This window comes from Panthera tigris, chromosome D3, assembly GCF_018350195.1.
Source record: "Panthera tigris isolate Pti1 chromosome D3, P.tigris_Pti1_mat1.1, whole genome shotgun sequence".
NCBI lineage: Eukaryota > Metazoa > Chordata > Mammalia > Carnivora > Felidae > Panthera > Panthera tigris.
In genome coordinates, this window is record NC_056671.1 from 90,254,374 (window position 1) to 90,326,462 (window position 72,089).

The 72,089-nt window shown below is 46.2% G+C and overlaps 2 long non-coding RNA genes across 2 annotated transcripts; one reads left to right on the forward strand and one right to left on the reverse strand.

Moving 5' to 3' along the window:
* Nucleotides 1-1,624: 1,624 nt before the first annotated feature.
* LOC122232590 lies at nucleotides 1,625-20,564 on the reverse strand. Its single transcript, XR_006209936.1, has 8 exons — nucleotides 20,442-20,564; nucleotides 7,822-7,884; nucleotides 6,635-6,810; nucleotides 5,451-6,297; nucleotides 4,624-4,802; nucleotides 3,565-3,644; nucleotides 2,359-2,433; nucleotides 1,625-1,873 (listed from the first exon to the last, which is right to left on the reverse strand). It is a non-coding gene; the product is annotated as an uncharacterized LOC122232590 (long non-coding RNA).
* A 256-nt stretch (nucleotides 20,565-20,820) lies between these two features.
* LOC122232712 lies at nucleotides 20,821-47,106 on the forward strand. Its single transcript, XR_006210100.1, has 3 exons — nucleotides 20,821-21,093; nucleotides 21,574-21,732; nucleotides 46,994-47,106. It is a non-coding gene; the product is annotated as an uncharacterized LOC122232712 (long non-coding RNA).
* The last annotated feature ends 24,983 nt before the right edge of the window (nucleotides 47,107-72,089 follow it).

The window sequence follows — 72,089 nt, forward strand, 5'->3', positions numbered from 1 at the left end:
TTTCAAAAGTAAGTTCCGGTTAATTAATTTATTTTTCTTTATATTTTTTTGTATTTTCTTTGTTACTTTGTATTATATATTGTATTGTGATCATTTTCATATGAATATTTCTCGGTTGTGGAACAAATTATCTGAGTTTCCATTATTTCTTATGGGGAGATTTTCTTTGATCTACAAGTGCTTTGGATTATAAGCATGTTTCCAGAACGAATTATACTCACAAACCGAGGTTTTACTGCATACGGAAATGAACAATTTCTTTAGTATTTTGTGCCCCATAAACAGTAAAACAAGTGATGACTGTTAACTAATCATTTGACGTTCTATTGGTCTACTCAAATGAAAAGTTCACCTATGGCTACACACTGTGCTATTCAACTCTACAACAATCTGCAAAAGGCAATACTATGGAGGCAGTAAAAAGATCAGCGGTTTCCAGGAGTTGGGGGCAGGGGAGATGAACAGGCAGAGCACAGAGGATTTTTAGGGCAGTGAAATTACTCTGTATGACAGTATAATAGTGGATGCCTGCCAATATATATTTGTCCAAACTCATATCACATACAACACCAAGAGAGAGCCCTAAAGCAAACTATGGACTTTGGGAGATAATGTATCAGTAGGTTCATCAGCTGTGACAAATGAACCACTCTGGTGGGCACGTGGTAGTGGGGGAGGCTGTGAATGTGTGGAAGAGGGAGTATATGGAAAATCTCAGTTACTTCCTCTCAGTTTTGCTGTGAACTTAAAACTGCCTAAAAACACAAAATGCTTTAATAATAATAAAAAAAAATTCACCGTAGTAGTTTGTGTGGTTCCCATCCAGTGTGTGTGTGTATATGTGTGTGTTTGAAAATACCTCCCTGGGGCACCCGGGTGGCTCAGTCGGTTAAGTGTCCGACTCTTGGTTTTGGCTCAGATCATGATCTCACGGTTTGTGGGTTCGAGCCCCGCGTCTGGTTCTGCAACTGACAACGCAGAGCCTGCTTGGGATTCTCTCTCTCATCTCTCTGCACCACCCCACCCCCCGCCCCCGCTCACACTGTCTCTGTGTCTCTCACAATAAATAAATAAACGTAGAAAAAATTAAAACACTTAAAAAACTCCCTGTTTCAGAGGTCAATAATTCCTTGAGTGTTTGACCAAAGTCCTTTTTTATGGAATCTATTAGATATGAAAAGATAGAATCAGTAGGATTTTACCATCTGCTGTATTCTGAAAACTGTAATGAGTGTTTCTCGGGATATAGTAGGTATTCAATAAATTCCTACTGAAAGTATTTGCTTAACTAGGAGCTTTCGTATACAAGGACCTTGGCCCATGGAATCATGCACGAAAGACATCTCTCAGGGGCCTATAATCTGGTGCCTGGAACAGACCATGGGAGCCGACTGACCCGCCTAAGTGTTGTAACAGAAACACAAGCACTGAGCTGGGAGTGAAAAGAAGACAGTAATAGTGGCCGGCTGGGGAGGAAACACGAGACTGGAGAAGCTTCACGAAGGCACCAGGTAAGAGAAGTTTATATGAAGATCACATGGCTTGGTGGCCAGTGTGTGACTGGGTGGCTCCAGCAAGACTGTAACCTCTAACTGAAGGCCAGGAGTCATGTTACTGCCTCAGATTCTGGGTAGACAGGATGCACTTTATTCTGTAGGCAAATGGCAGCCATTGATGTTCGTTGAGAAGGAGAGTGCCTTCCTTCATGCCCAGTGGTGAACGAGAAAAGCAAAAATCATGTACTTATTGCTGAGATCAAGCTGTCGGTTACCTCAGCTCCCTTTTGTTAGTCAAAGGAAGAGCTTTCAGTCCAGAAGTCAGTTCACCGGCTCTGAGTACCCTCCATGGTATTGTATTTTTCAACAAAATATTTCTGTGGAATCAATACAGCAGGAACAAGCTTACCAGGAGTGGGAGCAAATAAAGGGAGAATTCTTACTATACTAGTCTCTTCATAGACTGGTCAGCCTGTGTTAGAGGAACTGATTATTTGTTGTAAATCCTTTCAGGCTTACCTAGAAGTGCCCAGAATGGTATAGAGAATGTCTGTATACACATTGCTTGGGGACACTTTCGAACTTCACCAGCTGCCCCAACAATGGCTTGCACCCAGTTGTCTTGTAGGGTCCTACAGTATGCGATGGTTTCCTTGGCTTCCACGGCCTTGAGCTCTTTGGAGATCACAGCCTAGTTATTTTTGTAGGCCACCCCTCACTTTGGATTTGTCTGACGTTTCCTCACGGATAGAACCAGGCCACACGCTCTTGGCTGGGATGTCACAGAAGTGATGTGCTGTGTCCTCACTGCATCTTACCTGGAAGCCCAGGGGGCAAGCTCGTCCCACTGCTGCTGACTTACCCGTGCCAAACTCCTCTGCCGAAAAGTCACTTGTGCCCTCCATTGTCACCAGCCAGCATTTTCTGGAGAGGTACCCTGAGGGTGTGGAAAGCCCTTCTTTACCCACGTTTCATGCTCTGGGTTTACACCCAATGATGGTTCTCACCTGAATTATTGCTGTGTTGGGTACCAAATGGTGATTTTCTAATTACACCATTTTTATGCCACATTCATGAGTTGGCTTTTTATTAGGAGGAAGAGATTTTTTCTTGTCCTCATTTATTCATGTATTTATCCACATGGCCACTTAGATCACTATTTTATACAACGGGATATAATCCATGTATTATTATTAATTTTAACTCCTTAACGATTCTAGTTTGGGTCAGCAGTAACTCTTTCAAGCTCACTCCCATGTCCCTTTGACATACCCTTGTCATTATTTGGGCATTTTCATTCCTTCTGGCACGATAATTGATTCCAAGTTCATCTTGTTCTTTCCTTACTCTGATGTCAGCCATCTCTCTAAGGAAACGTCTTCCTTCTAGGGAAGAATCTTATTTAAAAACCAGGAACCAAGGGGCACCTGGGTGGCTCAGTTGGTTAAGCGTCCGACTTCGGCTCAGGTCATGATCTCACAGTTTGTGAGTTCAAGCCCCGCACCAGGCTCTGCACTGACAGTACAGAGCGTGCTTGGGATTCTCTCTCTCTCCCTCTTTGTCTCCTCCTCCCTCCCTCTTTCTCTCTCTCTCTCAAAATCAAATAGATAAATTAAAACAAAACAAAACAGGGGCACCGGGGTGACTCATTTGGTTAAGTGTCTGACTTCGGCTCAGGTTATGATCTCATGGTTGGTGAATTCGAGCCCCGCATCGGGCTCTGTGCTGACAGCTCAGAGCCCAGAGCCTGCTTCGGATTCTGTGTGTCTCTCTCTCTCTGCCCCTCCCCCACTCGTGCTTACTCGCTCTCTCTCTCTCTCTCTCAAAAATAATAAATAAAAAAAATATTAAACAAAACAAAACCAAACACATACCAAGAACTAGCTGGTTAGCATAATCACTGCTGGGACACAATTGTTGCCCTAGGTCCTCAAAGCTAGAGAATATTTGCATATCTGCACCTCCTGGTCCAACAGTCCAAGCCCTGGCTCCTGTCATAGTGACATAAATGACATAAGTGACCCATATGGGTCCAGTCTCCCAACCCTGCCTGCTGCTTTCCACCCACCTGATATCCTCCCAGGTGGCAGCCGCTGCCGTCGGCTGGTGTCTTCATCTACCTCCTGAAACTGTGTGGCCGACTTTTATCTGAAAATGGAAGGAGGAAGGGAAGAAGGAAGGAAGGAGACGGAACAAGGTGGGTAGGTCGCGATCCCCAGAAATTCTCATCTCTCAATACCCCACTTTCCAAGCTAATAATCAAGGCAGGTGGAAATAGCCTCCTTTGATGCAATTGCTTCCTCCCTGGAAGAATCACCTGTCGTCCGCCTGACTTCAGTTCTGAACGGAAAGGTAGCCCGTGCTGAGCAGAGCTGGCTTATTTGTGTGTCTGTGCCTGGGAGTGCCCGCGTGTGTCTTGACAAATGGAAGCAGCAGGTGTTTGGACACCACAGCATAACTCTTCATAGAACACACTTCTTTAAATCCAGATTAAATATACAATTTGAAGCCTGACCTTTCCGAGTAATTAAAGATTTCTACTTTATGGTTTTTATAGACATGGAACGGTAGAGGCGAGAAGAGCCTCTTTAATGATTAAGGTGGATAGAGTGGGGAGTGTTTTTGCTGCATGGGATTTAAAGGGCCAAACGCTGGGCGGCAGGCGGGCTTGTGGCTGTGGTGGTTTTGGCGCCCCCGGTCACAGTGTAGACAGAGCTTCAGCTCACAGGAGGGCAGCCCTTGGGGGAGCCCCGGAGCAGTCGCCCAGTTACAGAGTAGGAGGTGAACCCAGGGCACTCACGGCTAATGTATCGGGCCAGAGCACAGCATGGCCCAAGCCTGTGACGTGCGGCAGCGTGCTGGGGGGCTGGGAGGTCTGGGCTGGCCCAAGAGAATGGCAGCCAGGAACCCCCTCCCCATGGGCACGTTGCAGCCTTGAGACCTTGCCAAAGTTCACCACCTCCTTTGTCTCTTCCCTTAACACCCTGGCTGAGCATCACAGCCGTATTCTTCCCGCTTTATGGATTTGGAAATGCTTTGTGAAGCAGCCAGCGGGGGCGAGGGGACAGATGCAGAAATGATGCCTCGAGGGCCACACGGGGGCAAGCGCAGTCAACATGCTGCCAACCTGGTAGCTTTCTCCCTCGGTGCCTCGGTTTCCACATCAGTAAAATCCAGTGGTTGGACAAGGCCATCCTGAGGCCCGTGCAACTCTAACGTCCTAGGTTTTTCTGTGCCGGTGTGGATTAGACTTCAGTGGATCCTGTCCAGGGGAGGCCTTCCATAAAGAGAAGAGATGCCACTTTGCTGCAGGGTGGGAAAAACGAAAGGTTGGAAAGTTGGGCCTTGGAGACGGCCTGTCCCGGGATTGCATGGGCACCAAAAGCCCAGCTGCTTTCAGCTCGGTCCTGTCACCCCTCTCCAGACCCAGGCCGCGCTCACTGTCCTAGGAACACAGAGCTGTATCTGTGCTTCCGCCTGGAAACCCAGAGTCCTGTGGCCACCGTGCCCCTCCTTCGGCAGGAATTTTCTGTGCAGAGCCGCTCTGGCACCTTCCACGCCCACAGCTGTCCCGACTGCCGTCACCCAGGAAGGCAACGCTGCATCCTGATGCAGAGGAACAGTGTTTGGGCAGGTCCATCACTCTTGCCCTATTGGGGTGATTCTCTCCCCCTTCCTTTTTAGTGCTCAAATGTTTCTCTACCTTCTCCACACCAGACAACTTTTTCTCAGGCCCAGAAATCAATGGGTGGCCCAGTTGTGCCATTTGGAGTCGATGTGTTACCTTTGCTGTGTCTTTTATATCTGCCTATTGAGTGCAAGGTGGATTTGTTATTGATGGAGCTAATCTCATTGCCTTGTAGATTTATAAGTCATCCTCACACCGCAGAAGTGGTACTTTAGGGACTAAGGCCCTCCTGGCCTCTGCAGGGGCACGGGGAGTTTGTGTCTCACCTCTGTGTGGAGTCCAAGGCCAGTGTAGGCTCGTAGGGGGCAAGATCCAGCATGATCTACCACAACGCCAAGGCCTCTGGAGCTGGAGCCACGTGTTTCTAGAGCTCTGCTGGGCTTTTCCTCTTCTTCCTGGGTGAAGGAAATTCCCTGAGAGGGAACGTCATGTCGGGCACCAGAGCTAGTGGGAGGAAGAGGGCATTTGAAAGCCCGTATCTGTGATGCCAAGCCCTGTGATGGCTGGCGTCAGTAACAACAAGGGTCACGTTGGAAAGGAAGCCCTGCAGGTTCTGGAAGCAGCAACCTCCACCTTCATTAGCACATCGCAAAAGTGCACGGAAGCCCAATAAAGTTGGGAGTTCAGGCGGTGATGGTCACTTTGCATCGCACGATGATCCTGGTCGAACACGCAGCTCATCAACTCACCCTTAACAAGCTACTGTTTTTAATAGGACCGTCGCTTCTTTGATCTGGAGATGAAGTGCATTTTACGTTGACATTCTCCTCAAATCCCTTTTCCAGAACAATCCTTTAGGAAAATCAGATTTACTCCCCAACAGAGAAACGCAGACTGCAAATAAGACAAATACGAGATAGATAATTGAGGACACAGTCCATCTGCATACACACCGGAAGAAAAACTACCGAATCGCATGCCGGATTGTCACGGTTTCCTTCTCACATTGAAATCAAGTCTTCTCAAGGCTCAGGCCCCAGCACAAACAGGCCTGTCGAGGGTCCACCGTGTCTTAAACTTCATTCAACCATCTTAGGAACTTTTCCCGGTGGAGAAGGACTGCCCCCGTGCCTCTCGCGCCTGAATACGTTGATCCCTTTGCTGTCAATGACCCTATTTGGTAGCACATTATTTTAAACATCCGTTACTATTAACATTAACTAATGGTTAATTACAACAGAATTCCTATCAAAGTGCATAAGAGAGTCATATGAATGCCAAATGAGTACATTAATGATTGGTGTTATCACAATGAATACGAAATGATTTCATAATGACTGGGGAGGTAATATATAATAAAAAAGGATTGCTCCCACTTTTATACACTTATCACAGATTTAAAACCCATTCTTGGCCTCCATTCAGAAACCGTGAGGTACCTGAGAGCTTTTCCCTGAAGATTTCTAGGAACCTGTACATCTTCAATCAAAATCTAAACACTGTTACTTACCCAGGTGTTAAACTTTGAGGCTAAATGTCATTGTGTTTCTCCTTACAAAGAGCTTCAGGGACGTTACTTCATGGTTGTAAGTAAATGCATTTCATTCATTCATGTATTCATCCAATTAGTCAGTAAACATTTCTCGAACACATATGATGCTCTTGGCACTGTGCTGGATACAAGGGCTGTAAGGAGAAGAAGGGAGAATTCTTATCATTGACAAACCCAGATGGGAGAAGATGTGCAAAAATACAATTACAATAATGTGTTTCCTGTGTAGTAATAGAGCGTGCAGAGTGCTGAGAAGGCAGAAGGAGCCACCACACACATTGCTGGGGCTTTGGCAGGAGAGTGTCACAGATAAGGAGACGTTTGAACTGGGCTTCCGACTGGGACATGAGCAAGTTGATAAAGGGTGGGTAGAAAGGTCATTTCTAGTGGAAATCAGAGCAGAAGCGGAGAGACACGAACTTGTGCATCATGCTTGGGGGACGGAAAGCAGACAACACGAGATAGGATGGTTGGAAGCAAAGCCACACGTACAGAGGGGAGACTAAAATATTTGTCACAGTCTTCTAACAAGTTCAGGAAACTTTGCATCTCAGATTTTGTGTCAGCACATCGGTTTACAAATCCAAGAAACTCAACAGACCTCAGGCAAGGTAATCAAAGAAAACTGCTCCTAGTCCTATCAAGTCATGTCCAGGAAGGAGCGCCTGGGTGGCTCAATCGGTTAAGCATCTGACTTCGGCTCAGGTCATGATCTCGAGGTCCCTGAGTTCGACCTCCGTGTTGGGCTCTGTGCTGACAGCTCAGAGCCTGGAGCCTGCTTCGGATTCTGTGTCTCCCTCTCTCTCTGACCCTCCCCTGTTCATGCTCTGTCTCTCTCTGTCTCAAAAATAATAAATAAACGTTAAAAAAAATTCAAGTCATGTCCAAACTTCTCAAACCAAAAGACAGAGGGGAAGAGTTGAAGCAGCTGGAGAAAACAGGGCATGACATACTGGAGAACAATGATCCAGAAGGCAGCTGATGCTGCAGAAAAGGCAACAAGGCCAGGAGGCGACAGGGTAACTTATTTAATGAGTCCTAGAAGGAAATACTGTTAGCCAGCATTCTATAGCGAGCTAAACTATCCCTCAAAGTGAAGAAGAGAAAAAGTCATTTCAGATAATGGAAAGTGGAGACTTCGTTACCTGCAGATCTGCTCGACAAAGAAAGTGGCTCCTTGGGCTGAAGGACACGACATCTGACAAAAACTGGATATTCAGGAAAGAAGGAAGAGTGCCAGACATAATGGTAAATGTGGGTAAAAACAGACATGCAGTATATATGTGTGTATACATACATGTATGTACACGGACAAACAGGTATGCATGCATACATGCTCTGTGTTATTTCTTTTCTTAATTCTTAATTTTCTTAATTAGCTTAGTGAATTTCTTAATCTATCTGAAGATAAATAATGTTTAAAGCAAGTTATCACATCATGTTGTGGGACTGAGAACACATATAGATGGATATTTGCAGCAAACAACAGCACAAGGGATGGGTAGAACGCTAAATGTAATCCTGTTGCTAGGAACATAGGATTTTTGTGCATTTCTGAGCAATATTCCCTCTGGTTAGACTGTGGCATGTTCAAGGTGCATGGCAATCCTTAGAACCCCTCCGAAAAATTCTGCAAGCAGTATGGCTGAAATGCCTATAGCAAAATTAAGACGCAATACTAAAAATATTGGATCCATGCAAACACAAGAAGGAAAAGAAGAACAGAGGGACCAAAAGAGACAGATGGTAGAAAATTAAAACAACAACAACAACAACAACAAAAAAACAGTGGACCTAAGCCCAGTCATATGAGTGGGGTGGTGGCAGCTTCCCGCCATTGCAACCTCTGAACCACTTTACCTCCCAGCTCTTAGCTCACCTTTGTAACCAATTCCCGGCCTTAAATATCCTGTGTTAAATATTTAGATCCTCGCTGATATTTAGATCCTGTTTTGATCCTCGCTGATAGATCTCCTCAGCAAAGGGTTTGCTTGACTGAATGATGTGCTGATTATAACATGGAATGTCGTGTAGCAAGTAAACCCCAATGTAGCGAAACATAAAATGAGCCGGGAAGCATCATGGCTGTACCTAACAAAACAGTAGGTGCTTGGACAGTAATTTCTACCGTCCATGCACATAGTAATGGTAGTTAATTCTGTATGTGAAGATTACAAGGGATATTTGTTCTTATCCTTGCATTTTCTTTGTGTTGAGCCTTTTTACATTTGTAGTTGCAAGAATGAAGAAAAGGGAAGAACCCGGTGAAGACTTTGCTCCAAGGCAGTGGTCGTGGGCACGAAGCAGGCTTCCGAGGCAGGGCTGAGGGGTCTTGTGAGCTTGTGGACATAAAGAAGGGACCGTGTGGTGTCAAGGGAGGTTTCTGCCTGGGAAACAGGATGATGGCTTCAGCAGAGGCGAGGGGCCAGGTGCCTGGAAAGCAGTAGGAAGGGTGGTTGGTTCATGCCAGCTCCACACTCAGTGTAGTTCTAGAAGGCAATGACACAAGGTTCTGGCATTTGGGAGTGAGGTCAGAACCAGAGATACAAAAGCTGAAGTTATTAGCATCCAGAAATAGTTAATTAAAGCCAAAGGAGTGGAAGTACTGTCTAGCAAAAGAATGTAGACCCATGGGGCTGCCTGGGTGGCTTAGTCGGTTAAGTGTCTGACTCTTGATTTTGGCTCAGGCCACGATCTCATGGTTTGTGGGTTCGAGCTCTGCATCTGGCTCTTTGATGACGTCATGGAGCCTGCTCGGGATTCTTTCTCTCCCTCCCCCACTCTCAGTCTCAAAATAAGTCAATACACTTAAAAAAAAAAAAAAAAGATTATAGACTCAGAACAAAAGACCAGAAAAGCACCCTTTTGTATCATGGTAAAATGCCAAGACTTGAGGAGCGGGTGAAGAAGGAGAATCCAGTGCAAGAGATGAAAACAGAAGATTCAGAATGACAGCAGGAAAGGTAGGATGTTCCAGACTATCCTCTAACGCTCATGGTCGACAACTTTCAAGAGCTCTCCTATCAGCTCTTAGGCTTTCTGTGCACTAGGATTTGGGAAGACTGGAACAGTGTGTCTGTGTTTATCTTTGAGTGTAGGATCACCAGAGAATTTTGGGCTCCTCGTGAGCTTGACTATTGTACAAATATTCCACCATTTACCTGTCTGCCTTGGCAAATAGTAAATGCGATTTTTGCAAGTGACCTTTGTTTGGGGGAAGAAGATACAGCTCGAAGAAGTGCTTCGCTCCCGGGAAGTGTCTGTAAGGTGGGTTCCTGGGAGCATAAAGCCATCAAAGCCAAGGACAACCCCCACGGAGGACGGCGAGAGAGACCTCCGTGAGGGTGGCAGGCCGGGTGGGCCCAGGGACCAAGTCTGGAGGGCGGTGGAAGGCTGAGGAGGACATATGTCAGGAGACCACAGGAGCCTGATAGGGCATCTGAGGGAGTACGTTCAGGAGTTGCTGGCCCACTGTTACTGAACCCTCTATGTGTGACGGGTGGTGGGGGGGCTTCTGAATCACGGTGTTGCGCTCCAGAAATGTGACACTTGCTCATGGCCACGGGGCAGGGTTGAGCTTGTCGGCGCAGGAACGGGGTATTGCGTCGGACTCTGAGGGACCGTGAGCGTTCCGAGATGGCTCCTGTGGCTTCCTTCCGAAGCTCCTTGTCTCCAAGCAATGGGTGGGCCAAACAAAGCATTCCAGAAGCCGGCCTGCTTCAAGGACAGTTAGGTTGAGGGACTGTCTGTTTCCCTGCCAAGATTTGCTATCCTGATTACGCTTAAAGGAACCGGAAGCTTTAAATACTCATCAGAATTTGGATGTGATCAGGAAGGAATTAACTATACAGACATATATAATGCTGCTCCAGATAATAATGGCTTACCCCAGAGCTCTCCTGGGGACCCAGAGACGGTGGAGACAACCCAGCGTGAGATGGAAAGAAGCTTCTCGTATGTCAAGGTGGAGGACGGCTTGGGCATTTTGGTGTTCCTTCTACCTGGGTCGATGAACCAGGACGGCGGCCATCGTGGAGTTGAACGTACTCCAAAGGAGGAAGAGGCTTGGAGGGATTGTAAGCGCCAGGAAAGGTCTGCAGGGGCTGTTCTGCAGCCACCAGAGGAGATGAAGGGAATGGGTCTTGGAGCGGCCCCTCCTATCCTGTAGACCGACCTCCGAGTGGAGGACACGAGAGCTGCCAAGGGGAGGTGAGTTCCGGGCCCCGGTGGGTGAGGGGAGGCCAGCGGGAGGCACCTTCCATTCTGGGCCCTTCACGTTGAGGACATCAGTCCTCATTCTTAAAGCCCCAGTAGAAGGGGGAGTAGAGGTAAGAGAACCTGAAACGTGGCCCTTACCACCGCGTGCCCTGTGACCACACAGCAACTGAACCTTTCAGCTGCCACTGCGGTAGTTAATAAAGAACCTCTTTTATAGGACGGAGCCAACAGACTGCTTTTAATGGCTGAGACTTTCTTTTTTTTTTTTTTTTTGAAAAACATTCCTGCAGCATTCCCTGGAGCAAAGCTCGGGACAATATTAAATCCAATGAATCACCCAGCCTTCAGGAGGGCAGGGCTGCAGCCTCGCGGCCGCCTCGAGTGATGGCTCAGCCGGGCGTCCCTGGTGGCCACGGCTACGCGGCCAGGCGCCTGGCTCCCGTTCCACGGAGATGCTGGTTAGCGGGGGTGGCCGCCTGTGCCAAACCGCCTTCCCTCTTTATCTCATTTTTTGGGGGTTGTGTAATTCTCCTTGGCAGTTCAGGACACCACCGTCAGTTTTGTACGCGGAAGCGTTTGGACGGGCCATTGCCAAGCTGTGGTCACAATCGACGCCTGATTTCTTGATCGGAAAATTACCCTCCAGGACCGTACTGTCCTTCTGCGTCAGGCTCGACCGACATGGAAGGGGTTGAACAGCCAGGGCAGGGTACGGGGGCCTGTGGGGGTCTGCCTCGGCCGTGCTGTGCCGGCCTGGACCCGGCCAGATCCCGCCCTTCATCTCCGGGGGAGATCTGCCCTGCTCCTCACCACCTGCTGGTCTGCCCAGAAGAGGGCCTTGAGCCTGGGGCCGGCCGAGGGGTCTGGCGCTCGGATGCTCTCTGGAGGACTTTGACCCCATTCACCTCTTCTGGGCTGGTGCTTTGCTCGTAGGACTTAACGTGATGGTCCTGCTAGGATTTAGGCAGTGCGTCCACTCTACTGAGAAGGACCCAGGTAGAAGGAACAGCAGATTTGAGGTGTTGCTGTTCCACGGGGGATCCACAGGCTGGCGGCCAGGAGCACAGACTCTGGCCCCACCCACACCCAAGAATCAGAACGTCCACTTATGTAGGTGATTCCTCTGCACGTTCAAGTTGGAGAAGCGCTGCCTTCGGTGACTTGTCCAGGGTCGGTGGGGCGCTGAGCATCCCTGTACCGGATTCATGGTGTGCACCTGCATTCGGGGGCTTTCTTGCTCGCCCAGATGCACGGACTTTCTACAGAGACCCCACAACCCACGCTTGTTGTCCATGCGCTTTTCCAGCTGTGACTCGTCTGTATGCAAGCCTTCTTCTGGTGATGAGTCATCATTTATAAACCCCTTCACGAAGAGTCATCGAAGTCTAATGGTGCCACATGTGGAGCCCAGGGGGCTGACTCACCGGTGATGCAGAGAGGTGAGTCCCAGTCGTTCCGATGTGAGAGCTCGTGAGCTGGCTTCACAGAGCTTTGTGTTGACACAGCTGAGTCCCTCCACGCCCAGCTCCTGTGGACCAATGCAGGTGACAAAGAGGTTCAGCCTCGCCACGTCCTCTGGGCGTGAGCAGAACGTGCATGGGAGGGGTGAGAACTTAGACCTGAAATTGCCCGCATTGTCCTCATCGCTACTTCTGGACGCCTTCCCGACGATGGGGGCCGGTGGCCGAGGATCTTATCTCCTACTCGCCAACAAAGGAGCCTGCCACGTTGTGGTTTGGTGTCCTTGTCACCTCTGTGTAAGGAGAAGGATGCTGCAGGGACAAACGAGCTGAAAGATGGCTCCGGAGAATTTAATTCAAAGCAACGGTGCCGCGTGCCTTCCCCTAAGCTGGTGGCCCACCTCGCGTTTGTCGGCAATGGTCTCCCGTTTGCATCGGAACGTGGTTCCAGGGAAGGAAAGAGAAAACAAATTTCTTCATCAGGCACAAGAACTCTGTGTGTGTGTGTATGTGTGTGTGTTCAATTAGCATTATCTTTATAATCTTTGTCTCTGAAACTCACACATGTGGGCGGTGGGATAGGCACCCTCCCGGTCCCTGTGCCTCGTCCCCGAGCCCTGCAGGCTGCTCACGTGGGCTCAGGTGCACCTGCTCTGGTGTCCTCAGCACCGCCACAGCCCAGCCGGACAAAGTGCCGTGGCGGCCGGAGGGCTGGCGGTGGACTCGGTGCCGAATGAACTTTGAGTGTCCTTGCCTCTGTCAGGAGGTGTCACAACCTTCGACGTAGCTCGCGTGGGTGTTAATTATTTCCTTTTCATTTCCAGCTGGCGCAGAGCGTTAGCACCTTAAGTGGCTTCATTTGATCCCTGCTCTCGGGAACAAGGTAATTAAGTCCGCTGCGACTTAAGGAAAGGCCCTGCCTCGACTTGTCGCCCGTCTTCAGACAGCGTTCCATCCTAAATCATTTGATAATGTAAGAGGCTCGGTGCAGTTCTCTACTTGACTGAGGCTGAGTTCATTAGGTCACAAATCAGTAATTGATTCTCCGTGTGTCTCTGCTGGTTTTATTACAGTAATGAGGACTACCTTTTTTTCTCATCTCCTCTAATATGTTTCCCAAACCATCAGCTTCTCAGTTTGGTGTCAGGATGACTTTGACAGGTTGTTAGCAACTATGTGAAGTACGGAACATCACAGAAATGTCTCAAACTGTGTTGCTGTGTACTCCACGGAGCCTTAGGTGGTCCCGAAATAAGGGAAAGCACTTGCGAGGAAAAAAGTTACAGCAGCGATTGAAAATATGACTACGGGCTTGACGTCCTAATGAAGTTCTTTGCACCGTTGGATCCGTTTCACTCACAGGGCAGGGCTGGGTGGCCTCTGCAGCTCTCCAGAACGTTCCCGAGCAGAAAAGCGGCAAAGCGAGGGTGAAGAGCAAAGCAGACACTCTTACTGCGGAAGTCGCAGACCCTCCTCTCTCTCCTCGGGGCTCTTTTTAAAAAGTGAGAGACGATTTGCGAATCTCTGTACAATCTGCTCTCCCCCTGCAGTGCTGTGTATCGTAGAAAACGAAAATCCGTCGTAGGATGCTCAATGGGAGAGAAACGTAGTGTTATTTATTGTAATTCTACTCCAGGCTGAGGAGACTTCAAACTTAGAGAGTTACACAGACAAAAGGGAGAAAAATGCATTCCCCCCCCCTTTTTTTTATGATTTAATCGAAACACTGGAAGAAAATTTATTTATTAATTTTTTTTTTTTAAATTGGGAGACACAGAGAGAGTGAGCAGGGGAGGGGCAGGGAGAGAGAATCCCAAGCAGGCTCCACACTCAGCCCAGAGTCCGACGCGGGGCTCAATCTCATGACCGATCATGACCTGAGCCGAAACCAACAACGGTCAGCTCATCAGACTGAGCCACCAAGGTGCCCCATGGTAGAAGAAAATTTAATGTTTATATTTATCCAATGAACATGTTCTTGAACTTTCTAGACTTTTCTGTCTGTTTGTTTATTCACGTATTTATTTAGAGGTTGAGGATTTGGCTTGTGAGAGTTAGCACTTTTGATGCTATCGGGAATTTCAAGTGCAGGGTACCGAGGAGTCTTGGTATCATTCTCTGGCGAGGCCAGACCCTAAAACCACAGGCCGCAAAAACAGTGATGCCAGATGGCCTGGTTTCTTGCAGCCCATACCTGTCCTGTACGGGGGACGCAGGTCAAAGTCGAGTGTATGTGAAATTAACGATGCTTCTGCTTCTGCTTCACAAAGATTCAGCAGCAAAACAATAGACCGTCCATGTTCCCCTTAAAGTCAGAACTCACACGACCGCTGGGTAAGGAACAAACAGCCTGGAGGTGTGGCTGTTCGGCCTCAAGACTGACTTTTGTTACACAGCTAAGTGTCTTGCTGACTGGGTCACGAGTGGTGACCCTGGGGAGCTGACCCTGTGAAATGGGTCCAAACTGCAGATTCAGGTGCACTAAAGACAAAGCACTTCTCCCGCTCCACGCTTGACATAGAGGGACTGAGGGCCTGGTGACCGGCTTAGTCTCTCCGACGTGGTGGGTGACATTGCGAGCTGGCTCCCGCGTGTTGGGGAGCCACATCCAGAGCTGTCCATTTCTCCCATGTTTGCAGCCTGAGATTATGAAAAGCTTTTATCAACACTAAAAATAATATTTAGCAAGCCTCATCGATCCTTCTTTAAATAAAGCACCTGTTTTAGGTGAGGTTAGCAATTTTATTCATAGGATTAATTTCATGCCACAAACTGCTGTGCAATGTCTGACAAAAGATCTTTTTATAAATTCAACATTGGAAAATAAGTCATAATCCCATCTGCCCCCTTCATTTCTCTCCACTCTGTAGAAGAAACCCAACGATACAAGGTCTCCTGCAGACCGAGACAGGTGGAACCAGTATTAATAAATCACCACAAATATATAGATGAAGGTGACGGTGGCTATAAGAAATCGAATCATTACACGCGTCCTGCTGCTCGGGGCCGACTGACTGGTTTTTGGCACAGAACTTGGACACCAGAGCATCCAAGCGAGTTTTCAAACAGCCCCGGTCCCAAGGCTTCCTGGGGTTCCAGGTTCAACACCCTTCCGTCTCTCTGGCCTCTAACAGATGAAGCCCCAATCTCCCAAGAGAGGGCAGGCGCATCTGAAAACAAACAGCGTTTAGAAGGATTCTCGGTGTCCTTATTCTGAGTCTCTGTAATAGTTGAGTGCAGGCAACTCTGCTATAAAAGGAAGGAAGGAAGGGAACACACTGGCAAATTAAAAGTAAGCCCTTAAGTAAAATAGCAAATTGCTATGTAAAACCTAAGTCGAGTAAGATCTCTATTTGCCAGCCTGTAACTGGGTTTTGAAGGAAAGGGAATCCCCACAGCACGTACTAAGAATATTTTGCTGCCTGCTGCTTTTTCTGGCAAGATCTTTCTGGTTTGTGCAAAGACTGCTGGACTCTGCTGGGAATTGGGCGGCAACTTTAGTGTGGTGGCCGTCGTCTGAGAAGGTAGCAGGGTTTGGAAGCATCAGTGGGCCCTCGGACACAGAGTTGCACGTGTTGCTCTAACATCAAACAGCAACAAATCGTCCCGGCCCCCCCCCCCGGGCCACAAAGCTGGTCCCCTAGCCACAGTGGCACATTGCTGCACACGGGGCCCAAGGGTCTCAGGAACACTAATCATAGACTTACGGGAGCCTCGACGTGGAAATGCTTCACCCAACCCACTTGGCAGATTCCTAGTGATATCTGTTTGCTGATCAGAAATCAGTTTTGATTTGTCCCTTTTTCCTCCAGGCTCTGGGCTGTTCTTTCTGTTAGAATGTCACCCGGCCCGTACTTTTATTCAAATCCCAGCTAGTTTTCAGATCCAGTATGGTCTAACTGTCTTAGCCGGCTGGGGCCTGCTCTAACAAAACAGCACGGACTGGGGTACTGACACAGCCGACAGTTATTTTTCACGGTTCTGGAGGCCGGAAGCTCAACATCGAAGTGTTGGCAGATTCGGCTCCTGGTGAGACCCGATTCTTGGTTCTTGGCTTGCAGACGGCCACCTTCTTGCCGTGTCCTCACATGCCACAGGGAGGGAGGGGGAGGGGGAGAGACAGAGGAGAGAGGAAGAGAGAGCTCTGCTCTTTACCCCTTATAAGAGGGGCACCGGCCCCCTCATAGGCCACCTTCAAGATTCCATCTAAAGCCGATCACCTCCCAAAGGCCCCGTCTTCAGATACCATCACACTGGGGGCTAGAGTTGCAACATATGAATTTGGGAGAACACGTATTCAGTCTATGTCACTCACCATGTCCATAAACCTTTGGGTTCAGATGCAGCCTGTCTGTTCTCCCCATCCTGGGCTTCCTCTTGTCCGGACTCTGGGACACACTAGGACTGGGAGCTCGTGACGTCTGGGTCCCAGACCTTCGCAGCTGGTGCTGCTTGGCCACTCTACCCAAGGAAGTGTCCCTTGGAGACCCTAGGTTCAGGAAGCATGAGATGGAATCCAATCACCTTCCCTCCAAAAGGCCCCCTCTATTCCCACCTTCACCTCTGAAACCCCAGCCAGTGCCAGGCACCTGTTTGTCCCCACTTCTGTCTCTGCACCAAGCCCGACCCACCCCCCCCCCAGGCCCTCACACGGCAAATTCTGAATAACATTCACTCTGCTTTTATCTATGCTTGTGGTCTGCCCTGAAACCACCCTACTTGCATCGATGGTGCCTGACCTGTGTGTTAGAGAAGACACTTGGCTATCAGCTTGCTTCTGACCCTGCCCTTCCAATGACCCTCCAAGCTGCTCCTGAAACGTCTTTCTAGAGCCAGAATCCAGAGCGGGGATCCATGATAACTCAGGTATTTAGCACCCTTCAATATCTCCCAGTGCTCTCAGGATGGGGCCAGACACACATGGCCACGTATGGTGAGGCGCGATGTGTTTACATTCATCTCTCAGCGTCTCTTGCCTCCTTCCCCTACCACCCCACCCCTGCTTTGCAATCGACATTCCAGACTGAACAGAGCACGTTCCACAGTTTCTGGGATATACCAGGCTCCCTCTGGCTTCAGGATCTTTAGATAAGGTCTTTTCTTGATTTTGGATTCCTCCTTTCCCTTCGTCCCATCCTCAAACACATCCTGCCTCCTGCAATACATTACCCTGCTTTCCTAGAACAAGGATGAGTGAACAGTAGACACTCCAAATACATTTAATGAATTAATGAAATAAACTCAACACCTAGACCTCCAAACAAGCGCTGTGTTCTTCATACTATTTCCTTTAGGAAACAAACACAAAATGTTAATTTTTCAAAGAGCCAAATTCCTGGCTTAAACCTGCTTAGGATGATAACTTTTAAGAAACTCTCTGTCTCTGTCTCTGTCTCTCTCCGTCTCACACACACACACTCAATGAGATTTTCTGGCATGACCATCTGCGTTCACTCCCTGATGGGTTCAATTATAGAAATAAAATTACAGCAATAAAATTTGTTACCAAAGAATGAAAATATTTGAGCACTAAGGAAAGATACACACGGTGCCTGGGTCTCAAAAAAGTCTTTTCTTTTATATTAAGAGTTATCTTTCTGTTTATTGAATAAAACTTCATTGACTGGGCTCTTGCCACGTGCAGAGTGCTGTGCGGGGGCCTGAGGCTACGAGAAAGAATGAAACAGAACACCTGCCCTGGGGGCCTTGGCTGACAACATGCTCTGATGTGCCTGCTTCTGCCCTGGTGCTACTTCTCCATCAGAAGAGGGAGGGAGAAGAAGGGGGGCTCTGGGGGTGCGGGTCAAGAGAAGAGAGCTCAGGTAGCCACTGAGGCCGGGGGGTGTTCTGGGGAATGGAAACAGGTGATGAGAACTTGTCGGGTCACCTTCCAGGAGGTGGGATGGAGACCCTCTCCCGCTCACCAGCCTCGTGGGCAAACCCCTCACTGCTGAGATGGGCAAGGGCTCCTTGCTGACATCTGGGTTCCGTTTTTGAAGGCGGCGAGAATAGGAAGATGAGGAGACCGTGGCGTGTGATGTATGCCAAGGTGGCGACCGGATATTTTAAAATCCGAACAGAACTTCCACACGTAATGGTCAATGGAATGGGGTCGCTACGTTTACTCTCCCATTCTCCTACCGACGGAAACGTGGTCGTATCCAGGTGGAATGGGAATACGGCATTCTGTTTAATGAATCTATCGTAATTTATCAAGCCATTCTCTTCCTGGTAGATATTTCGGCTGTGGGCAATGTTTCCTATTACAAACTATACTCAACCAGCGTCCCTGTGCATGTGTCTTTATGTTTTTATTTTTTGACAGAACTGTAAAAGTGAGCTTCTCTGGCCAAAGGGCATGCAAATGTCATATTTTATTGATAATGCCAAGTTGATCCCCCAAAGTTTGTACCAGTTGGCTGTTCCTGCCAGAAGTTACGATGATGCCTATTTGGTCGTATCCTCAGTAGTAATAAATAGGTAATTGCGAAATCTGATTTGGGAAAAGGGTGTCTAATTGGGATTTGCTTCCATATTCCTTAATCAGAAGTGTGGTGGGACACCGTTTCGTAGACATTTACCATTCGTAGCACTTCTTGCCGATGCGTATTCTTTGTCCCTTTGAGGGAACCGTTTGTCATTTTCTTTTGATCTGCTGAAGTTTATTTGAATATGAGATTTTAATACTTAGATGTAAATGTTTCCCCTCACAGTCTGTCACTTGTCTTTTAATTTTGTTTAGTCTGGATTTCACTGGGAAAAGTTTATAGTATTTTGTAGCCAAATAGGTCATTTTGGTCATTGTCTCAGTTTGTTCACTCTTATGGCAAGGTTGCGCAGATATTCTCCCGCATTTTCTTTCAATGCTCCTTTGGTTCCTATTTTTTATATTGGGTCTTTGATTTAACAAGAATATGTTTTTGTTTGTGGTAGAAAGTAGCAATTGTTCCCTGCTCCCTCCCCATGGGTAGTCAATCGTTCTCATTCTAAGTATTTTTTTTTACATTTTTTTCAATGTTTATTTCTGAAAGAGAGAGAGAGAGAGAGAGAGAGCATGAGCAGTGGAGGGGCAGAGAGAGAGGGAGACACAGAATCCGAAGCAGGCTCCAGGCTCAGAGCTGTCAGCACAGAGCCCGACGCGAGGCTCGAACTCACGAACCGCGGGATAACCATCTGAGCCAAAGTCAGATGCTCAACCAAGTGAGCCACCCAGGTGCCCCGCATTTTAAGTATTTTTTTCAAGAAATTCTTTCTGCACTAATTTGGAATGCCCCCTTTATCCTAGATTGCCGACGTAAATATACTTGAACTGGCTTCTGAGCTTTTTGTTCTACTCGCAGATTTGTCTGGTTCTGGACCTGTGTCTTTGTAGCATCCTTATTGGAGGTTGGGAGGCATGTCGGGCCTTCTCTTACCCAGAAGGGAGAGCTCACTGCAGTGCTTTTGTCAGGAGAGAATGCAGATTCCCACACGCTCTGGAGGAAATGATTGTACTAATTAAGTGAAACTCCAGGTTAGGAAATCACTTCTAATGGGACAGAAAGGTCTCCCAGAATTTAAGTTCTCCTGGGTGCTCCTCATTTGCATTTCCATACACAAAGCATCCTCTTCGGAGAGGGGGAAGAAGCCAGGCTTGGAATGGCTTCATTTACTCTTCTGGCTTCTGCTCCCAGAGAAGGGAGCCTGCTCCTGTTAAATCTTCAGATCTTGCAGGGCAGTGGGAAACTTCACATTCGCGCAGCGGGAGAGCAGAAACTGTGGAGTGTGGGTGTAAATCTCAGGCAGCTGATTGTTGGAACCCACAAGCTCTATCTTGTAAATAATTCACTCCGGTGCAGGAAATCTGCATATGTGGATGAAATGTCATTTATAACTCATAGGATATCGGCTTGGCTGGGAACGACTTTCCAATCCCTTCAACTCATTAAGCCCTGCTAAGGAAGAGGGAACACAGATGATATAGAATAAACTCCCCACAGTAAGCCTGTGACTGGTGCAGACGAGTTAGCAATGCCCAACCTGAAAATAAAACCCGAGGACATGCCTGCTACTCACTCAGCCCGCCGTAAACCCAGCGCCCCTGTTACCTTGGCTCTCCCCGCTTGCCCACGGAGAAGCCTTCTCTAAAATCTCCAGGCCCAGGCCTGGCCTTCTCTAAAATCTCTGCGAGGACCCGGAGAAGGTGTGGCTGAGGTGTGTTCTTGGGAAGGGGCGCGTGCTCACTGGCTGCAAAGAGAATATATAATGTTCCAATTAAGAACTCGGCTCCATGAAATTCTGGAACTCACATTGATGACTTATGGAGAAACAAGACGGTCTTGGTAATGAGATCCTTTTCTCTCTTTATTAAATATTGATTGAATATGGAAGAAATTCAATTTCCAATGGAGTTGAAATCTTATTTCTAGGGTGTTGGTAATAAGACTTTTATTTTTTCATTTGTTTGTTTGTTTCAGCTTTGACGCCCGGACTATGAACAGCTCTAGAGTGGAACTCTGGAAGGGCTTTGCTCTGTCCTTGCTGCTGGGAGCTGACACGTGGCTGCCCACGTGATTGAGGGTCGTTGCGGGTTTTTTTATGTTTATGTTTATTTTTTTTGAGCGAGGCTGGGTGCATTGCAAAAGACAACACGCCTGCAGTGGGAGGAGGGAAGAATTTTTATCTATGGAAGAAAAAATAAAATTCGTATCGCCCCTCCCTCCCCCAAGTTTGCCTCTAAGCCTCTGAGAACATTTCCAGGTAACTGTGAACCTATCTGATACACAGAGCCCTTAATTAAGCACGACAGTAATCACTCTAGAAATAAACTCAGAGAAGGGCTGAGGTTTCTTGGCCTTCTTCCCACGAGACTTATTTACTAAAGGACCAGGAGGGACTCATTATGAAATGGTTTACCTATTAGAAGGCCCCATGTCACTGGCTCTGAGAGGCAATTAGAGCTCTGTAGGCCCTTGTCGAGGCCACGCCGGCCGTCTCCCGGAGAACTCGGGTGGAAGGAAGCCACTCACTGCAGCCTCTGTGTCCACGCCACTTATCTGTGTGGCCCGACGCTCCGTCAGGGAAGGATCTTAACTTCTTCCGGCCCAATTTCCTTTGTACAAAGTAATTCGATAGCTCAGTATCCCTACTCTACTAGGCAGCTGCAAATTGATTGCTTGATGAATGTTCTAGAATCATTTTTTGAAATTGCTAAGATTATCCTCTACCCTCTTCTAAAAGGTGTACGCCTGCTACGTTTATCCTTTCCGGGTCTCCAAACACCCCTCGTGTCCTCCTGTGAGTCGCCAGCAGTAACAGTCTTGCAGAAAAGAACCAAGAAGGGAAAGACACACAAATATGGTGTTCGTTTTCAAACCTTGAAAAAGGAGATAATTACAGGTACTGTTTACAACGTCTGGCTTTAAAGCTTCATAGTACAAGCAACTCTTTGTTAAAATAAATAATGAGTTGATATATTTAAGGTCATGCTTCAGGAAGAAAAGTAAGAATAAGGTCCGTTTTTACTGAGTCATACAATTAGCTGAGGAAAAGGTAATGGATCTAAAATAACTCTGAGACCCTAACATGCAGGGTTTTGAGTATCAGTGTAAATGAAAGGCAGGTTCACAGAAAATTCTACGAAACAGAACTCCTTATTAAGTTGAGGGCGCTGTGTTGGATGGTTTCTCAGGCTCAGTCAAAGCCTAAGTGAGTTATCAAAGAGAACTGTGATCAGGCCGGCTTTACGGCTCCAACATGATTTTAGTATCTACATCATCGACTGAATTTTTTTAGTTTTCAAAACTATATTTGACACTGTGCCGAGGGAACTCTCCCAGATCATACCATATGGTCATTAGTTTAGCGGAAGTTACTACTCACTTATAAGAAGTCTTGTGCGGCTGATGCTGAATTTCACGGTCTCCTAAGAAAGCATATTGACTGATAACTGGCAAAAGACCGCAAGCAAAACATTCTGTCCATGGAAGTCAGTCTAGTCGGGGAGAGGGCCGTGGGAGTGATAGGAGTCCAGGAACGAGGTTTCATTTAGCAGAAGGAGAAACAAACAGCCAGTTAACTATGTGGCCTCCAAAGCAACTTTCCCCAACTCTTCTCCGGCTAAAGAATTTGAAATACATTTTCAAGACGTGGGGAAATGAAAGAAAATGATTTTCTTAAAAGGAACTGACGAATGAGAAAATAGTTCATATGGGGTTTTATTCTTCCTGTGGCTGATGGTTCTCTCTGGTAGCAGATTATGTGCACAGGGAGGGACATTACTTCTTTGATGTTATTAGGGGTACCGAGCTATGGAAAAGAGAACTCGCTATTACCTGCTATTAACTAGACAAAGCCAATGTATCAATCGTTTCAGAGAACCCCCACCCCTCCGTGTCCATCCGCATGGGAAACCAGGGCCAGGTACCGCTAAGTAATTCACGGTGCTGCTTCTCATAAGCAGAGGGCACCCGTTCTTAGGACCAAAGCTCGACTGATGATAGGGGCGGCTGCACAGTATGTATCTGCCATCCAGTTTCAAAGATGGACTTACCTGGGTTGACTTCCGTCTTTATTTTAATAATCCACCCGCGGCTAATAGGCCTCCAGCCTTGAGACAGTCGAGTACTGAGGCAAAAGGGGAAAAGATGGGATTTCTTAACACTGCTAACGTCTTCACTCTAGTTATAAGAAGATGGGATGGCAGGGGTGGGGGGCGCCTGGGTGGTTTAGTCGGGTAAGCGTCTGACTTTGGCTTAGGTCATGATCTCCAGGTTTGTGAGTTCAAGCCCCGCCTCGGGCTCTGTGCTGACAGCTTAGAGCCTGGAGCCTGCTTTGGATTCTGTGTCTCCCTCTCTCTCTGCTCCTTCCCCACTCTCACTCTGTCTCTCATTCTCTCTCTCTCTCTCTCTCACTCAAAAATAAATAAACATTACAAAATTTAAAAAAAAAATCTTTAAAGAAGATGGGATTGGTGATTTCATTATTGTTGAGACATATGTCACTGAGTCTTAACGAAGTGCTTTCAGAGATATTGGGACTCAGTGTGCCCCCAATTACTACCTGCAAACACAAGATACTAAACCTCCCAGACGCATAGTATTTCACAAGAGGTTAAGTGTGAAGTTCTGAGCAGAAACATGGTCCTTGAACCAGCGAGCATTGATCAAAAGGAAAAAAAGGTCCTGTTCTACTGCCTGGAATGTTATAGGAAAGTTGTTTTAGTTTCACACCCAGGACTGGCTTTGGAGGCACAGCAATTACCAATGTCTATGCTGTATGATCCATGAAATAATGGGGATTATACATACCCCAAACATCTTCCCACTGGCTGCTGAGCTCACCGTCGTGTGATTTATTATTAAGTGCTGTTTTACTTGCCAGCATTTTGTGGTTTAACAGCCCACCTGAGTGTGAATTAGTTTATCAACTGGCTTTCTTACGAAAAGACAGATGAGGCTACATGAAAATGCTTAGCACATGGGTAGGAAGCAGCTGATGAAAACAGAAGAATGGCCCAGAAGACGAACTCCCTTGCCTTTGAAACTTTGCCCGGGTCTGATCGTTCAGTTAACTCAATAGGTTCCTGATCTAGAAGAGTCTCTTCATTCCCAGGTTAACCTTGGACTTGAAAAACAATGGAAGAAATGAGGAGGATGGGAGGGAGGGGACTGAGTGAGAGGCGCTGCCTCCTTCAACTCAGGAGCGTCATGCCTCCTGTAGCACCTGGCAGAGAGGTGCGTCACCCAGAATGGGATGTGGGACAGCCGCTGGCACTTCCCCCGTCATGGGCCCTTCCCCGCTTTCGAGGGAGCCTGGACACTGACCCGGTTAACGTCGGACAAGGGGTATTCACATCCCGTCCGTTTACCTAGGCTTCCACTTACTTAGATGCTGGCTGATAAAATGTGTGGTCCCCTTTCAGTCCCCTTTCAACTATTACCTGTGAAACGCACAAACCTTCTAGACCTTGTATGAGGACCAGCTAGCTACACCTTATGGAGGACTGGAGCACTTCAGGGACCTTACCTTTACAATGTGAGAAGGAAAAGCAATGGAGAGCAAGACAGAGGAAGGGGATAAGGCTGCCTGCGGCCTTCAGGTCTTTCCCTGGTTGGAAACTCTGCACGGAGCCCTTGTGCTGCAGGAGCACCGTGCGGGAATGTGCTTATTTTGCGGTTGAAGGGATTGAGGGGGTGTGTTGCAGAAATTTTGTCTTAGGACTTCAAACTCATTCATTTAACACCGGTCGTAAGCTTCCCTGCCAGGAACTGTTGGTCACCCTCATCGTCTTTGCCAACAGAATGCCCATATGATGGAGTCCCTAGTGGGAATGGGCTGCCCATCGATGAATGTGGATCAATAACTATAGACATCAGTTGCGACTTTTACTCTTGCCTGTAGTGAAGAAGAAGGCACTCTCTTCCCTGAGTGCAGCTTGAGTTTCTCCCAGCAGGTTGAGCATGCGGACGGAAGAACCACCCCTGGATGGCATCTCCGCTGGGCTTCGCGGAGTCGGATGTGTGGGAGGGGCGCTCGGAGGCAGGGGCCAAGGAAGGGTCTGTAGGTTTAGGGCTAGACAGGCAGATATGTCTGTCGTGAGCCAGCACAAGGTCCATACACTAAATGTGGTGACCCGTTCACCCACAGGGGCGCTTCCTTTGTGTGTATGTCCTCTTGGAGTCATGTTCAAATGTCCCAGCCGCTCTCAGCTGCTCTGTTGGGGGTGGGGGTCTGCGTGCACATTCCAGTCTGCGTGGTGGCCGCAGCAGTGAGCAATGAGAATTCTCCCTGATCTCACTCTGAGGATACAAGAGTTGGGGTCTTGGCATCTGGCATCCTGTCCCTGTGAGGTTTTTCTCTTTGTTGCCAGCCTTGGAGGATCCGGGTATCACTTTATGAGGGCAGACGGAATCTTCCTGCCTTAGTCCATGTGGGTTGCAGTAACAAAACAGTCCAGCCTGTGTGGTTTATGAACAACACGAGTGTAATTTCTCACGGTCCAGGAGACTGTAAGTCTGACATCAGGATGCCAGCGTGGTCGGGTTCTGGTCACAGCCTTCTTCCAGAAGAGTGACTTTGACTTCTCATGACGTCCGCACAAAATAGAAAAGGTGAGGGATCTCTTGGAGCCTTCTTCTATAAGCCAGGAATCCCGTTCACGAGGGGATCCCTTGTGACCTACTGGTCTCCTAAAGGTCTCATCTCCTGATATCTTCGCATCTACCATTAAGAGTTAACATTGGAATTTTAGGGGAAGGCAAATGTTCAGACTATAGCACTTTCCAGACACATAGAGCTCTGAGGTTTATGGAGTTGTTCTCCGACCCAATGATGCCACATGAGAGTGTGTAACCTTGTCTCCATAACGCAAGCTTTGGGTCTGATGGCCAGATGCTTCTGTGAACTTCTTCGTGAATAAAAACAAATATGACCACATATACTTCAATGAAAGCAAATAGTCTGGAATTCTCCTTTGGTCCCAGGCAACGCATAAACCTCTTTCCCCGTCAGATTTTTTGAGTAAGTTCTCTTTAGCCTAATGAAACGCTCCACAGGAGTCCCACATTTTGTTCACTGAATTTCAAATCCGGGCTTCCTGGGTTATTCATAGAGTTCGTGAAGGTAAGAGAGGCTCTGCTGGAAGAAGAACACCATGGAGCTGTGAGACGCAAGGCTGAACGAGCGAGGTTGCTTGAGACCCATCTTAGGCGAAAGCCTACGGTTCAGGGAGGTAACAGTAGCCATTAGCCACACCGTGGCCTCTTGTAGTTCTTGTGAAACCCCATGTAAATTTTCACGTGAATTTCATGGAAAATGGCACTTAATGCATACACCAGATGCCGGCAACATCACCTCCATAGTAAATGTATATATTTAGATATTTCTTGAAGGTGCCTGCCAAAGATAGGTTTGTTCTCAGTCCTGACCTGTAGAAGCTTACGATGGACATAGAACAGTGTTGGGTGTTGAACAAAATTGCCCCAGAATAGTGCTTACTGTGCGAAACACACGGCAGGTGCCTAATAAAAGAATTGTTATCAAACAAACAGCGAACACATGTATTAAATACAAATCAATAGCTCAATAGCTCAGGCGTGTGCTAAGGCACAGAAGTGAGCAGTGTGGTCTTGCCCTCAGTGAGTTCCTTCATCGAACTGGAGGACAAGTCTCATTCCCCAGAGAGAAGAGTGAATCACAGTAGGCAGGGTCTCATCGATGCCACGGACACAGGGCAAGGGCTGGTGGCGGGTGGTGTCCTGAGAAAGAGAAAGGGTGCTGGTAGACCCTAAGTTCTGGCAGCTGATAGGAGCACACACGTGCAGGATAACATCTAGAATTCTCAACCGTGATTTAGAGTACAGGAAAAATGAGCTAAAAATTAACCCTAATTTCTGATAGGTCCTCAAACCTTCAGCTGCTCAAAAATGGTGGTGGTCATGTTGGTAGGAGGGACTAGATCCAATTCTGTGAAGCACGTGGTCCCCTCTGTGACCACTGGGGTCAGGGCTGAGACAGGACGAATTTGCTCTCTGTCAAGGAGGCTTAGGGGAAGAAAAGGCTACATCAAGATTTGCTGAAGATCATATGCAAATCAGCTCACTGATAGAAATACACGGTAATTCCTTGTGTGTGTGTGTGTGTGTGTGTGTGTGTGTGTGTATAAAGCAACAGGAAGTTAAAAGTCATGAACAAGAGCAAAAGAAAAAAAAAAGATACAATTTTCTGGTTTTCCAAAAAGCTTGGAGTTCATGCCAAGACACGTCTGAGTGCTGGTGTGGCTTTTCTACCTCCGTGTACCTTTGCCGTCCCAGGAAAGAATGTGTGATGATCCAAAGACAGAGTGAAGGTGGTGTTAATTAAGTCCTGGCTCCACCCACCACCAGTTGCCTCATGACCTTGGGCAGCTCACCTAACCTCTCCGGGCCCGAGTTTTCATCCCTACAAATTGGGCAAGATTGCCGGGGGGCCCAAGCGAGATGACCAGATGCGCACTTGCGTTCAGAGGAAGCACCGTTCATCGGGAAAAGCTGGGTGTCTCGTGACACATCCTCGAGCATGGTTCTCTGTGCGTCAACAGCGGAAAGCTGGGCCTCCATTCCAGGCAGGTTTGGGGATCGACTGGAGGGCCAGACCGAAGGAAAGGCGACACGGCTCAGCAGATCTTAGGTAGTTCATTTCAAACAACTAGAAATTGTACTGAAACATTTGCCTGACGGTGTCCCGCACATCTTCTGAAAATTCTTTTTCGGAAACTTAAACTTGTGGTGTGTTAAGCCAGGCCTGCCCTCCCTCCAGCCAGAAGAATGTGCTGATGTAATGTGGGCCGCCGAGGCAAGGCCACGTGAGATCCACTCCGAGAACGGTCTTCCGTGTTTTCCGGCTTCCGCACATCCGTTCCCCTCTCTCCTCCCTCCTGGAGTTGCACGTTTGGGTGTCTGTGGCCCTTGCGCTCCTAGAGTTCTGGGCTTTTCACTGAGGCGTCTGCAGCCAGACAGGGCTGGATGAGTTACACAGTGAAGCAAGCATTGGAACGATCACTCCCCCTGCATTGGTTGTGCTTAGGGTAGCACCATAACCATATGTAGGTGTTTAAAAATGCCACTTGGTGATTTTTATTATGTCGTGCTGCAGTCTTCCTATGTCAGTTGGGCTCCTCCCATGTCTATTATGAGGCACGAGAATGAAAGTTCCCACAATTTATGAGCCGAGTAGCAGCGGAGGATTAATAATCAGGGGCCTTTCATTAGAGCCTCCGTTAGGTTAACCCCTCTTTTCTCCCTGGGTTTTCTCTATGGAGAGGAATCGTTGTTCTGAACACAGTCCAGGTTTTTCTGTTAACCCGCTTGGTTGGAGACTCCTGTTGCCATATTTAGGGATTTGTGATACTGCAAAGGTTTTTGCTTTCGGCTTCCTCTTCTCATTTTTTACCCCTTAAAAATAAAGCAGACACGTGTGAAAGAAAAGTTTCTCTCTGATCTGTCGTAGCGAAGGGACTCTTCAGGCACAACCGGGTGATGCCAGCTTTGGCGTCGTGAGGGCGCGTGCTGGGGGGTGTGTCCTCCCAGCGATGGGCAGCCGTGTCGCAGGCACTGCAGAGAAGTGCGGACCACCGATTTGATGCTTCTGAAGGACGACGGCATGGTCCCCGGAGAGGTAGACCGTCGGTTGATGGAGATTCTTCCAAACTCTAAGGGGCTGAGTGTCAGAAGCCAGAGATGGCCATTTAAGGGTGGAGCTCAGGAAGGCAGGGGGAAGAGGGCACAGCGGAGCTGATCCCACTTTGCTGCCCAGAGCCTGCGGTGCGGACGTTCTCTCTGTGTCACTCGCTGGCTTTCAGACTCTTTTCAACTGGGTTTCCTCCTGACTCCCTGCTCCCGGTTTATCTTTCTACACTCTCACTCCACTTTGGTTATCTGGTTTTTCTCCGGACTTCCTGCCAGGCTCTGTTTTCTGAGTTTATGTGTCCCATTACAGCTGTAGGCCCCCAAGCTCCGGTGCAGGTCCTGCACACACACACACATGCACACACACACACACACACACACACACACACAGGTGTTGACTGCTGGGGAGGACTGGACCCCGGGCTCCTTTCAGCAGCCGTGTGGTGTTCCAGAGCTTCACCCACATCAGAGTCCCGCACTCCAAAATTCCTTTGCTTGGAGCCTCCTTCTAGACCATGACCGTGTTTATGGGGCCTCGCTTTGGTTATTTTGGCTTTGCATTTCCTTCTCTTATTCCTGGACACCCCAACCTAGATGGTTCCTGGAGCTGTCCGTCACTGCCTACTTCCTTCTGTATGTTCATTCATTCCCATCTGACCCACGCTCATTTCCCTGTAGACCACAGGCAAAGCTCCTGGTGAGCCACAGAGCCACTGGCCCCCCAAGCCCTGCTGCTCTAGACATGCCATTTGCGTGGCTTCCTTGTTTCTATTAATGGCACCTCCAGCCTTCTGGTCAGCCGGTCATTGCGCCCCTGCACTCCCCCTGTTCTAACTGCACAACACTCTCTACATCCTTTCTTACCCGCACCTCCAATCCCACTGCTCTGCCCCACCCGAGACCCTCAATACTGCCTGGGGGAATCCATGATTACAATGGTTACTCCACAGGCTCTCCATCAAACCAGCGATTTCTCCAGAATTACCTGCTAGCTCTTTCTAAATCATGTTGCGCTTATGCTCAGACAGCCCTCACACCTTCAGGGGCTGGCTGTTCATTGGTTACTAGGATAAGCCTAAATATTTTAAATTAAGGGCCATTCCTTATATATCTGGTCCAAATCTATTTTGCAGCCATATCAAACTTCACTCACCTTCATGTAACCTCCCTCTAGTCCTGCAGGGGTGGTGGGGGGCTGTCCTTTTGGTGTTTCTCCTATGGTACTCTTTGCTTATGAGTAATTCTGCCTGGAACAATCAACTCTTCTACCCGAATCCCAGCTCAAACACAACCTCCTCCGAGAGCCTTTCTTCATCTCCGTAGAGACTCTTCCTCTGGGCTTCCTGAACACGCCGCTGAGCTGCCTCCTGGAGACATTTGCCACGGTGTTTATGTGCCCTGAAGCTATTGGTGTTCTTAGATGCTTCATTTTCTTTTCAACTCCAATGCCATTGCATCAAGGACCTTTTCTTCATGATGTGTCTTTCGCTTACTGTAAGAACCTCCTTCACTATGGTGAGCCCTGGAAAATGGTTTGTTCATTTCTCTTGGGAGAAAGAACAGGAGTCTTTCTAGGGTCTCCTTGGCTCCCTAAAGGGACATTTTATGCATCCATTGTTCCATGAAAATCCTTGTAAGAGTTTTCGCCTCATTCAGGTGAGACTCCAGTGTATGGATTAGAAATAGGGGGTCACATGAAAGGCCTGCAAAATACCTTTCTCCTTTGGGTCTAACATTTTGAACCATGAAAAAAAATCCCATGTCCATTTCTTGTGGCATTTTCAAACTTGACCTGGGTAAAACTTCAGCACTTTCTTGAAGGAGAAAAGGGAAAGTCAGAAACTTGAGAATTTGTAGTGGCTTAAATGCTTCTAATATGTAAGCTAACAGAATTAGTTCAAGAGCAATTATAAAAACCTTAAGTATTCAATATTAAATACAATTTGTGTAATTTCAGAATGGAATATGTTTGAGCTTTCAGAAACAAAAACCTAAAAAGATCAGCATTTATTGTTTTACTTTTTGATTGCTTCTGAAAAATTGTATGGTATTGCTTTGTATGAATAGGTCTCCATGAGTAAATTATGATCAAAATTCAAAGCCATCATAAATTAAATGCGTTTTTTTCCTGCTTTGGTATACAAGACTTTCCATTAAGCTAGCCCCATATAATATACCTTGGATGTGTTCAAGAAAGCCCTGTAAATTATAGTAAGTATTTAAAATGGTAAGTAGACATTGGAAAAGGCCACATTAGGATTAATGAATGAAGGGGTTGATACTGAAAATGCACTTGTAAATAAATAACATGAAAAGTAAGGATGACACATTGTTAGGTTAGAGTTACAAGTAGGGATGACAATAAATTGTAGGGTGGCAACCGAGTGTTCATGGAACTTCAGTTTGCGGGGAGAAGCATGTCTAATTTCTTTCCAGCAATGACTTCCCAGTTCCTTCTGGTCTGTGCTCAACCCGGAGGTTTTCCTGTACCTTCTCTTCAGATTTGGGAAGTACTCGAGATTTCTCTGCTAACCAGTCTACTCCCTTCCCACCAGAACTCGGTGAATTACTCACGCGCTAGTTGAAGACGAGTAGGCGTGGAGCTGACTTTGGGTAGGAGACCGCGTTCTCTCCGCACCAGGAACTAAATGTGACAGGGAAGGAAACAGACCCAGGATGCAGGCCACTCCTGACAGAAACGGGAACACTGAGCACACACAGGCAGGGTGTGCTTTAAATACGCGTGCTTGTTTGTCTCAAGGAAGGTTTGAGGAAGTGAACGGCACTTTGAGGAGAGAGTTAAATAGGACAGTGTGTACTTGGACTGTTATTTATTTATTTTTTTAATTTGTGTGGCTTTGGCAGAATAGAGTGGAGACACTTGGAAAATTATCTTGGGTATATTTAAAGTTATGGCGCAGACTTTAAGTCTCCTTAGGCGTATGACAGTGCAGCTATCTGAACTCTGGTTTCCTAAATTATCCATACATATACATGAATATGCATGTGTTCTATGATGAAAGGAGAGAGATTTCCTTCTGAGATGTTCATTTTCTCCACTGCCCAAGTTCGCATAGCTCCAATTATGTGATTTGCATACCTGTTAGATTTCTCGTTCGCTAAAGAGGGTAACTTCAACCCGAACCAATAGAAATACTCTTCAAGAATTTATGCCCAGGTGCTTCACTCATGTAAGTTGTAAGAATAAGTAGAAGAGTAAAGCCCGGGTTCTATATCATAGAAAGAAAAATAAATGTAGATGGAAAGTGTACAGTGTCCTGAAAAGAACTGACAGGAAGCCTAAAGCTCTAAGAGACCATGAGAGTTTCTAGAATTTAAAATGATGAGGTGTGCCTGGATGGCTCTGTTGGTTAAGCACCTGACTCTTGATTTCTCACAGTTTGTGAGATTGAGCCCCACGCTGGGCTCTGTGCTGTCAGCATGGAGCCTGCTTGGGATTCTCTCTCTCCCTCTTTCTCTGCTCCTCCCTGGCTCATGCTTTGTCTCCCCACTCTCTCTCTCAAAAAAAAAATTAAACTTTTAAGGAAATAAACAAAATGATTATTAGATAAATTTGATTTCTTTATTTTTTTTTATTTTTTTAGAGAAAGAGGGAGCATGAGCAAGGGAGAGGGGCAGAATCTTGAGCAGGCTCCACGCTCAGTGTGGAGCCTCACATGGGACTTGATCTCATGACCCCGGGATCATGACCTGAGCAGAAATCAAGAGTGGGACACTCAACTGACTGAACTACTCAGGTGCCTCGCGAAATTCTATTTCTGACTGTGAAGGTATAGTTTACCCTGGAATATCTCTTCCACAGGTAACAAAATATAAAAACTCTTTCAAGACACTAAAAAAAACCCATAAAAAGCAGGCAGAAACTGGAGGAGATACTGAGTGAGGGTAGTTCCAAATCTGCACAGGGAAACATGGATAGAACTCAGGGAGAGATTCAGACCCCAGTGGCTTAAGAAATCATCAGGCATAGTTTGGGTCTCATAGCTGCTTGAAAGTGAAGGGAGAATTCTAGAAATCAGGAAACCACAGAAGAGGTAGGCCCCAACTCTGTGTATAAACTCTTTAGTCCTGATTGACTAATGAACTGAATATGCACGGGGAGACTAGAGGATTTCCATGAAAAAGCAATAGCTACAAGACGGGAAGGACTGAAGAGCGTCCACTGCAGCCCACGTTGAGGAAGACAGAGTTTGGAGTGTGAGTTCCGTCAAGTTCATTGACCACTAGAACAAAAAATCAGTGTACTTTTGAGGAATGCAACATAATCCCAAGTCTCTAGATGGGGCATCTACGATGTCTAGCGTAATAAAAAAAATCACTAGACACGCACAGAAACCATAAAATTTGGCTCAGGGTCAACAGACATTAATACCAATAATATCTGGATGGATTTAGCAACCCAGGACCTGAAAACAACGTCTGTAAATATGTTTAAGGATGTAAAGGAAAATATGATTTTAATAAGTGAACAGATCAGGAACTCAGCAGGGAAATAAAAGCAGTAAAAAGAAATGTAAATTCTAGGGTGAAACATGTAATTCCTGAAATTAAAAAAAAAAATTGCTGAGTGGATAAAACAGTGATGAAATTAGAAATCAACAGTAGACGTTACAACCAGTGGGTGAAAGTTAGATGAGGAACAAGTGTTTATATAGTCTGAAAATATCCCCGGTAATTACTTATTAATTACAAATGGAGAAATAGTAACTTCACATTCAGAAACCTAGTGAATTCTGTTTTATACAAGTGATCAAAGCCAGTATCACTAACATTGGAACAGAGAAATACCATATAATGTGATGAGAACACAGCCCTTCTGTGGAATTTCTGCCAAAAGGGCATAACCTGAATCCAATTACAAGGAAACACCCACAAACCCAAATTCAGGGACATTTATGAGGCAAGTGGCGTATACTCTTCTAAACATTAAGATAAAGAAAGACAAAGGCCCAGCAACAGCTCCTGATGAAAAGAAACTGACTAGACATAAAAACAAAATGCATTATGAGATCCTGGACTGCTTTCTGGAACAGGGGTGGGATATTTAAAGAACATTAGGGTGATTGATACAATTCAAATATAGACTGTGGCTTAGATAATAGAAGTGTTTCAAGTTAAATTCTGTGAACATGATAATTGTGCTCTAGTCATGTAAGAGAAAGTCTTTGTTCTTAGTGAATACACATTCAAGCATTTACGGGGGAAGTGTCCCAGTGTTGCCAAATTATTCCCAAATGGTTCAGAAAAAATATGCAGGAGGAGAAAGCAGAGAGGTAGCGAGTGTAGAGGTGAGCTCATATAACCCTTAAGGGTCACAGAGACATTTGGTTTTTACTTTGGATGAAATGGAAAGCCATTGGAGCTTTCTAAGCTGAGGAATGACAGGATCTCATATATGTCTAAAATCAGTTCACTCTGGAAACTGTCAAAAGAAAACAAGAGAGGTATGCTGTAGGAAGTGACTGCAATGACCCAGGCCAAGATATTGGTGGCTTGGAGCAGGGTGGGAACAAAGAAAGTGGCAAGAAGTGGCTAGTTTCTGGGCATATTTGGAAGGAAGACCAAACAAGATTTGCTGATTTACCCCATGTGGATTGGAAGTGAAGGAGGCCCCAGGGTGGTGACAAGGTGTTTGATCTGAGTAAGCAGATGGATAGAGTTGCCATTAATGGTGATGGGGAAGAGGTAAGAGAGGATATGAGAAACTCAGCATGGGATATGTTAAGTTTGAGACAGCTATTCAACATGCAAGTGGAGATGTCAAGGTGAGAGAGTTTTAAGTCTGGAGTTCAGGGCAGGTGTTTAGGCTGAAAGTACGAATTGGGGCGTCTTTGGCATGTGGCTGTTCTTTAAAAGCAGGAAACAGACTGTAGGAGATGCCAAGAGACCGAGTCTAAGTGGAAAGAAGGAGACAGTCAAAGACAGCCCCAGGCAGACCAACCGAGGTCATGATTCCCACTCAGCCGCAGCGTTCATGATGCTAGTCAGGGGACAATTTGGGGACGAGGCAGGAGACTTGACTCACCGCCTTTTACTGAGACTGGCTCCGTCCTGACCGAAGGCACCCAGAAAGAGTTTGCAAGACATCTCCTACTACAAGGATCCCCTCTACAAACTTTGGAGTCGACAGTGATAAGCTAATCTCCATGTATCCACTGTTGCATTTCTAAATAAAGGTCTCTCTTGGACAGGTGGAGCCATCAGAGGCAGGAGATGACATTTGCATTGTCAATAGGAGATCCCCTAATTGTCTACAGTTCCCAACGAGAGCCCCTCTGGGGGTCACAGAGGCAAACACTAGTTGCTGGAGGCCATCACTTCAGTCGTTGGAGCTGACCAGTACAGGATCCCCTTGAGGACTCCCCAACCATGAGGATACCTGTAGAGTTTGCCAGTTTTTCCACACTTCTTCTTGGGAAGCTGGATGCTGGTTCACAATTCTGCCGTGAGAATATCTACCTGCAGATGTTCACCTGTCTCCCTCGCCCTTCAAAATGAAGCAAATATACACAGATACAAGATGGAATAAGAGGTATTGAGCAAATCAAGTTAAAAAATGCTCCCTAACACTCTAGAGGCCCAGACACTAAACATATTTTTCCATTTAAGCAGGTTTTTGTGCTGAGTTATTAGGAAAAATGCACTGAACATTTACTTCACCTTCAGCGTCACCTTCATTCTGTCCCCATTGAACTAGGCTAGTATTTATCTCATCAGGGAACTGGGTAAAATAAGTAAGTAGGCAAGGAGTGGGAGATGAAATTCAGGGTTGAGCACTGTCGGCTTATTGATGGTGTTGCGTCCCCAAGTGTCCCATTATCCCTTGGAGCAGCCTCGCTCACATGCTAAAAAGGAGAAGTGGTTATCCTGGGGGGTAATGTATGATCCCCTGGGGCTTTCTCCACAAGAAAATTGACCTTATATGGGCATCCACTGGCTCTCAAGAGGCACTGTATTTTATTCATTTTCCTCCATCGTAAGGCTGGGCGCAAATGAGAACCCAGCCACCCAACCCAGAAGGAAAGCCCTTTTTCCGTTCTGTTCTCTGCTGATGATGCGTGGGGTTTTGCTTTTTGGGAACCTCCCCTCCGATGATGACCTTGATCAATTTAGGCACAGGTTGGCTTCGTTGGTTTTTGGTGATAAGGCTAATTTTTTCCATTCAAATCCAAGGCCAGTTAGCTTTGGTCTGCTCTAAGGGCAACATCTTCACCCTATGTGAGCTTCTTAAAACTTGTGGGTCACTGGTCACAGGAGTGCGGGGACAGAAATGGCAACAGTAGTCCTTTATTCTTCTCCGTATCAGAGGAAAATGCCTTACCTGGGATGCTGAGGGCAAGCGGCGTCCCTGCATGGAAAGCTGCCCATTGATTCTGTGGAAAGTTCTACCAGAATTCCTTGGAAATCACTCTGCGGGGGAGGGGTGCTGAAGAGGTGGGGACCCCATTACCTCTGACAGAGGCCTGACACCAGGGCCTTTTTTTAAGGAGGTTACTCACTCTGTCCCATAGGTTATTGCTGATTTGTCCGGTGGTTAAACCTTCCTACCCGTCCCTTCCCTTTATCCTCAGGATTCAATCCATCCAAGAGGCAAATCCTTCCACAGGTCTGTGGCTTTTTAAGTAATTCAAAAAGCAGCCTTGGCAAGAGATTTAGTTTGGAGTCACCATTCCCCCAAACTCTCAGGAATCTCAAGGTGGGAACAGCCAATGAGCGATAGACCTGATTAGGTAAGGATGGACCTTGCACGGCTCACGACACGCGTGGGGCCGATTTGATCAGAGAGGAGGTGGGTCCCTCTGAATCCCAGAGGCTCCTCGCCATTCCAGTGACCTGCTTCCTCATGTGCTTCATGTCTGACCTCAGGACATTTTCATGTTTCTGGCCTCTTCATAACCATTGCTCCCTTAACAGAGCAATCTTTCCTCTTTCTTTGGTGTTCCAAAGTGTGGAGCAGGTAGTTCTAAGGAAATGCAAGTCACCGCCATAAATCGCAAGTGATTTTCGAAAGATATAGAATACTCCTAAACGATGACATATTTCCAGAAGATCGGTAAAACATTTCTGAGGGATATATGGCTGGGCAGTTGTGTCTGCGAACAGCCTGCTCTGTACATTAACTACATTCGTGACTTTAATCACTGATAGAAAAGCAAAGCAAAGAAAACAATATATATACATACAGAGCTGCAAAATACTCGGGTGGCTCACCTTCTCCGTCAGTCCCCGGAGACCTTCATCCCAGAGTGCTGGCCGGGAAGGAGGCTCTCGGGCTTGTGGTAGCTGATGACCAAAGTCAACTGTAATCGCAACAGTGTGGTGACAGGTGAGCTAGTTAAAATTTTGCATCTATCTGGCCTCCAGGGCTAAGTCTAGAGAGGATAGGATAAGGAGGGGAGGCCTCCCGGTTACGCTGATGGAGATGAAAAGGAAAGAAAGTTCTCTCCCCTCCACTGGGTGCTAATGGGGCGTGCCTCGCTCCCCGCAGCCCAACCCGGGACTGTGCTGGTGCCCAGGACATCTGGCAAGGCGACTGTGAAGCATGTGATACCCAAACGACCTCGCGTGGACCTCCGGAAACATTCTGAACACAAGGGGCATTGTGGCTAACATGCACATTGGTGCAAAGGCTCTGCTAAGTTGTGGAAGCCTCCTTAATTAAGGATCCGGTGTTATAAAACTCCAAACAGTTGTATGGAGTGTCTCCATAGGTCTTGTGGTGAGTCATCTGCTTTAGCAATTTGGTAACCAGCTCTTCACGGCCACGGTGGCCCCTGTGCGGATGAGCTGCACCCTATGGAAAAAAAACATGATCAAGAACAAACCCAAGAGGGAAGGTGTCGGGAGTGGATTACGTTATACCCAAAATGGAAAAACGATCTTCCTGAAAGCCACGTAGGAAAAGCTTCGTGAATCGTCAAGGTCTACCAGTATACATCCTGAGTTCAAATACCAGTGCAATTTGATCTGTTGGATACAACTTTGCTACTCACCTACTGTATGCACTTTACTGGAGTGATTTGCCACAGGGAAAGACTGAGTCATTGTAACCATCGACTTCCCCAGAGTACGAAATAACGAACGAAAGTCATGTTCTTAGATGTATCATGTGGAACTCCTGGGGAGCTCCATCTAAGTCTCTGAGACAGGGCCAGAGATGCACTGGCCCGTGTCCAAGTGCGAGATGTGGCAGGAGTAGTTATGGGAGCCGTGAGGATGATTTCTGAGGCTACGCGTTTAAAATGTCTCAGGCGTCCCGGATCAATATTGCTCAATAACAAATGGCTTATTACAAATCTTTAAATTTTTTTAATGTTTATTTTTGAGAGAGAGAGAGAGAGAGAGAGAGAGCAAGTGGGGGAGGGGCAGAGAGAGAGGGAGACACAGAATCCGAAGCGGGCTCCAGGCTCCGAGCTGTCAGCACAGAGCCCAACATGGGGCTCGAACTCACGAACCGTGAGATCATGACCTGAGCTGAAGTCAGACACTTAACCAACTGAGCCACCTAGGTGCCCCAATAAATCTGACATGTAAATTGAGAATTCTCGACCACCAAGATTTTTCCACCAGCTCCCTCTCCTGATGGGTCTCCCATAATTTCAGAGGCAGTCTTCATGCAAGAGTTAGCCACCCTGAGATCCAGAGACTAGCACTGAACCTGTGGTCTATTTCAGATTAGTCCACACTTTCCCCAAGTTAACTTGCTCTAACTAGAGAATAATGATGATGATGACAATTGAATGAGCCCATCCCTTCTACGGGAACCAACGGAACTAACTGAAGTGTGATTGTGTCTACTTCCTGAGGCCATGGGCTGGTTTGGGGTCTCATGTGAATTGTACATCTTCCTACTTCAGAGATGTGGGGGGGAAAGGTCACCCAGTGGAACACAGGGTTAGGGCTTATGGTAGAAACGGATAATTGTAGAACTAAATGTATTTCCCAGGAAAATCACACCCCTACGCACATCAAAGGTTCAGAGAAGTTTTTCTGCAATTTAGCTGCATAACACACAGGTTTTCTGAATCTCCATTCAGCTGTTTCAAATGCTGGCTTTAAAGGGTCCCCTGAGTCCTATAGCACACCCGTGATTATAAAAATATTTAAAGCCACAGAAAGAATATATAGCTGTGCAGACACATGTGTTGATTTATTGTGTCCCGTGGTTTGATACACACTGGAAGGCAAGGTTTCAGGCTGACAAAGGCATCAGAGTAGCAGGCTTCAATCCATATATTACGGTACCAGCCCCAGAAAGGGAGCAGGGTCTAAAACAAGGCTATAATATAGGGTTTCTGAAAACTCCTCTACATAAGCAGGAGACAACATAAAAAGTTACATGACTATTTATGCGACACAGAGCCGTATTCGTAGTGATATGACCACATAAATAGTATTGTGAATTTTTGGAATATGGAAATTAAAGAAAAATATTTCAAACCCAAACCATATATTATGAAAAATAACAAATCTTCCCAAATGCCGTCAAAGAGAAAGAGATGAGGTGGGAGAGGGAACAGAGTTCTAGAAATATCTATGAATTTTTCTTTATTGATGAAAACTTCACTATCTAAAAAAGAAAAAAAGAAAAAAGAAAAAAGAAAGCAACAAGGGCGCCTGAGTGGCTCAGGCGGTTAAGCGTCCGACTCTTGATTCTGGCTCAGGTCATGATCGCATTCATGGTCGTGGGATCGAGCCCCGAGATGGGTTCCATGCTGAGCGCGGAGCCCGTTTGGGATTCTCTCTCTTCCTCTCCCTCTGCCCTAAACCCGCTGGCTCGCTCTCTCTCTCTCTCTCTCTCTCTCTCTCTCTCTCAATAAATAAATAAATAAATAAACATTAAAAAATAACAAATTAAAAATAAAAATAGCAAAACTCAGGCTTTTGTGTACAGTAAATGTATTATTATGAGAGATTAGCTTGTTTTTTTTTTAAGTCTTCCACAATTTAGTACTAATGTTGAAATCTTGCACAGTATGTGAGTTTTTCCTTACAGTAGGTGTTTGGGTGTGTTTGCTGTTTCCTGCCTGGAGTCTTGGTCTAGGGAGCAGCCCATGGACCCCACTGCCCCTTCCTCACATTCCCTCCTGCCCCGTCTGTCTTTGTTCACTAGTACCCAGTCCCCTGGGTCTTATTCCTGTTTTTGACACCTGCCAAGCCCATTAGGTTGAAGCCTTTGCATTTCCTGTCTCTTAGTCTGGAATGTTCTGAGCTCAGAGCCATATAGCCCTCAGCCTTTCCTTCTACCTCCCTGGACTTTTCTTTTCTTTTCTTTTCTTTTTTTAAATTTTTAATGTTTATTTATTTTTGAGAGAGACAGAGACAGAATGCGAGTGGGTTGGGGCAGAGAGAGAGGGAGGCACAGAATCTGAAGCAGGTTCCAGGCTCCGAGCTGTCAGCACAGAGCCTGAAGTGGGGCTCGAACTCACGAGCTGTGAGATCACGACCTGAGCCGAACTCGGACGCTCAACCGACTGAGCCACCCGGGTGCCCCATCCCTGGACTTTTCTAAGAAGCAGCTAGCAAGCCCCTTCTTCCACATGATTCCGAGGTAACCCGGCTGCCTTTCTCAAATAAGCTTCTTCCCAAAAGGACAATGCCGAGGTACATGAGGGCAGAGATAGAGACCAAGAGGATGATCGATGACCCGAGAAGCCCTATGACGTTTGAATTATTTTAGCAATAACCCAAGAACAGTGCTGCACACATAGAAGATATACGGTACATGTGTGGGTTATGAGTTAACAAATTAATGAAGTTATAAAATAAATGAATGAACATGTTCTGCTGATATGAAGTACAAGGACTGCATTACGGAGAGTCTCTGGTAGCCTATTCTTATTAAAATCAATCATGAATAGCCAAAATAGAATATGCGCAGAACAGAAAATAAAGGCTTATTTTATGAGATGTAACGTGTGTCTTTAATGTTCCTATCGCCATATTTAAAACCTTCAGAAAGCTTGAATTTGTAAACAGTGATCATAGATTGATATTATATATATTTATGAGCAGTGTTCAAAAAGTGTAGCAAGTTAATTACTGATACATTACACAGAGTTCGATATTTTCATTAGTAGTATAATATCTGGTTGGGAGTCAGTAAGTAACACAAAATCAATCCATTGTTAACTATTTGTGAACTAGTACACTTCAAGATTTGAATGTCTGGCGATTCTACACAAAGCCTGAGAAATGATTTTGGAACATTAAAAAAAAAGTTTCCTTTCCCCAAATCCATTGCCGGATGGTTAAAGTTTGTGGAGGAGAGGTTATGAATGGCCAAGTGTATTGAAAGCAGTTTATGGCTTTTTTCTCTTATTATAATTAGATTATTTAATAAAGTATCATGTGAACCAAATAAAGTTACTGTTTCTTTGAAAAGTAGGTTGAATTTTTTTTAAAGACTCAGTAAAGTCAAGTTGATAAGAAATTGCCAATGATTGAAGTGTGGACAAGAAAGCTACTTTTTTTTAAAAAAAATGTTAAAAGTCTAAGATTTTGCACTGAGATGGCTTTGCAAGTTTTCTCCTTCTCTTTCCATTTTCAAGAAATGTATGGGGTGCCTGGGTGGCTCAGTCGGTTGGGCGTACGACTTCAGCTCAGGTCATGATCTCATGGTTTGTGGGTTCCAGCCCCGCATTGGGCTCTGTGATGATGGCTCAGAGCCTGGAGCCTGCTTTGGATTCTGTGTGTCCTCTCTCTGCCCCTCCCCTGCTTGCTCTCTCTCTCTCTCTCTCAAAAATAAATGAACATTAAAAAAATTTTTTTTAAATGTATAAAAGCAAACACAGAGGTTTAACCCAAGGTATGGTTTACACAAAAAACAAACCAAACACCAAAAACCAAAACCAAAAACCAAAAAAAAAAAAAACCCCGATAATTAATCTAACTTGAAAAAAATGTCTTGGGCCTCATTGGTGAGTGAATATAGGTTAATACATTTTGCTTAAAATAAAAAAAAATTAAGTGAGATGACATTTTTAATACAGTTAATAGTATCAATTTAATACCGTTAGTAGACATTAGTAGTACCGTATCAAAGACTTCAGCTGTAGTTGCCTAGCCCGAGTCATAGATGATACAAAATATTCCAGCCTGTCTCCCCACAAGTAAATGCAGGAAGGTCTTCTGGTAATAAACCAGGAAAGACAGTTTGCCCGGACTTTCCCGTTTATGCCATTCAGTTGTTAAGGCAAATAATTTGTTCAAGTTGTCTTACTTTGATAAAGCTCCCAACGGCAAGGGGTAAGAAAACAATGATTTGGAACAAGTTCCTTGAAAAAAATCGAACTGATATCAGGTTACCTTACTAGTGTGACCAGATACTAAGGGGCAATGATAATATCTTCAAAATTCTGAAGGAAGAAAATTTGAACTTAAAATTTCAGACCAGTACAATGGTGAGTAAGCATGTGAATAAAAAACACTCCTCAGTTATAAAAGACTTGTAACATTTACTTTACCTAGAAAGGTCAACTCTGGGAAAGCTTTTCCCAAATTGGAAATGGAGTAGACACATTTACTTCCTCGTCTTTCATCACAGGGATAATCTCTAAAATCTACAAATCGATATTTCATACACTTTGGTACTAGTCGGTATCATAATCGTGTTTAGGCATTATTTGTATACCAATATTTAATCTTATAAAAATGTCTTAAAGTATGGTGACATCTTTAAGTGGTGCTTTGTGGCTTACAGGGAAATTATATCTGCAAAGTTACTTTTAGTTTTCCTAATCTGTCATTCCAACAGCTGAATAAAGCAGAAAAAAGAACAAGAATGTTTGCAAGAGAACTACAAACTTTAGGATCTATTTTAAAATGTCTACCCGTAGGGGTGCCTGGGTGGCTCAGTCGGTTGAGCATCTGAATCTTGATTTCCGTTCAGGTCATGATCTCATGGTTATCGAGATCAAGCCCCGCTTCCCGCTCTACACTGAGCCTGCTTGGTGTTCTCTCTCTCCTCTCTCTGCTCCTCCCCTGCTTGTGCGCGCACGCTCTCTCTCAAAATAAACAAATAAATGTAAAAAAATGTCTATTTACAGAAATGGGTTTTTTTTTTTGGAAAATGCATGTAATAAGACAAAATTCCTCAACTTCATATTTCAGTTTAGTAACAATTTTAAGGCCAACTTGAAGAAAAAAGAACACCAAATTGTGAAAGCTTAATTAAGCACTGAAGTCAACACTTAGGATGAGAGAGGAAATCACAAAAATTACAAAGTTATAAAAACTTGCAAATATCACAGATGCCAACAAATGCATTACAATTTCATAGTATGTTCTTAATCAAGTATGTGCTGTGGATTTTGAATTGGAATTGGAGACATCAGTATGAACTTTTGGTTTTAAATATATATCCAGCTAGATAGATGTAAAAATAAATACAGATATTTATATTTATATTTATATTTATATTTATATTATAAATATAGGTGCATGTGTCAGTACACATACACGTATTTCCCAGGTCTGTCTGCTGAGGGCATTGGGGAGAAATTACCACTCATAGCAATGAGCACACACAGCCTTGATCTTGTTTTCTGAATACCATCTCCGAAAAAAGGCACCACAGGTTTCTGGGAAAGTGGTCAGTTCCAGACGTGGGGCATGGAACATACCACATGAGCCAGGCACATCTTGTGCATGCGGAAAAAAAAAAAAGAATCGCTGGAAAAATGGTAGGGTTTTGTCAAAAGGGCACAGAAGCAAACCTGAAGAAGTCCCCAATGGCTAGAGTTAGAACAACTTGGGCAACAAAATAAAAACAAATGTATTAGATTTTAACCCATAGAATAAAATTAATATTCATGAGTCTACGCTGATATAAAACATGAATAAATGAATAAATGGGAGAGAAGTGACGAATCGTCCCTACAGAATAATTCAAATTAATAAATGTAAAAGAAATGAGGGAGATACAAAATCACCCGTAGGCAAAGCCCACGGTAATAATTAATGCAGGAAGATCCACCGATGGCCCCCAAACTTGATGGGCAACGCTTGTAAGAGAAACAGAATATATGCATGTACTTGAAGGCTCTCCCCCAAGGTATTTACGAGCGACAAAGGAGAAATGATGATTATACGATGGCGAAATAGGGTACAACGCCTTAACCAAGAGATTGAGATTAACACCCCAAGTAACAAGAGATTTTGGCAACATATTCCCCCTGGTAGGATGCACTGAAGAGAACACTTCTATGGTATTCTTGCCCCAAATCATAACCTCAATCTAATCCTATGCAAACATCAGACAAGCCAAATCAAGACACGTTCCACAAATGAACTGAGCAGGTCTCATCGAATGAATCAAGGTCATGAAAGACGAGGAAAGTGAAGAACCATCCCTGAGTAGAGTTGTTGAGGGAGATACAACATACATGCAGGGTGGATTCTTGGACTGGATCCTGGAACAGAAAATGGACACCAGGGGAAATTTGTATGAGATTTGTATTTTAGTTAATAACATTATACCACTGTTAATGTCCCGGTTTTGATAGCTGGATAATGCTTATATAAATTGCTAAGTTGGAGGAGTCCTTTCAAGCAAGGGCCGTCTTGGCCCTTGAGACATTGGGCAATGTCAGTAGACATTGTGATTCTCAGCACTGGGGGACGACTGCTACTGGCATCCAGTGGGTGGAGGGCACTGGATGCTGCTGGGGGAATCTGGGGGAAGTTGCGGAAGGGGATACGTGAACTCTCCCACCATTTTTGCAACTTTTCTGCAAATCTAAGTTATTTCAAAATTGAAAGTTAGTATTTAAAAAAAGGGATGCAGCAAATGCCTTGAGGGGAAATCCTACAGATATTGGGTATTTTACTCTGAACCTTCCTTCTCTAAAGTATCTTAACTTGTTAAGTTTTCATTATCTTAGAAGTTCCGAAGTCCGGTTTTTCTCTCCCCAGCATTATGAGATTACCAAAAGGGGGGCTGCAAATAGAAGTCCCCTTGCCATCTTATTTAACAGCTCTACTGAGTTATCTTTATATACCATAAAATTCATCTCAGTATACAATTCAATAATTTTTCTATATTTACTAAATTGTGCCCCATGATCCGGTTTTAGAATTTGTCTTCACCCCAATACATTTTTTCGTGCCCTTTTACAGTTAACCTCGATTCCCACCTCAGCCCCAGACAACCATTAATTTATGTCAGATCTCTACAGATTTGCCTTTTCTAGACTTTTCATATAAATGCAATCATACAACGTGTGGTCCTTTGCGCCTGGGTTCTTTCACTTAGCATAATGCTTTTGACGTTCATCTGTGTTGTGGCAGGTTATCAGTACGCCGTTTCTTTTTATTGCCAAATAGTGTTTGTTGTATCGATACTCAAGATTTTATTTATCCATTCGTCAGTTGATAGGTACTTGGATTGTTTCCACTTTGGGTTATGAATTATGTCTCTACGAACATTTGTATAAACGTCTTTGTGGGAACATATGTTTTCATTTTCCTAGGAAGAGAATTACTGGGTCATAAGATACATTTATGTCTGATTTGTTCAGAGACTACTACACTGTTTTCTAGAGCGGGTAGGCCATTTTCGCCTTCCCACCAGCAACGTACGTAGGGACCGATTTTCCACGTCTTTACAGAAACGTAGTATTGTGTAACATTCTGATTACAGCAATCCTAGTGGGTGTGAGTGAGATGGTATCTTACTGTGCTTCTTAGTTATGCTTACTCAGTAATTAATAGTAGTGAACATCTTTTCATGTGCTCATTGGTCATTTTGTGCATTGCATTTGGGAGCATGGTTATTTGACTCTTTTGCGTATTTTTGAGCTCTTTACCTTCTTAGCATTGAATTATAAGAGTTCTTTATGTACTCTGGATACAAGTCCTTTTTAGGACATATAATTTGCAAATAGTTTGTCCTGGTCTGTGCCTTACCTTGTTTACTTTATTAATGGTATATTTTGAAGTGAAAAGGTTTTAAGTTTTGATTAAACTCAGCTTGTCAATTTTTTCTTTTATCACTTATGCCTTTGATGTTTTCTCTAAGAATTCTTGGCCTAACTCAACATCACAAAGATGTTGTATTTCTTGTATTTCTTTGAAGAATTTTATAGCTTTAACCCTTACATCTAGGTGCTTATCCATTTTGAATTAATGCTTGTGTATGGTGTGAGTGAGGGGTCTGGCTAAGTCAATTTTTTTTTCCATGTAGATATCCAGTTGTCCCAATACCATTTTGTCAAAAGGTCTATCCTTTTCTCAGTTGGATTGGCCCCGTTGACTTCTTGAAGTTGGATTTTTACTTCTTCCTTTGCTCATTTGTTGTCCTTGCAGAAAGAGGACACCTACTGATTTTTTTTTGGGGGGGGACTCGTATTTAGTCACTTTAATGAACGATCTAATTTGATTCTTTTTTTATGTAGTAAAAATCATCTTAAACTAATGATAATTTCATGTATTCCTTTCCGATAATTTTCTTCTGAATATATTTTTATCTTATTGCATTGATTTGGAATTCCAAAATGATGCTGGGGAAAAAGTAAAGTTAGTTGTTCTCATATTTTGACTTCACTGGAATACTTCTAATGTTTCACCACTTACTATAAAATATTTGCTGTGAGTTTTGGAAGCTCTATTTCCCAGCCTGCTCGAGAACTTTCTATCCTAATTTACTATATATTATTAAAAAACAGGAACCGCTGTTAAATTCTATTCAATGTCTCTCTGTTTCTTTCACTTTCGTTTTTTTTTTTTTTTTTGCATCTGATGAAATGCTTAGGTAATTTTTTTTAACAATTAATGCAATAAATCATGTTAATAGATTTCCTACATTTGAATTATAGAATGGAATGAACTTGCTTCTGTGTACTGTGTTATCTTTTGTCGTTGTTGCTGTTGGATTCACTAGGTTGATACTTAGAATTTCTTACACCGATATGAATAAATGAGTTGAAACTATATTTTTTAGTTTTCCTGTGTTTACCTGGCTCTGTTGTTCGTGTTACCTTCATAAATTTGTCTGGGAAGTTCTCTATGGTTTTCCAAGCTATAAGAGAGTTTAACCGACAGAAGGCATTATTGAGTCCCTTGAAAGTTGATAAATAATTCCATGCCTGAAAACTTCTTGTGGCAGATATTTGAGAATCTTTTAAATTTCTTTTAAAACTATTAGTGTAATAGGTGTTCATGTTCTACCATGTCTCTCTTTTGGAAGATAATTTTGGTAACATGTTTCCATACCAACGATCCATTTCATTTGCTTTGTTCAAATGATTGGAATGATTCCGGGCGCACACTATTTTGTTCATGATTTAAACATTTTTATGTGTATCTGTTTGCTCTCCCCTTTCCCATATCCGGTGTTGGTAATATATATTTGTATTCCTTCTCACTCTCTCTCATTTTACTTCGTCTGTTTTATGGGTCCTTTCAAAGAACGTCTGTTTTGCTTTCCATCAATTTCCGGTACTTATTAACCTTTATCTCTCTCTACTTTCTAGCACACAGCACTTGCTCAGAAGAAGTTTGCCGAAAAGCACGTCTTTCTCACAACGGAGAAAACGGTAGCAGCAGAAAAGCCGAAAAAGATGTGCTGAGAATCCCGTATTTCTCAGACATTTACTTTTGTATCTCGTCGTTTAATAAACCTTTAATTTTCTCCTCTGGCCAAGCAGAGCATATTTTTACGCCTTAAAAAGCAAGCAGGGCATCTTTTGAGGTGTTTATGTTGTCTTTGGGGGAGTCGCCACTGAAATCGCCATCGGTAAGTGGGGTTACTTGAAGAGCTTTCAGACTGTTGGTGGAACTCCCAAGGGCTTTAGGATTTGAAGCTACAGGAGGAGGTCTGCCCCCTTTAAGGCACATTGGAAATGGAGTCAGGAGTGATAATGGACGGAGCCCGGTAGAGCAGGTGCCCGGCTTGCTTGCTTCTTCCCCAAAGCGGGAGCTGAGTGGGCTACAGGCAGTGGTCTCACGCCTCTTCCCAGTCTAGGACTCCCCTCAGAAGCCTCCCCGGGCTGCTCTTGGCTTATTCTAGAAGAGCGGCCTTCGCAGAGCTGTAGCCCTGGCCGGGGGATGGGGACGGGCAGAAGGGCTGGAGGACAGGGGAGGCAGCATGTTCTGCACCCTCGGCACTGATGTCAGCTCACCGACGGGGACATTTTGTGGCTTCCCTGTTCTCTGAAGACATTAAGCAGTATAGCTTTGCTTCGTCTCCATTTCCAGGGAGGGAGGGTAGCAGGTGAATCCGCAAAGCTGACAGTGCTGTGGCCTGACGTGTGACGGCCCCGAGGCCCTGAAGCCAGGAGGGCCCGTCCTGAGACAGGCCGGGCTCAGAGCCGCAGAGACCCCAGCGAGCTCTCCACCGGCGTGTTTTCTGCCCCGGGGGCGAAGGGCAGATGGGACCCACCACCTCAGCCACAAGCAGGAGGACTTCAGGACTGTGTTACTTCCCACTTCTTTGCTTTCAACCTCAGTGTGGGCATGGGGAGGGCCTGGGGTGGGGAGGCAAGACCCTTCGGGAGGCCCTCCCGTTTCAAAAGCAGGGTGTTCTCTTTGCAACACGTGCAGGAATCCACGCGATCGGGTGGAGCAGAAGTGACCTTGGCCCTATAACCTGGGGCCCTTTACAACCTGAATTTTGTTGGAGGTGGTTTTCGGTCGGTTGCTTGGTCGGTTTCGTTTTTTGTTTTAACTCCAGGGATTAAACACAGGTTGGGCGTAAAAGGACTTCCTAGGTCAGCTTGCCGTTAGCCTCTCCCTAGGAAAGTTCTAGCTGGCTCACTACAGCTCACTTAGCAACACCCCCGCGGTGGGGGCAGAGAGCTGCCTTCCGCTCCCACAAAAGCAAACCCTCTTTTCCTGGGCAGGCGATGCCACTATTGGATGACTTTTTCCTCCTGCCTGAGTGGGTACATAAATAAGGACAGGCGCCCAGAATGCTGCTTCCCAGCTCCGGGCCCCACTTGGTGCCGGGGCCCTGGGAGGAGGCGCAGGGCGGGGGCTGGAGGGGGGGGCGCCCACATCTGTTGCGGAGGCCCCCGCAGCTGCTCAGGCCCCGGGCCCATCCATCACCCCGGTGACGGAGCCACCGCTGAGAGAAGCTTCTCTCCCGCGCCCCGGCCCCGGCCAGACGCCCCCGCCCGCACACCCCGCGCTATCAGTCAACTTGTGGGTGAACTCTGTTTCACCTCCTGACCTCCCACTCAACCCGGACACACATGGAAGTGTGAACAGAGCCTCCGAGGGGCCAGGAGGCCTCTGAACCCTGCCCGCCCCCTCCCCGGCCGCACCCCCCCCTGCTGCCCTGGTCCCTGCGCGCAGGTGGGGCTCCGGGGGGCGAGGCCCGCGCCCACCTGGACACGCGGCCAGCCGGGCCGCCTGGCTTCGGCGAAAACCCGGCCCCAAGTAAAACGCACTTGCCACCTGCCAGCCCTTGCAGGGTTTGCGGGAAACGCTGTGCCCAAAGCGCGCGCCAGTCCTGGGAGGGAGGAGCACGGGAGGCCCTCCAGGAGGCCCCGGGCCGGAGGGGAGGCCGAGTCAGCCCTTCTGTGCCCGGGACCTTGCAGACTTCGGGAAGAGAGGGGCGGCTGGGCTGGCAGCACCCTCTTCCTATAAAAAGTCGGGGGACGCCCGGGGGGCTCGGTCGGTTAAGCCTCTGACTTGGGCTCTGGGGTCATGATGTCACAGTTGGGGGGTTTGAGCCCCGCCTCGGGCTCTGGGCTGACAGCTCAGAGCCTGGAGCCTGCTTGGGGTTCTGTGTCTCCCCCTCTCTCTGCCCCTCGCCCGCTCTCACTCGGTCTCTCTGTCTCTCAAAAACAAATAAATGTAAAAAAATGAAAAGTAAAAACACAAAATAAGAAAAAGTCGGGATGGGGATGTGCTGAGACGTTAAAGGCCTTTCCTCCCTTCTGTTCAAACAGCAGGTGTTAACCAGCCAAGGTCTCCAGGCCGAGTGGGGGGGAGGGGCCCGCTGCCCCTGAGGGCCAGGGCTGCCCTGCAGGGGGTGCTCGTCCCCAGTGCTTGCTGGCCTGGCCAGACAACCTGGAGGGGGGGCGGGCGGTTGGGGGGTCATGATGTGTCGCCTCCCTCTGACCACACCGGGATTTGACTTCGGGTCTCCGGCAAGGGCCCTTCTCCAGTAAAGACCTGCCCCAACACCGGTTTCCTATCATTTTCCCTGACTCACAGTAAATGCAGAGAGCTAAAGCTCGTTCTAACAGATGCTTTTCTTCAGGGGCAAAGAGAAAAGACTAAGAGCTCTGTTAGCCCAAAAGGCCCCATGGAGCGGGAGCCAGGGCAGAGGCGTCAGGCCTTAGCATCAGCTGGCTGGGTCCTGCCCTCCTGGCGGGCAGCCTGCCACCTCCTGAGAGCCTCCAGGCAGAGAGCAGAGAGGGCCTGGGGTGGTGGCCAGGCCCAGTCCTGTGTGTGGAGGGAATTGCCCTGGGAAGATTATAGAGCCCGGGAGGTACAGCCTCCAGGAAGCACTTGGCCCCAGAGGAGAGCTCTGTGTCCAATTCCTTACGGATTCTAGGAGAGGAGAATTTTGAATAGAAAGAAAACCATCACTTTGTAGTTACTTGTTGAACGTAATTGATAAATGTATTGACGTATATTGATTCTGACGGGCTGCCTTAAACTATTAACAACACCTGGATTCTGGATTCTAGAGCCATTTCATAATTTAGTATCATACATATGAGGATATTTCCATCTTTTTAAGGTCTCAAGTTATGACAATATTTCCAGTCGTTTTATATTTGGTTTGCTCTGTTATAACCCTTGTGAGTACAGGTATATTGCAGATTTAGTTAATCCTGAGAATGGGTAAAACTTGTGTTGGACTCTATCTCAGGACAGATTGAATATGGAATACTTTGACACAGGCATAAAATATAGTGTTATGTTTCTAATATTCATATGTTAACACCAGCTCAAATACATGGAAAAGCAATTATAAACTTTGTTTATTCGAGTAATGTTTTCAAAATAATCCTTTGTTTTGGATTGATTGAATTCTGTCCCCCTCCCCAAAAGGCATGTTAAGGTCCTAACCTCTGGTACTATGAAGGTAACCTTATTCCCTCTAAGGAAATAATAGGTACCTGTAATTAGTTAAGGTGAGGCCATACTGGAGAAGGTGGGCCTTAATCCAATATGGCGGGCATCCTTATGAGAGAGAGACATCCTTAAGGAGAGAGACAGAGGAAGAAGATGGCCATGAGATGAGATGTCCAAGGTAGATCCCGGAGTGCTGAATCTACACACCAAAGAACGCCAAGGATTTCCTGAAGATACCAGAAGTTAGAAGACGTAGGAAGAATTTTCATTTAGGTTTCAGAGGGAGAATGGTACTGTCTACATCTTGATTTCAGCCTTCTGGCTTCCAGAACTGTGAGGGAGAATACTCCTGTCGTTTTAAGCCACGCTGTTTGTGGTACTTTGCTACAAAAACCACAGGAAACCCTTCAAACCTCTAAGAAAGGGATATGGTTATCTCACACTTCCCGGACGTACCTGACTTTACAACGTCTTCGTTTCCTACAGCGTATCTTGAGAGGGTCTGACCGAACCGATGTAGCCATCCCTGCCCGCTCAGACAGACTTTCACCTCCGCTTGGTCCCTCCATGTCTTAAAAGCAGCACGGTATGCAGACCGGCGGCTCCCGGAGATGCCCGCATCCTGCTCCTGGAGCCCGTGACTGTGTAGGTTACATGGCAAAGGGGAGTTGAGGCCGCAGAGGGAATCGAAGCCACTAACTTTAAAGCAGGCAGATTATCCTGGTGGGCCCGGTGTAGTTACGAGGGTGCTCAACCGGGGAAGGCAAGTGAGAAAGAGCCAGAGGGACAGCAGTGTGGGAAGGGAGCAGCTGGGGCAGGGGCCGCAAGACTAGGGTTGTGGGTTGGTCCCTGAAAGCTGGAAGAGACAAGCGGGGTGGATTCTCTCCTAGAGCCTCCACAAAGGGGCGCCCCTGCAGACCTCTTGATTGTAGCCCCGTGAGATCTATGTGGGACCTGGGATGTGCAGGACAGCAAGACGATAAACCCACGCTGTTGTCAACCACTACGTTTGGGGTAATTTGTTGTATCAGCAATAGAAAAACTAACGCCAGCCGTCAGCCAAATGGTTCTTTCTTGATTTTGTTTGTTTGTTTGTTTGTTTTTAAGAAAATTTGGCTTTTGGTGTGGAAGTTGAAGTGTAGATTTTTTAGAACCTTATTCCGGAACATTACCTATATCCGCATGAATTCGTCTGATCTTCTACTCCAGAAAAGACTATCTGCATCAGTGTTTGCAACAAGACAGGCACAATAGAGTGTAAAACCGTCCCCCCCCCTCCCCCCCGTGGTTTTGTCCTTTTCCTGGAAAAGGTTTTAGATACTAGCAGGATGCTGTAATGTTCCTGTTTGAGATCAACATTCGTGTTCATGTTGCTATTTTCAGGAGCTTGAGATCATTTAAATCATTTAATGTGATTGGAAGTGTAATGATGAAAACATGGCTCCTAATTTATCATAAATTTGCCGCATTATCAGGTTAGAACCTTGGCTGTTCTCCTTCCCGCTTCCCACCGCCCTCGTCTCTGCTCCAGAGCTTCTGGGCCTCGTGGGGCACGTGCGCCTCAGCACCTCTGTGCCCATGACCGGACACAGATGCTTCGTGGTGGTCCCTTTACATGGGTGTGGAACCTGGTTGGGAGGCCACCCGGTCGGTAGGCCTGCACGGGCCATCGGATGGCTTAAACACACTTCACAGAGTTGGGGCTGACAGACCCAATAAAAATACCGGGTTTTTAAAGTAAGTGTGGAACAGGTGTTGGCCACCTTCCGTCACGACCGCGGTGGAGGTCAGAAGCCAGTCGTCCAGCCCTAAATGCAGCAGAGTTTCTCAGAGAATCGAAGGGAGGAAGGAGGACGCCCTGATGTGATCACCGATGGTCCCTCTTCCCTCTCTCTCCCCCACCTCCTCCCCTCCCCTCCCTTTGTCTTGCACCTTACATTCCTCCCGGCAAAGCAGAGCGAGCCCTTGCTCAGGGTCTACAGGCCACGTCTGCATTTCAGGATGCGGACTTCTGGTCTCGCCATGTCATGAGGCCGGCGTCAGGAGCGCCGGCGTGCCCGCGCCTATTTTCGCGGAAAGTGAAGATTCAAGAACTCCTCGGCGAAACTGCTGATCCTCCGTGGGGCCTCCCACGTGGATCCCGGGGCTTAGCTCCCGCCTCAGGGACAGCTCGTCTCCGGAGGACCCGTCGCAAGGCGCCCGGTAAGCGCGCGGTTGGGTCCACGGAGAAAATCCTGGGGAAGTAGCCGCGTGCACGCACAACACACACGCGTGAGCAACACACACACACGCGCCCGATACACACATGCGTGCACACGGGACACGGGCGCGCGGACCACACACCACGCCCGCATCCTCGCACATGTCCGTGCGCACAGCCGCTCGCGCACCCACCCATTAATTACTGATAAGGGTATAAAAAAGACGGGGATTTAAATGAAGCTTCCGTCCACGTGAGGACCTGGCTCACGTGGCAGCCACGGCCACGGCCACGGCCACGTTTCCGTAGCGGCGCTATGGCTGCTCGTGGGCCCTTCCTCTGGCCTGCCCGCGCCCCCGTCGGGGGAGGGAAGCCACCTCTTCCCGGACGGGAGGCGCTGTGGCTGCCGGATTGGCCTGCGATGCTTGGGTGTGCCCAGGGTGACACGTTAGTAAGGGTGTGCTCAAAGGTTATTCAAATATTTCAAAGAAAGCATATTTGAGTACGCAAAGGCCAGGGAACATTAATCAAATGTCAGCACCAACACACTTTGCAGGCTATTTGTGGTATGTGTTTGCTGAGCCGCAGGCTGGCGTCGGCTCCGTGGGACGTGGGACGGCCCCGTGCGACGACTCACACGGAGAATTATGCACGGAGGCTCCGGGGACCCCGGGAACGCAGGCCGCGGCCCGCCGGACGGGAGGCGCGCTGACCTAGGCCAAAGTAACGTCGCTGAAACGGATACAAAGGGTCGACTGACAAGGCCGGAGTCTGTTCCCACTCCTGTCCCTCTTGGGAACTCAGATTAAAAGAGGGAAATAGTTTGCATAAAGATGATTTTCCCAGAGCAGGGACTGAAATGGTAATACGCTGGCGACCGGCGTCCATCACGGTAGGGGGACGCCGTGGGGCAGGACTCGAGCACCAGGCCGCTTGGCCCTGAAGTGCGGGCCGCTGGGCGGCCCCGGACCTTCGTCGTCGCCCCCCCCCCCGGGCTGCCTTCCCGGGAAAGCCACCCCAGCGCCGCTGCTGGCTTCTCCAGCTACTATCAAAACGGCACAGCAGCCTAGTCACCAACTCAAGAGTCTTTTGACAGCAGCAATTAAGCAACTTAATTAATGAGTGAATAAAAATGATAATATTTACCGAACGGGAGCCTCCTGTTTTGCATTTTTATTCAAGCTCCGCACCTGAACAACAACGGAGGGAAGCAACCCCACCCGGTGTTGTCACCGGGGCTTGCGACCCTCTCGGCCCGGCCGTCTGTCTGTCTCTCCGTCTCCGTCTCTCAGTCTCTCTCCCTCCTTCTCTTTCTCCGTCTCTGTCTGGGCCTCTCTGTTTCCTTCTCTCCACCTCCTACTTCCCATGGTTTCGGCCTTACAAACACCTCACGGGAGCCCGCCCGGTGTCAGATGCGTGTGCAAGGCTAATCCCTTTCTTGTTTCCAAGGGGGAATAAACTTCTATCTGTGTCGTCGTCTTTGTTCACCCCCCAAAAACCTCACTCATACATGAAGGACAATTTCATGATACTTTTCCGAGGCTGAACTTTACATCAAAGTGGGTGATTAATTACTGATAAGGGTATAATAAAACATTAATGCATTTTGTAATTAACCAGCTTAGGAATGACATCCTCCATTTCTTCCTGAGTGACACACACACACACACACACACACACACACACAGTCACAGAAAACTTTTTTTTTTTTTTAATCCTTATTTGGCTATTAATCTCAGTAGTGCCCTCAATGCATTACATTCTTTTTAAAAGCCACATATATTTTCCTCAATGAAATATATAATCCATCTCAAGTGTAAGAAAAGCCCCATACATAATTATTTCATGGTGACAGACAGTGAGGTTTTTAGCTATTATTTTTGATGGTGCTGTCATGGATGCCAAACGCATATTGTGGTGGGAGCCAGCCAAAGTCAGGAAAACCCACCTGGAGAGCCGCCTCCTTTTTTCTCTCGGGAAAGGTTCCCCAAGTTTGACAGGCCCACCATTCTGGTTAAGCTTAATTAGTCAAGAGAGAAAAATAACTGACTTCAGAGTGTTACGTTTGGGGCTCCCGCCTTTTTTCCCCTTTTCCACTCAAAATGTGACATCCTTTGGAGAAGGGAAAGTTCCAAATGGGAACTGTGTTCCGTGCTTTCCGACATGCTCAACGTCCCCGTGGCCCTCTTCTCAGAGTGCCCTCCTTGTCTGTCTCGTGCCCACTCGCCCGGTGAGCCCGGGTGACTGCATTGGTGGAACTGATGTCATAACGTCCCTTTGAGACAAACTGACTTGTTTCTGGATGAAAGTGGTTGAAACAGAAGCACAGCGCTTTGGGGTTGGCTAGAAGAAGACGTCAACTCAACAGTGGAGTGTGCTAGTGACTGCGTTCCCAGCCCCTGTACCCCTGCCTCTGCGTGTCTCCCCTTGGCCGGTGCCTTGCCACGCCAGCGCTGGCCTCGGCCAGGTGACGCCCTGGTCAACGGGTCCGATTTGATACAAGGTGAGTTAAAAGGTGTGCCTTTATGTTTCGGTTTCCTTTCTTGGACACCTGCCGGCACCATGGGAGGTCGGGGCTGCTAGGGACATGGAGGGGCACGTCCGGGCAGCCGGACCATCCCAGTCGATGCCACGTCCGCCAGCCAGTCCCCGATCCAGTCCACCAGCCCCAATCGTCACGACTGCACAACCGACTCGAAAACTGGTAAGAAATAGTAAATTAGCATTGCCAACGTCCAGCCTCGAGTTTTGGGTTGGTTAACGACCCCCTTGTAGCAGCTCACTGACATTGAGGCTCTTCAGTACAAAGGTGTTGAGTTGAGCGCCTACTGAATGCCCTACCGTGCTGGGCGTGGTCGGGTGGGCAGAGAGCGCGTCACAGGAAGTGGTTCCCCTGAGACTCACACTGATCAAGTCCTGACTACCAGGAGGAGAGAGAATGCGTGGGAATACTCAAGCCTGTGCTGTTGAAGTACGGCCAGAGACTCCTAGACCAAGGTTTTTCTCTTTAATGTGTTCCTTCCACATTTTCGATCTTAAACGTCTGTAGGCATCACTGGACTTTCAGACGGTAAGCACTGTGGCAGTCCCCACCTCGGTGTCCCCGGGGCCCAGCAGGCGGCCAGCACCTGCTCCCCAGCGTGTTTGCTGCTGCTGGAAGGAGGGTTGGAGATGAACAGACGTGAGAGGGGAGCTGTCGGCTGAGGTGGCGAATCTTCCCGGGGGGAAGGAGAGAGCAGTGGCCATACGGATGCCCCCGAGACCCCACAGGGCTGTTCTCTGGCTACCAGGGTGGAAACATGGTTCACCTTACCAAACCTCCTGCATCTGTTTGTGTTTAAAAAGTTAACTCTTTTTTTAAATGTTTATTTTATTTTTGAGGGAGACAGAAAGAGAGAGACAGAGGGCAAGAGCAGGGGAGGGGCAGAGAGAGAGGGAGACACAGAATCCGAAGCAGGCTCCGGGCTCCGAACTGTCAGCACAGAGCCCGACGCGGGGCTCGAACCCACGAACCGTGAGATCATGACCTGAGCGGAAGTCGGACGCCTAACCGACCGAGCCACCCAGGCGCCTCTAAAAAGTTAACTCTTGACAAGAAAGGTAGCGTGGGTCCCAAGCCAGGACTCCGTGGTGACGGGCATTAAAGAGACAGAGCACCAGCTGATACCTAGAAGTTAAAGGTCACCTGTCTGCAGAATCTGCATGGGGGCCCAAGGTAGCAGCGGGGCAGAGGGCTGCTTGGGCGTGGGGGCCCCCGACTCCAACCGCAGGGAGACAGATGAGCACCACGCATGAGAGCTTTGGGTCTAATATCAGACACAGCTTAGTGCACACTCTGCTTCTGTCAGCTTGTCGGTGCTCCAAGCCCTGTTTCCTTATTTGTCAAAGGTCATTATAAGGATTAAATGTAGGAATACCGCCACTGATCTGACATCATTCCCTTGGCACAGCGAATATTCCTTGAAGAGCAATCCGTGCTGTTTTTGTTATTAATATTGTGCCAGGATCCCCTCGCTTGCCTGAGAAACTTTTTTTTTTTTAAATGTTTATTTATTTTGAGAGAGAGAGAGAGAGCAGGAGAGGGGCAGAGAGAGAGGGAGGGAGAGAGAGAGGAGGGGCAGAGAGAGAGGGAGGGAGAGAGAGAGGAGGGGCAGAGAGAGAGAGGGAGGGAGGGAGAGAATCCCAAGCAGACACCACCCTCAGGTCCAAGCCCCACGCGGGGTCTGATCTCACAACCGAGAGATTATGACCTGAGCCGTTATCAAAAGTAAGATGCTTAGCAAACTAAGCCACCCAGGTGCCCTCCGAGAAACTCTTTAGTACTTGGGGCTGTTGGGGTCCCAGCCAGGATGGAAAGATGCATCCAGATGGCAGCGCACATCAGGGCTTACGGAAGGCCTCGCCAAGGGAGGACTGTAGCAGTGTGCGACCTTTCCAGAGCAAGACCCTGGAGGGTGTTCCCTCTCGCCACTGCCTGGTTATCACTGCTGAGTAAAACAGTCCTAAGTAGGAGTGGCTTTGACGCCATCCTTCAGAGCTTATAAGTCATTAGATTTTTTTAAAATGACACCAGGGAACCCCAGTAGATGCTGATGATTCTGGAAACGCAGCCTTGAGTAATTGAGAGAGTGCTGGAATACTGTCCCTGGGCCAAACCCCAAACATCCACGAGATCTGAAGTCCTTCACCCGAAAAACCACTTCTCTGTCTGTCTCTCTTTGCGTCTCTCTCCCTGTATCTCTCTCTCTCTCTCGGGACTGAGATGAGCAGCAAGGATGGAAGTGTTCCTGAAACTGATCTGAAACCTCTGAAAGGCGGAGCAAATATAAAGCACATTCTACTAACGACGTTTTGATAACGCACGTCCATGGAGAGTGTGCTGCCCGCACTGACGCGTCACTGCCCCTGCACGGCGTACGTAGTCTCTCGATTTTCGCAACAGTCTTGTTATGCATTTGTTATCCCGGTGGCTCAGTGACTCCCGACGCCACAATGTCGCTCATTATCTGGAGTGTCTCGTGCCTGGAGATTGGGCCGTCCACACCCCTAGCACTGGGTCCAAGAGGCATTAATCCAGTTACTCTGGCTCTGGCAGCGGCCGGTTCGGTTCCCTCCCTCAAGTCTCACTGATCAGCTTGGGGACAATGGGCCACTGACGCGATCGGAGGGACCCACTGGGGGGCAAGGCTGGCGGGCGAAGGTGACCAGGGCTTGACGTGGCAGCGAGGGTGTCGCTGTCGCCCAAAGGGATCCCATCCTTACGGAAACGCTGACATACCGCTCACTCCTGCAGTTACAGTGCATCCGACGAGAGGCTTTCAGTCCCACACCAGCCACTCAGATCCAGCGGGGACCATTTGCAGAGGCACACGCTTTCCGCCACCCCGCGAGGCCGGGTCCCCAAACCCTGAGCCTCGGCCGCCTCTGTCTGCAGGAAGCCTCGGTGGGCTGGTCCCGGCAGGACGCAAGGTTGCTTCTTCTACGCGCCCCTTCGATTGCACTTTGTCACCGTTGCCCCCTCGACTACGGTATTATCCCAACATCGTCACCAGCGTGAGGCGAACTTGGTTATCAGTGCCACGTTCTCTTTCTGTGCTGTCACGTGCCCTTCAGGATCTCCCCCTTTTCCTTCCAGGCGCGTGATGCCTCCTTTCTTTCAGTCGGCCCTAAACGTGACAGCTGGGCTTCTGAGCACGGTTTCATCTGTGGGGCACACGGCTCCTGCACGGCACGACCCCAGTTCTGTCATCGCGGCAGCCTGATTTCCCCAGGATCAGCCCCCTCCGGACAAGCGTGAGCTGGGATGTCACCCGCTCCACGCTGGTGTGGCCGTGGAGGCACGTGCGCCGGCCCAGGGGCTCCCCGCTACGCTCTCGGAGGTCCTGAGTTGAGCCCCTGCCCGGCACCCTCCCCTGGTCTGTGTCTCAGGGTCCCCAGGAAACGGAAGCACTGAATACCGCTCTTCACTGCCAGCCACCTGCTAGCTAATGAGTGACATCATTTAACACTGTTTTGAAAAGCGAGATTTCAAGTTGTTTTGAAAACTGAAGGAAAAATACAAATGTTTGAGTGTTAAACATTTTGCCCAAATACTAAAATGTTAATGTCTTTTTATTATGACAAGTTTCACAGGAAAGAGAGCTTCAGCAAGCTTGTGGTTGTCAATGAAAATCCTCGCACCGAGTTTGGTGAACATGGCAGAAGAAGGGCAGCTCGAAAATAAAGTTTAAAGGCAAGACATGAGAGGTGCTCGGTCTCCTGCAGATTTCCCCAAATTCACTCAACATTTTACTTTCTTTTTTAGCCCGTTAGTGAAAATTAAAAAAGAAACCTCAAATTCTATCCATATGTACTCTATAATTGCTATTTGTTTTCTATGATTAAAATATGTGATTGCAAAAAAAAAAAATATATGTGATTTCAGTAGAACATTTGGAAGATACAACGGTATGAAGAATGAAATAAAAATCGCCCCAAACCCCAAACCTTAGGAATTGTCATAGACGTATCCGTATTATCTGAAGTGTATACATTATCCTCCAAATGTCAAAAACAAAATTTGGGCAATGCTTTAATGAGAAAGCTGTATTCTGATTTTGTCTTTTAAAATTATACTTCTTTTTGAAGTAGGGGGTTTTACTCTTTTATTTTTCTTTATTGTGCAAGCCTAGATAGTCTTTTTAAGAAAAGTAAAAATATAGAAAAGAGAGATGCCTATTACTGTCTTTTCAGATACATTTTGAATGAAAATAGTATAATTATATACATAATTATATACGCACACTTATAATTTAGGAACGTAATAATTGACTTTTATAATAAATAGTATTACATAACTCTTGTGAATTATAATCTATATAATTATCTATATTAGCTGCATAATGGTCCACTGTTAAATAGTTCACTTAATAGATAAACTGATCTCAGACATCGAGGCTTGTTACTTTTCTGTGATTTATAATGAAGCTACAAACATAACGTGTAGCCAAACATTCATGGATACTCCTAATGATTTATTTCTGACATAATATATGGAAGTAGAATTTTAGGGTCAAAGAAGGAAAACACAGTTTTGTTATGTTCAGCAGATACCCTGTCCTGTGGCTCCACCATAATTTATTTAAGTATTTTCCCATCTTTCGACATTTAATACACTGCAATGAATATCCTTGTACCAAATGTTTGTACTGATTAGAGATCATTAGGGTCGTTTCCTCAGATGGGATTATAGGGCCCGGGTAGGTGAAGAAATCAGAGGTTAAAATGGAAGTTGCCAGATTGCTTACCTGTAGAATCTGGGTCTGATTGAGTAGAAATAAACGATCTCAGAATTTTCCCGTTCCTTTCCATTTTAGTGAGAAGAAGCAGCTGTCAAAGCGGCCTAGTACTCATGTTAATAATCGTGAAAGATGGGATGCATGGCTAGGAAAGTACCTAGCAGATAATGCATGGATGCACTGGTCATATAAAGGTCCACGGACGGGGGAAGAGACGGGAAAAATGGGCTTCCGGTGGAAGAGGGTGAGCTGATGGAAGACGTGGCTCCCCTCAGACTCTTCAGCTAGTTGTCATAGGGATCGATCTTTCTGGAACCCCAGGCTACTGGCGGCAGCGTCTTCAGAGCACGCCTTCATTGACCTATGCACACGTTGAGTTGTACAATGCAAGGTCAAAATTTGGGTGCAGAGCAAGTGGAAGCGAAAGGAAGGCTTCTATATGGGGAGTGTCCAAACCGTTAACCATGGACTTTGTGACTCTTGTTTACTTCCTTCCTTTATATCATCCAATCACATGGCTTACTTGGATTCAGACTGTGGGTATTCATTGGAATAATCTAGGGGTTTTGCATGATAGTAATGATATCCATTGTAAAGCTTTGGTATTTTAATAAATGATATCACAAAAGGTAATAAGCTAATAAAAAACATGCGAATTATCCCATAATACAGAATTTTCTGGTTCTTTGGCTTTCTTCTCTTTCTGACCCCAGATGAAGCATCCTCAATACAGGTCAACCAAGTGCAGAATCAGTTCACATGGCAGGCACTGCTCTAGGACGGAGGCTAGATTTTGGAGATACTGAGAACCAAAGGCAAGGTGCTTGACCTCAAGCAGCTCACGATCCAGGAGGGAGACAGACGTGGAAACTGCTAATCACGCTACCGTAGAACACGTACAGTGGAGGTGTGTATATAGGCTTTGACTACTTTTTTGACATCTGGAAAAATCATACGTAAGGGACAAACAATGCAACTCCCTTGGAGACACTTGCAATTTGCCAGAGTTAGTTCTGTGGGCTTTCTCTGAAGGTTCAGACTATACCCTGGGTCCCCAGCATCGGCCTATAACATGACTTACAGAAGAGAGTACTTAGGGAAAATGAGAGAAATCAGGAGCCTGGCACAGAGTTTTAAACTCTGCAAAAGGAGGGACAGACCCTGTTCCTGCTTTTCGCCACCGTGTGCCTGGGTGGGGCCGGGGGTCATGCCGTAAGACAAAGGAACTCCGTCCTTTGCCCAGGTGGCTTCACTGTGGCGGAGGCATCACGCCCCGCCCTTGTCACCACGTCTCACCGTCCACAATTACTCATCATCTCTACCCAGACAGCCCTGGAGTAAGATCATCAATTGCCAATGCAATTCAGCAGATACACTTCATAAATTTTAATTACATTCCCACTGAAAATGAATGGTCAGAAAATATAAAACATCTGCCATCCAGATCATTTGCATTTTTCATACAATAAATCATCAACAACATCCAAAACCATGGCTTAAATCATGTGAGTGTGGTAGGTCACGAAGAAGGGACGCCATCCATCGTGAGATAACCGTTCGCATCCCAGCCTTTCTGCGGGGGGCGGGAAGCAGGGCAAGGAGACTGGGGGACAACCCACCAACCTGTAGACGTGGCGGAGAGCGCTCTGGCCTGGTCCTCACAAACGTAAGCTCCCAAGTCTTATCTAGAACCTGCTAATTGCTCTACGTACTACTATTTTGTCTATGGTAAACAGGAGCTTGTGTAAGTAAAAGAGTATGTGGCCGATGATGATTGGGAAAAGCAGGCATTTATCACTCAAGTGGCCTGGTTTTTTTTATTAATTTTTTTAACATTTATTTATTTTCGAGACAGAGAGAGACAGAGCATGAACGGGGGAGGGTCAGAGAGAGAGGGAGACACAGAATCCGAAACAGGCTCCAGGCTCTGAGCTGTCAGCACAGAGGCTGACGCGGGGCTCGAACTCACGGACCGCAAGATCATGACCTGAGCCGAAGTCGGACGCTCAACCGACCGAGCCACCCAGGCGCCCCTCAAGTGGCTTGTTTCTTTACCCTGCAGGTAGTATAAAGAGGCAGCTTCATTTTCGGAAATCAGTTTTTATTAACATTATATTCATAAAACTCCCATTTGCCTCTAAGCATCTTCCATGTCGTAAAGCATGAGGTGCAGGCATTCCCATAGAGACGGGCCTCCTTGGCAATCCCTTGGCAGGCAGGGGCTCTACGGCTAATGAGAGGTCTCAGGGAAACAGCAAGCTCCGCTGGGGCGTCCTCATTACCCCAGCCACGGCATAAGGTGACCCGAAATGGAACCCCGGAGGAAGCATCTGAAGGGAAGGTCTGCACAGCGGCCTGATACACCACCAAAGCCTCTTCCATTCATTTGCGACTTTTCCTTTTTACGTCTCTCTTCCAAACACTTCCTCCTCTACAGAATGGGAGCGGGCGGTCATGGGAAGCCCTCGTTCTCCTCTCAGCAGAGAAGACTTCGCCGGCTCTGAGGGAAAGCCACCCCACCCGCAACATCTGTGCAAGTGTGGACAGCGAGGAGAAAACGGACGTCGAGTCAGGGGTTGACCGAAAGGTTGAGTCACAGGTGCAGATGACGGGGAGCTGCTGGCTCACTGGGATTCCTGACACTAAATCCAGCAGGAATGCTGCGTGACCAGTACGTTTTTGTTTGTTTGCTTAATTTTTATTAATGTTTATTTATTTTGAGAGACAGACAGAGGGCAAGCGGGGGAGGGGTAGAGAGAGAGGGAGACACAGAATCCGAAGCAGGCTCCGGGCTCTGAGCTGTCAGCACAGAGCCTGACGCAGGGCTCGAACCCATAGACCATGAGACCACGACCTGAGCCGAAATCGGACGCTTAACCAACTGAGCCACCCCGGTGCCCTGACCGGTACGTTTTTAAAAGTCAAAGAGACATTGGGACATTAATTCAGTGTCTTTGCTCTGCAGTTGAGGACATGGGGCCGTAGAGGTACAATGGCCCTCCCTGTCCTGCTGCAGTAACTAGGGCTCTGTCCCCAGGCTCTGGGCATCCCCGTAGCCAGTTGAGTGCCCATCTGCTTGTGCTCCCCTTCTGTATTTACTGGGTCCTCTTGTAGGCTCTTCTGACCTAAACGTATGTCTTTAACACAAAGCATTCACGTGCGTGTGAACATACGAAGAGTGGGAGATATAAAGAGAATGGTATAAACTATGGCCCACTTCTCAGTAAAACAATCCCAAACCTGTCTCTGGAATACGAGATGACAGCATGATGTGACCCGTTAAGAGGACAAAGGTGGTGACATTGGTGAGCACTCTTTCAGGGGCAGGGCGCCGGGCTAGCTGCATGGAAGGGTGCACACGTGCTGTGTGTGTTCCTTCTCGGCCTGCCAGCCTGACCCCCTGGCCTTGACTCGACATGAGGGTGCTACCAACACGCTCCTCTGCACTGTTGCTTTGACCACTTTGGACCAAGCACTCCAAAGCTGAACACACCATTTAACCCCCTGCTCGTCTCCGGAAGGACTCTGTCTCCAGATTCCAGGTGGGGGTTCTTCCTCTGCGCGGTGTATCTCTGAAGCGGTCTCGGGACACCCAGGCAGGTGTACTGGCCTCGCACAGGCTCTGTGCAGGTGCACCCAGGAGTGCACCTGTGGACAGGTGAGACCTGGCCCCTTCCCTCGGGGGTTGCTCGGAACTCAAAACTGACGCTGACGCAGGATGTAGCAGCTTGCTTTTGGGTTTCTCACTAAAGTGAGCTGGGATGCCCAGTGATCTCAAGCTATAATTTAATAGACGTGAAAACTTGATAAAATCATTACAGGGTGTCATTCAAAGTTAACGGCAATTTTTCTCTCTAGTATAGTCATTGTTTTGGTAGGCTTTTTTTTTTTTCTATAAAATTCTAAAGTTTACTGAACTTTTCTTTTCTTTTTCTTTTCTTTTTTTTTTTTGTCTAGTCTATTTTGAGTGAGGATGTTCTGGCTGACTAACATTCTCTTTTCAGATTCAATTGGATATGGTTCTCCACTGTTTCTTGGCTTTAATTATAGTGGAATGTGCCTATGAATTGTCCAACGGCTGCTACGTCCTTGTGAAGGGTAGCTGCTTTTGAAAGTCTAACGCTGGATAGCCTCAGTGAAAGTGAACTAGAAGTTGCCATATTTGTCTAGATAATTAAAAATGAGATGTGGTAAAAATGGGTCTGAATTTCAGATGGGCGCTTTCTATCCTGCCTGAACGTAACTTGAAAGTATGCAATTGGTTTGGCATTAGCATATTTCTGCTTCCCAGGGGGAGAAAATATTTTTCATTGTAACCATTTCTGACAGGTCTAGAATTCTCTAGAAGCCTGAGAGTCCTATCTGCCTAACAGGCAAATATTCCACGCACCTGTAGAATTTAATATTGAAGGTGGATAATATCTTCCTTTCTATTCAGTTTGGTGGATACTTCTGGCCATGTGCAACTATGGATCCTTAATTCTTTCTCACAATTTTCTAAAATCAGAATTTTAAAAAAGAAAAAAGAAACTAAAAATATTCATGGGATAAGTTTTTCCCTATTTTTCATCTTCTCTCAAAACTTCACTTTTGGGAACTCCTGAAACGCATTTACTTAGCTTCAATATGCACAAAAGTCCAAACTGTTGAAACACTCCATTTTGGCTAAACGGAAAACATTAGCTATTAAAAGTTTTCCTGGTCTTGCCTTCAATGAGAAAAGGCCTTGGGGGAAATTTGAAAGAAAAAAACAATGGCTTTTAAAAGAAGGAAGATGGTGCGCGCGCAGTGGGAACTGTTTCCGCACAGCGGCGGAAACCGGAAGCTGCTAACCCCATCCGGGGGCTCCACAGACTCGGCATCCGGGCGGAGGGTAGTTCTGAGTTTGTGCCGAACTTGTAGTTTATAAAGGCAAACAAAACCATCCGAATACAGCGGATCACAATGTCCTACGCAGCCAGTGTCGTGTCTACCATCACGCCAAAAAAGAACTTACGCAGGACTGCCTGTTAGACACTGTCCCATGTTGGGAAATATTGGTCCCGGACGCCTGTCACCCGATAAGTAAGCTTATTTGAGGACCGAGAATTGCATCAGAGAAGCGCAGGACCAAACACATGGGTAGTTATTTTAAAACACTGTAAAAAAACCACAAAACTGTTAGGTGCTTTTCTAAGAGTTGCCGACCAATGTGCTTAGTAAAATGATAAGCGAATAAAAATGAATAAATAGGGTGATATTTACTTATATTTTAATAATAAAATAATGATGTTCACCATGCCCAATGAATAAAATACCAGTAGAGGTGATCCTGATATCAGAGTCAACAGAGTCTCTCTGAAAGACATACCACAGTCGTGTCCCACACGTTCTGTGTCAGACAAAACTGTGCTAACACATAAATGGTCTTTCATTTACCCACCTCCTCATGTTGCCTTGGCTCATCAGAGCAGGAAACCATTGCCAAAGGCTTAAAGATCTTGTGGATGGGGTCATCCAGGCATGCCCCTATTCTGTTTGAATCCTAGGATAAAGTCCTCATGCCTTCAGTTAAAATGTAACTATGCGAACAGGTTGTAAGTCATTTATACCTAAGACAATGTCCTACCCGTGTGTCGACAATTGAAAAGATCAGGCTTAGTCTTTAATTTCTTCTGACCGTATAGTTCTATGCTTATTGCTTCCTGAAGTTCCCCAATGTCTTTACTGATTACTTTTTTAAAACTATGAACTGATGACACTGGTGATCGTCCCTGCTGTCCTTTGGTCAGCCTGCTGTATCGTGTGGTTTTCCTCTTATTTTCCAAGTCTCTGTACAGCTTCAAGCCAAACCCCTGAGGCTTTGGTCCAGTGACTCAGCCGCTTTCATGGTAAGAATCTCTCCCAGGCACTTTGCTAATACTGTTCTCCAGTCATGAACGTCAGCCAGCTTTGTAATGCAGCCTTACACAGCCTGTTCAACTTTCCTTGGTCACAATTTGTTTTCTTGAATTTTGTATGCCTTTCAGATCTTCTGCATTAGTGAGGCTTTCTTCAGCCAGGGCGCATCTGTGTATAGAGCAGAGTGGGTGGTTTTTGGACGACTTACATATTCTGGCACTGGACTGGAGAGACACAAACCACTGTCCCAGTTCTCACTGAATCTACATTTCCTACTGGGAAGAGGGTCCTGAAGACTTTGAGTTTTTTTCACCAGTTAAGAAAAAATGAGATTCCTTAACGCTTCACTTGCCCCAATACGGTGACCTTGACACCAAAGACTTCCAATTATTAAGTCAGCTTATTTTTTTCCTGACATTACAAGCTACGTGCTTCTTACACACTCTTTCCCTGACCAGGAAATTCACTGCATTGTCTGGCTATTGCTTTAAACCATAATGAAGACGATAGTTGTGTATCTACCCTCAGCCACAGTGTGGTGAGTTTCTCCCATCATCTGAGCCCAGTCTGTCCTAGAGGAAAAGGTTTCTCATGTTCAAGAAAACACTTTGGTGCACCCCCCCTGGTCTCAGCTCTAAATGCCCTTGGAACTGTTCCTAATTTGGATAAATAGTCTGGAATAGACATCTTCCCTCTCCCTAGCCTCTGCTTCTATTCATCCAACTTCCCAGTGCTTCCAAATATAGATCAGTGCAGCAAGAAAACATAAAAAAAAACCCAAAAGACAAAAATAAAAAATAAAAATAAAACAAACTCCTGCCACCCATCACATGAATTAACGTTGTGTTCTATGAGTGATTAATTTTATAGTATCCAAAGGGTCTGTGAAGATCATACACAAATACATAAACACGTGAATATTCCTGGGTTTTAGGGAAAATCATAATTAGCTGAAGCACCAATTTAAAACTGTAAAATAATCCTGGCGCCTCAGTGAATGATTTGCTATGTCTCTTAAAATTTTGATGAGAAGTGTGCATTATGTGCACACTGTGTGAACTTGGAGGGGTTTGTCACTTACCTTTTCTCCCTCTTGGTCACTCTGAGTCACAGGTAACAAAGGCAGCTGGCCATAGGTGTGGTTTGATCATCTTGCCTGGAGTTCGTGCTTGTGAACAGCAAAGTCAATGTACTTTGGGTCTGATGAAAGAGGCTAGTCGTGCACCCGCTGAATGAACGTTAATTTTGACTAGGAACCCTGCCATTTCGTGAATTCATAAGAAATAAAGAGATGCACAGTCAGCCTGAAGATGTATCCGTTTTCTTAAAACAGAACAGGACAGAAAGCCATGAATAAAATGCCCCTAGAAGGCTACTTCTTGCCCACTTTATGTTCTTCCAATGTTCTTCCATAGTTTTACGTTAGGGTAGAGTGAATTGGGTATTTACTACAAGGTCAGAGACTTTCTGAGTATCTTTCACACAGTAATTCATTACTGGTTATTGATACAGTTGATGCTATGGAAGTCAAGAGCTGATGGAAAGATGGCTCCTGTAGGTTCCTGCTCCCCGAATCTCACTGTGTACCCACAGTGGGTCTTCCCTCGACTTCCCTTCTACCTTCTCTGGCTGCTCCCTCCTGTGCTTCTCATTCGGGCTTATCAAAAGCATTTCTACCAAGATTTTTTTCTTAGAATTTTGGTTTGATGAAGTCCTATGCTTTTTATCATTTTACTTGCAATACTCTTTTTCTTAGACAATTTGCATTTTATATTCTTTCAGTTTTGGTGTCATCCATGACCCTGTTCTCTCTCCTGGCATATTCATGTTCTCCTGGGTTAGGCACTTTCAGGTTTCAGGACACGAAGTCCACCTCAGGCTGTCTCAGATAGTAGGGGTCTCCTGTAAGTACATCAAAGGCAAGAGTGGCCATACAGTATATTGTCCTTATCGGGGCTCTTCTTAGAGCAAAAGGGGGCACTATTTTTTTTTTAATTTTTTAAATGTTTTTATTTACTTTTGAGACAGGGAGAGACAGAGCATGAGCAGGGGAGGGGCAGAGAGAGAGGGAGACACAGAATCTGAAGCAGGCTCCAGGCTCTGAGCTGTCAGCACAGAGCCCGAGGCGGGGCTCGAACTCATGGACCGTGAGATCATAATCTGAGCCAAAGTCGGATGCTCAACCGACTGAGCCACCCAGGAGCCCCAAAAGGAGGCACTATTAACTATGCCATGCCACATATGTAACTGGAACTGTCCTGGCCAGACTGAGATTGGTCTTTCTTTCCTCTCTCTTCTTTTTCCCTCTCCCTTCCTTCTCCTCCTCCTGCAACACCCACTTCTTGTCCTCCTAATTCCTGCTCATAGGGGAAATATATCATTTTTCTCTGTGTGTCTCTGTGTGTCTCTCTTTTCTATCTATCTGTCTATCTACCTACCTATCATCTATTTAGCTCCCAAATATTGGACCACCAGTCAATAAGTCTCTGTATCAATTTTTGACGCTAGAACAATCCGGTGCTGGGCTCCCTTGCTAAACTCTTAGATAAGTCCACAATGGAAAAAAATAAACTTTTAGGGATTAGTTAGGATATGGATTAAACTATGGAGACAGAAACACAAAATAATAGAGGTCTAAACAACGCGTTCCCCTCTGACATAAGGATCTAAGCCAGCATGGTGGTTCTGCTTGGCCGAGTTGTAAGGTGCACAAGTTCCTTCTGTTTTACTGCTTCGCTCCCAGGGATTTTGTCCTCTCCGCATGGTCTGAGGTGACTCCTTCTCATATCCACTTTCCTGCCGGTGGGAAGGAGAAAGGGTAGGTGTGAGCATGCTCCATTCCCCAACGTGTCCTCTACCATTCGCGGCCCTTCAGCTCGTATCACTTGACTTCCATTCATATCCTATAGGCCAGAATGTGGTCATCTGCCTTCCACTGGCCGCGAGGCAGCCTGGGAATTGTAGTTTCTCCTCTGAGGAGCCAAAAATGTGTTAATTCTATTAATAGGGAGGAGAGGAGCAAATAGGTACTTGGGCCAATCCGTGGTTTCTGCCACATCTAGCAATAGGATGCTGGAGGATGTACTCACATTGAAACAGAAAACTCTTGCTGCTGTTGCCTCTTGGTAACTCCGCTTTGTATTCTATGGCCTTCGATTCACCCTATTGTGATACTCAGCATGTAGCATCTGGAAAAGCATTGTTACTTTAACTCAGCAGTTATCACTAAGAATGATACAAACTTCTCTTTAATTGTGATAGTATTATTTTCATAAATTACATGAAAAGCTTCCTGGGTATATCATTCATTTCCTTACCATGACATCATTTCATTTAACTTAACAAAATCTCAAATTGTTTTCAAGAGTCTAAGACTTCTGGAAGCTCTTTTCATTTTGTACATCCTGCAATATAATTTATGGCAGAAATCCACCTTTTTCAAAGTCTAAAAATCTATTAGTCCGAACTTATCTTTTTTCTAACCTTTCTAAACACTCCATCATATCAAGGAGATGATGATGCTCATTATGGCCATTAAGATTCTCATACAATTAAGTTGTATTCCACTTAAGTGATGGGGTGTGGTTCCTTCTCGGAATGGGACAATTTTCTATAGTCTCACAACTTCCACATCCTCATCAATTTACAAGGCTGTTTTAGGAAATACCTTCTTGACCCTGAATGAAGTACAGCTCCCAACTTTGAGCAAATCATTGCATTAATGGTCTTCGGATTCGAGCATCCATTTAGAAAAAAATCCCTCTGCCATTGTCCCCAGGAGAGTCTATAAAAATGCTTCCGTGCTTTGTTTGTGGTCACTTAGATAATAGGAGAGCTCCCCCTGCTGCTTGACATTGGGGAATTATGGAGGAGGGGCTAATCTGAGGCCCTTTGCTCTTGATAACTTCACTAACGTTCAAGCACAAACCTAGATGGAAACCACAAGAAGCCTGTTTGACACTGGCTTTTGAAATACTTAAAAACATCAGCATTTGTCAGGTAGAAAGATTTTCATTTCAAAGTTCTAACAGGTTATTATTATTCCAAGCAATGGAGAGTTAAAAAAGGTTGAACAACTATAATAATGGTGGTGTGTGAACGTGGGGAGTGATTAGGTTTTATTGTTTGTTTGCATAAAACTGTATCACTTAGCTTTGTTTGGGGTATGTTTCAGAGATGTAGGCTAATTAGACCATGCAAATCACTTTGTTTTCTGAAAATTAATTAAGCTTTCATGGCCTTACCAGGTTACAGGGCCAGGCTCCCATCCCACACAGTTCCTCTGGAGTTACGTAGGAGGTGAGCCTGTCTCAGGCTGAACTCTCAGATGATTCCATCACCGAAAGAATGGAGTTTAGTAAATGTGGCGTTTGAAAGCTTGTTCAAGTTGTAAAATGTTGGATTCTATTTTTATTAAATCACTTAAACTTTCAACATAGTGAAAAAGATGTATTTAACATACATTTCACAAGCCATTTTGAATGCATACTTGGGGGGAGGGGAATATAGCAGAGGACGTTTTTAAAACTGAAGTATTGTCCTGAAGGGAGAAGACAAATGAGTTAACCATTGAAGTCCTATTTTTTCGTCAGACGGTCCATAAAGACATTTAAGATTTTATATTTGTAGTGTTATGAGGAAATCATATCCATCTCCTTCAGAAATACAGATGTAAATAGTCTTTATTATTGGGAAATATTGCATATAATCTAGATAAAGTGGTAGAGGCTGCCCAGAAATGTTTTACTGTAAGAAGCCCCGAGTAGCGAAACTAAACCAAGCATACAGAGAAGCATGTAATGTGGTAGGATTGATAAAAATGCCAGCTCTATGGGAAGAAGGGCTGTTTTTAGTAATCTCCTTATTGTATCGGAATGCTTTCTTTAATAACAGCTTGATTGAGGTAGGAGTCACAGCGCGTAAAATTCTCCAATTTAAAATATACGGTTCAAAGTGTTTCCTGTATTTGCAGAATTGTGTAATGATCACCAGAATCTAGTTTTAGATAATTCCATCGTCTCCAGAAGAAACTGTATCTATTAGGGATCAGTCCCTATTCCCCTCTCATCACCCCAACCCCCCACCCCAGCCCCAGCTAGTTACTGACCTATTTCTATCTCTGTGGATACACCTATTGTGGACACTACATAAATGGAATAATATAATATTTGATCTTCTGCAACTGGCTTCTTTTCATGACAAAACATTTGAAGTTTACCTTTGCAGTACATACACGTACTTTATTCCTTTTATTTTTTTCTATTGCCAAATAGTATTCCATTGTATGGGCATACCACATTTTGTGTTACGCGTTTATCAGTTGATGGATATTTGGGTTGTGTCCACTTTTTGGCTATTATGAATAATAACTGTTATGAACGTTCATTTATGAGTCTCTGTATGGACATATGCTCTCATTTTTCCTTCGGCAGTTACTAGGAGTGGAATCGCGCACGTCTGATATCTCTATGTTTTACATTTTGAGGTCCTGCCAACCTGTTTTCTAGTGTGACTCTACCAGTTTACATTCTCACCAGCAAGCTGCGTTCCAATCTCTCCACATCTTTGCCAGCTTTTGTTACTGGCCGTCTTTTTGATGACCGCCATTCTGATGATGTCTAGTGGTATCTTATTGGGTTTGGTTTGCAGTTCCCTAAGGAGAAATGACATTGAACATTTTTCTGTGTGCGTTTTCACCATTTGTATACCTTCTTCGGAGACATGTCTGTCCAAATTCTTTGCCCATTTTATCGTTGGGTTATTCTTTTAAAAAAATAATAATTGAAGTATAGTTGACACACAATATTATACTTTCAGGTCTACCATAAAGTGATTCAATATTTATATATATATTACTAAATGCTCATCGTGATAAGCATAGTTAACATCTGTCACCGTGGGTGGCTTATTCTTATTACATTTTCAGAGCTCTTTAAAAACATATTCTGAATACAATGAAATCAAAAACAGGAAATCAAAAGAGAAAATTTTTAAAAAATATCCCAATCCTAGTCTTTGAAAAGATAAGTGAAATTGATAAGCCTCTACTAATGAAGAAAAAGAGGACAGACATTACCAATATCAGAAATGAGGGAGAAGACATCATCCAGATCCCATGACACTAAGAATATAATAAAGTGGGGAGCCTGAGTGGCTCAGTTGGTTAAGCGTCCGAATCTT